This window comes from Thunnus albacares, chromosome 14, assembly GCF_914725855.1.
Source record: "Thunnus albacares chromosome 14, fThuAlb1.1, whole genome shotgun sequence".
Classification (NCBI taxonomy): Eukaryota; Metazoa; Chordata; class Actinopteri; order Scombriformes; family Scombridae; genus Thunnus; species Thunnus albacares.
In genome coordinates, this window is record NC_058119.1 from 29,955,708 (window position 1) to 30,027,796 (window position 72,089).

Below are 72,089 nucleotides of genomic sequence, written 5' to 3' on the forward strand. Positions count from 1 at the left end.
GACAAGAATTAATTATCATCTATTATGCATGCTATTGTTATGCTAATATGTATCAAACCTGCTTTGACCCCTGAAGTGATGAAATGTATGGAAATAACTATGGTGAGCAACCTGCAGTCTGAGGAAGGCCCACAGTTAGACCCATACCAATTTGCATACAGACACCACAGAGGAACTGATGATGTAATCACTAGTATAGTGCACATGGTCACTAAACACCTGGAGAATCCTAGGGCCTATGACAGACTATTGTTTGTTGATTTTAGTTCAGCATGTAACATTTAATAACCCCATATATTACTTAAAGGATATGGATTTCTAGTTGTTTTGGACACTTATATCTCCAAATTGGGGTTTAATGATGATATAAGTAGCCAGAGACCATTTTCAGTGTGTGCTAGAGCCGAATGATTTTAATGTCTACACTTGAAATCTGTGTGGAATAGCTCACCATGGTGTAGAAGAGCAGAGAAGGTCAGATACCATTAAATAGCAGCGCCAAGTGGGAATATTTCAGTAATGAATGAATGGAACATCTCCTCATTTTTGTAGAGATCTTATAGAGTCAGTATGCTTCAACTGAGGTGTTTGTCAGATGGTCAAACAGTATTTGAAACCACTGGGTTGCAACTTTCCAAAATTGGTCATGCCAACTTAATGCTACTGGCCAGTGATGCAGAAGTGAGAAAGTATGTAAAACACCATAAATTCTTTCAAGGAGAGATTGTTTGAAAGTGTGCCCCATTATCCCCAAGATAATCTCAGCTAGCCCCTCCAGGTTTTCACCAAAGGTTGAGTGTGTTTGTTTTGAACAGCTATAAAAACTTTGACACACTGTACAAACTATTGTTTGTTTAAAGCATAGCCCTGATTTCAGTGCATTAATCTCAGATGGTGGTGATGCAAATGAACACTCTTTAAAACACAAAGGTGTTGGGCCTCAGACCATGAGGTCACAGAGAGATTGCCTACATGTAACCTGTGAGGCCTGACCACGAGGTGCTTGTTCCTTTGTTTCACCCGAGACAAAGGAATAGCGCCAAAAGTGCTGCTTAGACAATGGGAGTCCATTGCAAACTCCATTTCCGAGGATGCTTTGCGATTTTCACACCTCAGCAGGGAGCAGTCAACATACAGTCTCATTGGCGGAGACGCTCCTGCACAGCGGAGCGTCCTGATGATGCACACGCCTTTCCCGTGTCACTGAGCTGGGGGTAACTCCTGTTCCTCTGTGAGTCAGCTGACTAAAGGGGGTACCCCACGCACGTGATTTCCCCTCATCGAAGACTCCCCTCGCCGGACGAGACGAGACTTCGCCCGTGTTCACCCGAACACATTCCCAGGTCCGAGAGAGACTGCTTCTGCAACCAGCGTCCTCAAATTCCCTCGAAGGAATTAACGCTTCTTCACCGAGTCGACTCTGCTGTTCTCGCCGCCACGCTGCCGAGAGCCAGCTGCCGTGTTTTTCGCTGACCGTGCGAGAACGGCCACCGTCTGCATCTGAGCCCAGCACAAAGCTGGACATAACGATGGATTACACACACACCCTGCTCGCTTTCTGAAGCGACCAAGTAAGAGGCATAGGTCTGGGCAGAGGCAGTGTTAATTGTGTGTTCTTATCAGCATTAGTTGTTGTTGTTTAGCATTCAGCTCTTAGCTTTTGCTATTGTTTTGTTGTGTTGTTGACGGACCGCCGAGTCCATTTTTCTCTGTTTACTCTTAGGAGTATTTTAAGTTTGCTGCCTGTTTAGTTGTGTTCACCATGCTAGACTGTTTTGTGTTTGTCCCGCTCGGGACTACCGCTGTGTTTGTGCCATCGTGAGTCAGAAAGTAAGTTGCTTTGTCGATTAGAAACCAGACAACGTGCGTTACAGACTGCCGTCCATACGCAAACTGTCTGTGGACAAAGCCGCTTCTCTTCCTCTCACGATCGCTTTCTCTCCTTCTTCCATCTCTTCTGACTAACACATACACGCGCGCACACACACCCATACACGCACCGACATCTTTTGCACATCTGATGGTCAGATAACGTCGGACAAAGTTTCACTTTGTCTTTCCTTATCCACCATCAGACACGTGTGTTTTTCACAGAAGTGGGTGAGTGCGAGATGCCGTCCACCAGACGGCGCCGTCTTGCTTCTGTCTAACCAAAACACCGCCACATTTCTGCCATCCGGTTCTCGCGCGACATGACTTCCTCCCATAGTCACGTCCGCATCGCAGACCGACGACGTCATCACGTCAGGCCCCGTCACCATCTTGTCACACGCACGCTCACACACACACACACACACACACACACAAGCACGCACATGCATTCCCCTGCATGTGTCCAACACTGTACATAGCTGTTGTGTTTGTTTGGTAGGATTAGATTTTAGGATAGTTGTTTATTGAATGAAGCATTTGTTAACTGTTAATTTTGCTAAGTTTAATAAACACTGTTATATCTTTAAAGAGAAGTTCTTTTGTCATTATTATGTGTAATATTGTGAAAAGTGGCTGATTGAAGGAGTCAGAGCTCGAATTCACCCTTCTTTGTTCATCCTTGAATGTTGATATCTCTCAGATATTAACATTCTAGATGAACTCCCATTTATGAGACTACCTTGTTTGGTTATTGGTCCCGGTTTCCGGGTGGTGCCCCGTATTTGTTAATTCATATTAATAATTCTATTAATTGTCATAATTAGTTAATTATCCTTGATAATTGATTATTGCCAATAATCAACTGTGTTCCTCACAGATCCAACAGTTGGTGCCCGAATTATTGATTAAGGTTAACAATATCTTATTTTCATAATTATCTATCCAAATTACACACCGAGTTTCATTTTACTTTGTTTTTATATGACAACATGCCCAAATAACTTCATTTTATGTCAATAATATCCCATCATTGTCTGTGTAGTGTTGTGTACTTGTAGATTTATTACTCTAGTAGCCTATATGAAACACATCAGCAATATCCCAGTCCATCAGTGTTGCATCCATCTGGGATAGTGTGCTATTTATACTACTACAGTTTATGATACGCACTGTTTTTGTTTTGCAGGTGGTTCACAGGGATAGACACTGAGAGGCACCCTGTCCTTTCACTGGAGACGGAGAAAGATGACATCAGTCAACCCTTGTGTGTTCAGTCTCCTAAAGAAACTAATGGGCTTTTGAATGGGACAGCGAACCCTCTCACCCACCCATACAATCAGTCTGTTAGCCGCACTTTACAGTTACTCACTGAGTTAGTCTTGGTTACTCATAGTGACTCAGTCACTTTCTCAGTCAGTCATTCGCTCATTACAAACTTTTATATAAACACACACTTGGACAGTCTGGTTACAACTTGCATTAGTGGGACATTAATTAGGGCTTTTTTAATGGAAAATGCCAATTTTCAGGCACTGATATAAGATGCAGTTATTTGGTTACAATAATGTGGTGAGCATTAGTACATGGCAACGATTACAGATGTACTGTACCAAACCATCAGATTCTTCGGCTACAGACATACACCCACTAAAGCTGTCCCATTGTTCTTTAACCATATCATTTTTCCAGTTCAGTCTTCCCAGCATTTTTTGACATGCGACAGTTAGAGGAGCATGTTGATATATTTTGTCACTTTAAATGACTTTTGAATGTTTAGCTACCTGAATAAACTCCATGCTTTGTTCTATTACTCTCTAATTGTGTACAAATGTTTAGCATCATTCATTTATAATGTTAATAAAGTGAGACGCAGTTTGAGAGAAACACTTTGAAGTTGTATAATTTGTCTTAACATTTGAAGTCACAATTCAAACGGCTGTTTATTCACTGTTGCTGTCTGAGTAATTATGTCAAGTAACAAGGTTTGTGGAAAAAAAAATTTAAACTCACCGTAGTCCTCACTGTTAGCAGTCAGTTAGTTAAACACAGTGGTCTGAACTGACGTTTCTACTGCGCTTATTTTATTGCTCTACTAGTGTCTTTGACAAAGCAAATCCACTCAACAGTGACATGTTCCATCTGTGGTTAAAGCATGTCTCAGGTTAAAAAAAAATGAATATATTCCCGCAGCCACCCATATCAAAATGCCCTTGCCATGGCGACACATCCTTCGCCATGACATACGATGCTGTATTTTAGGAACAATGGATGGGTCTACAGTCACGAAACTTGCCGCACATGTCTGGAGTGACACCAGTTAAAATCCTGGATAGGTGTTTTGCATAGGCGTGGCAACATGGCTCAACAGCGCCCCCTTGAAAAATTCAAAATTGTAGCCCCACCTTCCGGATTAACATAGAAAAATTCAATTCAGGAGGCACATGTTACATGTCAAGACGCACAAAAAAGCCTCTTTTCACATCTTTTTGGCCGTTTCGCATACCTCGTATTTTAACAAACTCCTCCTACAGAATTCATCGAAACGCCTTCGAAATCAGCGTGTGACATCTACGCTAGTGTATGATCAAAAGTTATCAAAAGATTTATCTATCGTTGAAGCGTCTGGGCGTGGCGTTGAGTTTTGATGTTTCGTCATGACAGACGAACAACAGCGACAACAAACAACAACACAGGGGAGCACAGGCTCTCGGGGCACCCGTCGAGGGCCCCGTGCCCCAAATTAAAAACATTGAAGAAATACTTTAAAATTACCTCATTTAATTCTGCAGCTGCTGTGAGGGTCGGAGGCAAAGTTGCCATTGTGTGTACATTGAAAAACATACAGGCAAAAACGTTCTATATCTATATAAAGTAAGCCCCATACATTTATGGGAAAAGCCTGTAAATATATTGGAGAGTTGCTTGTAATTACTGTCACATAATGTTTATATAAAGTAAACCCTATACAAAAATGGGAAAAACCTGTAAATATATTGGATAGTTGATTTTAATTACTGTCAAAAAATGTTTATATAATGTGTACCCCATACATTTATGGGAAAAGCCTGAAAATATATTGGAGAGCTGCTTGTAATTATTGTTAAATAATGTTTATATAAAGTTAACCTCATACATTTATGGGGAAATGTATGTAGATATATTTGACAGTTGCTTTTAAATAAGATCAAATAATGTTTATATAAAGTAAACCCAATACATTTATGGGAAAAGCCTGTAAATATATTGGAATTACTGTCAAATAATGTTTATATCAGGTAATCATTATTAAAATTATGTTTTTGTAAACTATTATCACATGATCTTATTTTTTTGTACAGTATAAAACCAACATTTACCAGGGATCTACTGTAAATAGATTGGATAATCACATGAAATAAAAGCTTAAAGCTCTCAAGATACCGTTAATGGGTGTTAAAGGAGGGTAATTTGAATGTAATTTTACATAATTTTTCTGCGTTTTACATCCAGAAATCTGTACTTTGATGGGGAGTTCTTGTGGATGGATTATATAATCCTATGAATTTACCAAAGATTACTGTATGAAAACAAGAGTCTTCATTTAAATTTGGTCATTTTAAGGTAGTTCTGCAATCTTTTTCATTTTTTGTGCAGATTTATACATTTGTGTAACATTCTAGCAATGTTTTATAATGACATTTTCTTTTTATTTTATAATGGTTGGACTGTAAAAATGTAGAAAATGTCCAAAGTAAATATCCTTATTTTTAAAATAAATCTCTGTAGAATAACTAAAGGTTTTTTACTGTTATTTGACGGTAAGTGTTTGGCAACTTTTGCTTCCAGACTTTTTACCATTTTTACCTTCTTTTTTTTTTTTTTTTTTTTTTTTTTTTTTTACAGTGTAGTAACAATCAAATAATAATCTGTCCTGGCTGATCCCAGTCAAACTAATATTCACAGCATCACATTTAGTAGCAACTCATCATTAAGACCTTTGGGGGACAATGTCTGTAATGTGAAGATCCAAAAAGCTTCACGTCTATTCAGTAACAGGTCATGGTCATCACCTCTAGGTGGCACCTTTACCTTCTCCATACCATAAAATCATGAGGAAGAGATGTCATGCTTTGTATCATTAAAGCGCAAAGCAACAAGATAATCATGCTCATTTCTACGTATCGCACTGTTGTGTTTGTTGATGCGTTGCTTCAGTTTTCTAGTGGTTTTACCTACAGATGATAAAGAACCATAAACTAAAAAACTAAATGTTGCTTTAAAGAGCCACTGGGTTCAACAACCTCAGGGAGTTGGTGTGTGTATGTGTGTGTGTGTGTGCATGGGTGTGCATGGGTGTGCATGACGTCATTGTTGGGGTATCCTGAACAAATGTGAACTACCACCACTGTATCCTTGTACAGATGTTCATATAATGTCCATTCCTGTTAAACTTGAAAGGAAATACATAGGCATTAACTTAATAAAAGATGTAAATAAAAGGGAAACAGGGATTTTTTTCATATTCACTGTCTTTTCATGAATATTGTTTAAGTCATTGGCTTGTGAGAGACCTTTCCATTTTCGGGCAAAACGTATTGTCCAAAGCTGAGCATCAAAAGGGCCAACTTGGTAATATACAACAAAAAACATTATATTAATGTACTATTGGATGATATTTACCCATAATTTTACTCCATGTGGCTCCACCTTGTGGAACAACAGAACAGTTACAATCAGTTTTTGTCACTGACCTGATGGATGACTGGGGCTTCTTCTTTCAATTTAATAACTTAAAAGAAAAATTTGATTTACAATGTTCTTACAGGGAATTCAGCTGAATATACAAAACAATACCACTCCCCCGGTGCAACAGATTCAAAACACTCTCATTAAAATGAACAGATGTCAGTCATACCAGATTTATATATTGGCCAAATGCACATCAGTGATAGGAAGTGTAATTTTTTTTCATGATTATACAAGAGACATAAATATCAGAATAAGTGACAATAATTTGAAATTCACAGATAAATATTCAAAATATATTAAATGGCCAATTTCTTCAAAGGCAAAAGAATTGCAGTACAAATTTATTAATAAATATTATTCAGCAGCAGAAACATTAAGAAGAAGATTTGGATTTGAGGTTGACCCCTGTCTGTCGTGAAGAACCTGAAACTATTGAACATCTCTTCTATTCATGTCCCGTGACATTTTGTCAGAATTTTGACAGAACATGAATAATTAACTACCTATTAAAATGGAAAATGTCACCTCTATTGACGCACACCAAATTCTAATATACAAGGATAACCTCGCCAAAGAAATATCTGATATGGTCAATATAATCATAATTATGGGTAAATATCACATTCATTCATGTAAATGTAAAAATCAGAAACCCTCACTAAGTTGTTTTAGAACTGAATTAAATAATTATTTTTCTTCTCCACTAATATAAGCTGATACACACTAGCCAATACAAAACATTTGTCATCTGGTGTTTTATAACCAAGACGGAATGGTTTTGGTTTTGTACTACTGATTCATTTAATCGGATCTGCCACCAATGGGTCGTCTGTGTGATTTGTCAATAGGGTGATGATTTGAGTTATAATAGTATGTTTGGATATATAGAGAAATCTAGTTTAGGACTGTTATATTGACTGCTAGAAGCCCTGCCCCAGAAGAAGCCCTGCCTTAATTACATTTTTTTCATATTGTACATGTATTAGTTTAATCTTTATTTTTTATTTATCTGTTTTTATTTATTGTCCATAGGCTATAGCCTCGCTGTTTCCGAATCTGTTTCTATTGTTTTGATTAATGCAAAACTAATATTCCTGCTAGAAACTGTAATAAACTGTATTGTTCTAAATAAAGTTAAAAACAAAAAAACTATCAAAAAAAAAACATTGTAGAAGAAGGAATTAAGGGCGTGAACGCTTTTTAAAGTGCGACGATTCGCGAACAAAAAGTTTTATTTTGTAGCTGACATGAAGCTTGATATTCCTCCTGTTCTGTGTTGACCTGTGGACATGGAGAAACTGACGGGGTGTTTTCTGTCGGTGCTGCTGCTGGCGGTGCTGAGCTCTTTAGCAGAAGATGCGTTTTTCAGGGAAGGTGGTGAGCTGCTGTTGAGGCCTTCTTTCTCTGGAGATATCACCAGCATCCTGTGGAAACACAACAACAATCTGGTGGCAGATTGGGTGAAAGGAATAGTTGAACTGCAGTATTACGGTGACTTTAAAAGCCGAACAACCCTGAACTCAACCACTGGAGATTTGGAGATCACAAACATGAGTCGAGCTGACAGCGGGGTGTATTCAGTGGAAATCAACAGCAAGGTTCAGCCTGAGCGCTACACTGCAAAACTGATCAAGGCAGTGCCACAGCCTGCTGTGTTGGTGAGACCGCTGATATGTAGGCTACCGCTGAATCGCAACAATGCACCCTGACCTGTGATGGAAACACAGTGGAGGCTGAACCTGTCATCTACAGCTGGAAGATGGGAGGAGGAGAGTGGATGGTTGGGGAGAAGGACAGGAGCATCACCAACGATGAGACAACACAAAGAGTTAAAACGTTCTCCTGCCTGATGAAGAACCCAATCAGTGAGAAAGAAAGTGACCCCAAACCCAACCCTTTCTTCAAAACAGAGCCTCCCCCGGCAGTCTTCGGATCTGTCCATGTCTAATCAGAAAAGGTGATGATGATGATGATGATGATGATGATGATGCAGCTTGAAATGGATGATCACCTTCATTTCCTGATGAAGATTAAAGCATGTCAGTACTCCAGTCAGGGAGAGGCAATGTGTTGTGTTTAGCAGTTAAACATGAAAACAAGATTTCTCTCTTTTTTATTGCTTTTTAAAACAGTGTTGTATATCTGTATGTATATTTTTTGCTACTTGACACTTCTTCTTCACCACATTTCAGATCAGTTTTCCATATTTCCATCAATATTATTCATTTTTTTCTTTCTTTATTTGTGACACAATTGATCAAAGTGAGCCTGTAAAAGAAAAGTATAAAAGGATCATAGAAATGACTGTTTTCATGATGAATCTAATGGAAATTTTGTTTTGAGTTTGGATGTTTTTTGTTTTTTTTTAAGCATTTATTTTTGTTTTTGATATATTTTATATTTTAACTGTCAGAACAGGCATGGAACCGTATAATATGGAATGAATATTTCTAACATTAATAAAATACTTATTTGCAAAATATTGAATAAAAAGAAAATACTCTGCTTTGAATAATAATTTGTGTATTTTTATGTTTGTTTATTTCAACCATCTATCAGACAGAGTTCAGTCTTCAAACAAACATGAATCTGGATCAGTCTGGATTATCATCATCAACAAGGTTATTCTGTTTTTGGGCATTTTTGCCTTTAATCGATAGCTGATATTGAAGAAACTGACAGGATATTAGACATTAGAAAATGAATCAAATGTTTCTTGTGATGTTTTATATGCCATCATGTTGTCTTGTGTGTACCAATGCCTATACATCCATACAGAAGACACTGTTCACTGTTTTACTTCACTGACTAGTTGAATAATTCAGCTTTAATGCAGGCGCTCTATAAAGCAGACGACTCACATGCCTCACACAAAGAAGACACAGCAGCTAATATAGAAGTCTAGAAAATCTTTAAAAAAATCAAAGTTGATTGATTGGAGAGGTTGTTATGAATTCAGAAATACTCTGTGGTGGTGGAAAGTAACCAAGTGCTTACTGATGTATTGTAGTTAGGCTGCAGCAGTTCTGACAAACTTTTCTTCCACTTCAATGCTACTTTATACTGTATTTATACTTAATTTGTATACTACATAATAGCAAATATACTTAAGTTTGAGTAAACTTTAGTTACGTTGCAGATTATGTTTGTACATTGAAAGCATATATAATGAGCCTCCAAGACATGATTCATAGATTAAACTAACTAACCCCCATCTTATAATCAGTCATCTGTAAAGCACTTTGAATTGCACTAACTTGTATGAAAGGTGCTATACAAATTAAAATTTGATTGATTGACTTTTACTTCAAGTAGATTTTGCTGATAAAACTTCTGTACTTCGACCACTAAAGTTAGCAGTAAAAGCAGTAAAATAGTTTTACAATGTAAACTTATACATACACGTACAACTTATACTTCAGTAAAGATACTGAATACTTCCTCCACTACCAGTCCTGCATTTAACATCCTACTACAGTAAAAGTACATAAGTATTATGAGCTTGATGTAGTTAAAGTATTGCAGTAAAAGTAGTGGTTTGGTCCCTCTGACTGATATATTATTATATATGACATCATTAGATTATTAATAGTGAAGCATCAGTGTTAGAGCAGCATGTTACTGTTGTAGCTGCTGGAGGTGGAGCTAGTTTACACTACTTTATATACAGTTAGCTAGTTTAGTCCAGTGGTTCCCAACCTAGGGGTCGGGCCCCTCCGAAGGGTCAGCAGATAAATCTGAGGGGTGGTGAGATGATTAATGGGAGAGGAAAGAAGAAAAAACAAAGTTCTGATACACAAATCTGTTTTCAGTTTTTGGACTTTTTCTCTAATCTTTGATTTTTGCTGAAATATTGGATCATTTGAACATTTATTGAAATGAAAGCATGTGAGAAGTTTAGAGGGAAAAATCACTATTTGGTGGAGCTGTTAACAACTCATAGACATGTGAAATGTGACCCTGACTACACACTGCTTTTTGTAAGACGTCAAAAGCCAAAAAGGTTGGAAACCACTGGTTTCATCTTTAACAATGTGTTGTATTTTAAAAGCTTGTTATATTATCCATTGTGTCAAATCTTCATCTGAAAAGTAACTAAAGCTGTCAAATAAATGTAGTGGAGTAGAAAGTACAATATTTCCCTCTGAAATGTAGAAAGTAGCATCACATGGAAATACTCAAGTAAAGTACAAATACCTCAAAACTGTAGTGGACAGGTTCACAATTTTTTGTCTTTGTTAAACCAGCAGTCAGGTGACCATATGAGCAGTGAAAGAGGTTTTCCTGTAATCATTCCTCCTGTTCATACTGGATATTAAAAGATCCTTCAAATGTGTTTTCAATGTTAGTGATGGAGGCGCAAAATCCACAGTGTGTCCACACAGTCATTTAAAAGTCTGTGTGAAGCTTCTATTCAGCTTCAGCAGTCTGAGTTAGTCATATCAAGTGGATATCTGACACATTTACAGTCTTTTTAGCATCAAATTCCCTCTTTGTGTTTCCCCGGACAGTGTTTCCCTGTTGAGCTGCAGGTGGAAGTATAGTAACAAAAAGAGGGACTTTGGTACTAAAAGGACTGTAATGTTGAAAGATATCTACTTGATTTGACTCATTTGGACGCTGAAGCTTCATATTAGCTTCAGATAAACTTTTTAATACATTTTTGCACAGAAGCAGGACTGTGGATTTTTCCCCCACCTCCTACATTGTAAGTGCATTATGAAGAGATCTTCTAATGCTCAGTATTTTTTATTTATCACATTTATTTGCAAGGTAGCAAGTACAAGGAACTCAATGTGGGCTACACGTCAACAGAAAAAGCAATAAACAATAACAGTGTAAGAAAGAGAGGGACAGTAATTTACAAAGATTCTGTGTAGTGGGGGGGACTATGTGCTCACATATTGACATGATAAAAGCTATGTGTGTGAAAAAAGCTGAATATAAATAGAGGCATAACTACCAATGTAGATATAGATATAAATTTGAGTGTAAATAAACTATGTGTGTATTAACAGGATATACTATATGTACAGTTACAGTATGAACATGCAAGAAAAACCTGTTTCAGTGTTAATTTGAGCTCCTGATTGTTATTTTAAGACAGACCTGGAAAAACTGTGAACCGTCCTTAAAGGACAGTCCTTTTATAAAATGTCTTTTCCACCGCAGCTTAGTTTTTTTAAGGGTTCAACGAGGTCAGGACTCCCTAAAGCAGTTACACGGCGCGGCCTGCGCGTGTCGCTGTAAACCGTTCATCCAATCAAAACATTTTATTTATTTATTATTATTATTGTTATATTCATTTATTCATTCACTTATCTGTATTTTGTTTCTTTTTATGTTTTCTATTATTTTTTTCTTGTATCTATTGATATTTTTGTTTTGTTTTTTTGTTCTTATTTTTAAGCGAATCAAAACACAGCGAGTTGGGGGGTGACGTCATTGTTGGGGTATTTTCAAGATGGCGCTGGACCGTGGCCGGAGTGCCGCTGCAGCAGCCAGCTAAACATTAACGGATTTAATTAATCTTCTCCCAGGCACGGAGACGTTAACTCTGCAAGACACAGAGGAAAAATATCTTTACTCCAGAAACCAGAAGAGGAAATGTTACATTCGGCGAGTGTCAGGTAACGCTGGAGTGTCCCTGGCTAAAATGGTAGCCCCTTCCTCCGAGAACAACGAGACCTGCTGCGGAGCTCGGCCGACGGAGGAGGTTACGCCCGGGGCCGAGTCTCGTCTGGTGGATTGAGGTGTCATGGAGACGACGGGGGAGAACGGAGGGTCGTTTGCCGTCGACTTAAACGAGAACGAAGAAGAAGAAGGAGGAGGAGGAGGAGGAAGAGGAGCTGGTCACACATCTTACACCGCACTTAAAGACCGCGGCAGAGCGCTGCTGGCCGGTGTCAGCGGGGGTCAGGAGGCGGGGAAGGGTCGTGTTTACGTGAGCGGTAATGTTAACGGGAGGAATGTAAACAGAGACGGCCCGGTACAACAGAGAGAGATCGTGTTGGATCTGGTGTCGGCGGAGAAGTTCCTCCCCGCACGGTTGGCTGACAGCGGCGAGCATCGCGGCCTGAACGGATTCACTGAGGCACTCGGTGAGGAGCAGCCGGGGATGGTCGGCCAGGAGGAGCCGGAGGAGCCGGGGATCGTCGGCCGGGAGGAGCCGGGGATCGTCGTGGATCCGGTTATCAGGGAGAGCGAAGGGGAAACCCCGGGAGAAGAGGCGACGGACGGTGGCGCAGTTACCGGCTGTATCCGTACTTCTCTCCCCGTTGGCCGGCTATCCAGCACGGGAAAACACCAGCAAAACTGCGCTTGCACCGCAGCCGCGGCTCCAGACGTAAACATGCTCAACGGGGGTGTTGACAGGCCGCGGCACGGAGGTCCCGAAGCGGATATCGCTTACTGTAAACAGACTGGGGTGTTTTCTAGCCCCGTGCTGGGCCACAGACTCGGTTTATGCGACGTGGACGGCGAGGAAGTGAAAATAGCCAACGGTGGTTTACACATTGTCAGCACCACCAGAGCAACATGTGACCGGCCTGAGTCGGACTATTCCCCCGAAAACATTCATTTCGACCTGGGGGCAAGGCAAGAAAACTGTAGCGGGAGTTTGGCCTCTCAGTGCCCGTGGCAGGATGCGCCTGCTGCGGCAGAGCTCCCTCACTCCCTCGCCCCCTCCGAGGACTCCCCCACCCCGGGATCAAGTGCCAAACTCCCCTCTCCCTGCCCGTCTCCCTCCTCCAACCTGAGCGGTGACAGCCCGCTCTCTGAGCCCATTACCAGGGATGAGGAGGAGGGTTTCAGTGACCTCAGTTTACCGGTTAGGCCGCACAGTTTGAGGACTACCCCCAACCTCGCCGTGTCCCTCAGCTGTGATGCCACCCCGCTGTCCCCCGACGAGGAGGGGGGATTTTATTTTGGAGACGAGGGGTACGAGGAGGACCTTCGGAGCGTTTTGGACGCGGGTCGCAGGCAGAGCGCCCCGGACAAACTGCCAGACCTGACCGGGCAGACAGACAGCTCGGACTCCAAGCTGATGCCAAAGAGGTTCGGCATCGCAGATTTCTTCACCAGGTAAATTATTTTGGGGTGTTATGAAACGATCTCTCTCTCTCTCTCTCTCTCTCTCTCTCTCTCTCTCTCTCTCTCTCTCTCTCTCTCTCTCTCTCTCTCTGAGACACACAAACACACACATGCAGGAGCAGAACATGTCAATACACAATCAGTGATATGGTGAATATAAAAAAGCCCAAAGCTGTCAGCAAACCAAACAACCACCAACATGAACCCAAACATACTCAACGGACCTGATTTTCTTTGACTGCTCAAATGTATTAAGAATTTACTACATAAAAATATGAGATCCTCATGTCTATATATATATTTTTCCCGGCATTCTCAGTCAGATTGGCCGGCCAAAACATCTACAGTGTGGGATTTATTTGGAAGCTTTCAGTCTGAAAATATAAAACACTTGCACACCACATACTGGAGCTGCAAGTCACAATTATTTCCATCATCATTTAAAATGAAATGACCATCTGACCAGCAGCAAAAATACAAACAGAAATACACAAATGATGAGTTTCATAATGACGGAGACAAACAGGCTAATCTTATATATATACACACCTTTATTTAGAGTTGTAAAGAACACACTGAGGAGGAGTACTCTTTTACAGCAGACAACATTAAAAAAACAAAACATCATGTTTAAGTATTAATCAAAACATCAACATACTATTCAAGAGCAACACTGCTAAGACATAAACAACTGCTATTATCCAATGAGGGTTGAATCGAGAGTTGAATTCTTCTTGGAAAAATGACTTAAAAGTAGAAGAAGTTGTGACCTCATATTCTTGCCTCGCTCTTACTGCCACCAGGCAGCCTCCCTCCTACACCATAAACAAGGATGTAAACTATCATTACTTTGCAGGACAGGTCAATCCCACCGCCGTAAAACTAGCTTGACATCGGACTCTCCATATTAATAAAATGTCTGTTGGACGGGCTTCAGCGGGTCTGAATGTTTGTACCGTTTCCTCGAGCCCAAGCCAGTCCTCTTGTTCTTTGCCCTACAAGTCACCTCGCCTCCAGCTGGTCAACAGAGTCCCGGGATCGGTCGAGTCCTTTTGGCCGCGCATTTCCATCTCCCACCTCAGCTCGTAACCTTCCTCCATCTGCTCCGGAGGTCATTAAATGAACACACCTCTAATGGGAGTGTAGAATCTGGCATCTGTTCGTCGTGCTGCTGTGTTGAAGAGCAGCCGGACAGCGTTTGCAAACGCGACAAATCGATTTCATTTGGAGATATTTGTGGTTGGATGAGAGATGAATTTAATCATGAATTAGTGATGGTCGGGTTAGGAGGTCGTTCGTAAGCCGGGGTTCAGGTTCTTCACATCCACTGTGGCACAAATAGAGCCGCAACTAATTATTCTTTTAATTATTTAAGGCACCCTGTGGAGCGTCTGACCTTTATGAAGCAGTTTTTCTCGAGTACACACATGCCCACGAGTGACACGATACACAGCCCAGCCAGATGTTTCACACTGATCTACAGGTGCCTGTAATGCAACAAGAAATGCAGCATTGTGTAGAGAAATGCAGTGAAGAAGAAGATTGTAAAAAAAAATCAGCTTTCTAGATGTTTTATGAAGAAGGAAATACATTCAACCTGACCTCAAAGGTACACACAGTGAGTTTGGTTAAACATAATTTTTCTGATATATTGCTTTATTTAGTCTACAGAATTATTAAAAATAGTGAAAAATGCCCAATCACAGTTTCCCAGATGTCTTCAAATGTCTTGTTTTGTCCAACCAACAGTCCAGAGTCCAATGATACAGAACAGACACAAGCAGCAAATCCTCAAACTGGAGAAGCCGTCTGAGACCAGATGACGTTTTATATGTTTGCTTGATAAATGACATCGTCTGTTGACTAACTGATGAATAGACAAAGCTTTTAAGCACAAGTATGAATTGAACCTGTGACCTTCTGGTTGATAGATGGTCTGTGTGACTGCAGCACATCCCTGCTTTTCTTGCTAAACTGTGATTACTCAGAGGAGAGAGAGAGAGAGAGAGAGAAGACGGAGAGAGGTTTTGGCTGGTTTGGAAGGAGCGAGTGAGAATTTAAAAAGCACTGGGAATTTCCTGTTCCATTTAAAGGCAGCTGCGTACTGAAAAGAGAGCCTGCCGGACAGAAACACAGTGGCACACGTCGTCGTATGTAATCATGTGAACAATGGCTGTGTGCTGTTTGTTTGTACTTTTACTCTGATGAAAGTTAGAAGAAGTAAACCAGAAATAAATAACAAACAAATATACACTTACTGAGCACTTTATTAGGAACACCTGTGAAATCTGATGCAATCCAACACAACAGCTCTGCCATGAATACGACTTTCACAAAGCTTCTACATTTCCCCCCATCATGTATGTTAATGGAGTGGACAAAATATAAGAACACTTTTCAATATAATGCACTCCAGTAAACATAAAGTAGAATTATCACCTTTCTGACAATGTCAACAAGAGCTGAAAAAAGTAGAATTTATGGCAGAGCTGTTGTGTTGAATGGCATTAGTGTTCCTAATAAAGTGCTCGCTGAGTGTAAATATTTATATACATATACATACACACATGGTTCTTATAAATACTCAACATTACTGCCAATGTTCAACACAGCCTCCCAACCATTATGAGATGGTTTTCATGCCCAGTTACAGTGCAGCTTACATGAGCCTCATATTTTACCTGTAAGACTTGTTGTTCATCACCTGTGATGTTAAAAACATCAGATTTCAGAAATAAAAAGTTTGCACCCTGGTTTTAGCTCATTTATAAAACCCAAGCGCACCACGGAGGGTCTCTCCTGATGGGCTCCCGCTGTCTGCTGAAGAATCCATCACGTTGGACGGTAGAGGAGGTTGTAGTTGTAAATGGACTGTACTTGTGTAGCGCCTTTCTAATCTTCCGACCACTCAAAGCACTTTTACACTACGAATCACATTCACACTCATTCATACGCTGAATGGGTACAGGAGCCATGCAAGGTCCCAACCTGCCCATCAGAGGAAATCTAATCATTCACAGAAATTCACACAGTTTGGAGTTCAGTATGTTGCCCAAGGACACATCGACATGCAGACTGGAGGAGCCAGGAATCGAACCGCCGATCTTCCGATTAGTGCCACAGCCGCCCCGGTAGTTTAGCTAGAAGTAAACTAGAAGTAGTTTAGCCGATTTTGCTAACGGAGCTGCGGGCTGTTGTGCTGTCCTCTATTTCCATCATCCCTCTATGTTTCCATTACAGTTAAGTATTTAAGTTTACAGTCTGTCAGGCTGCGTTACTCTGTGTGTGATGACGTTGCTAAAAAAAAAAAGGCAACGATTCGACTGACAGAATGCACGTAGACCTTCTCGACTGATGCATGGATTCATAAAATGAGATAAACTGAACGTTATGATCTTAATTAAGGAAGGATTTACTGCAGGACTATTTAACTACACCTCATAAACTGGCAAGTGGGTGCATGTTGTCTGACATTTTCCAGCTAGTAAGGTTTCTCCAGACTGTTGAACTAAAATCTAACAATGGAAACAAGTTTTTTATATCCAAAACTGTGAATAATCAGATTACTACATGCACCTGTAGCATTTTGTCACAAACATGTGTCCTTTTGTTGATACAAACCTCCAAACTTTGCTTCCACAACAACACGTCTTCTCCTTCAACAGTGGAGGGACAGAGACGCTGTGTGTTAACTCCATATTTAATATCAGTTTCTGTTATTACAGAGGGATTAAGGAGGACGTTAGCTGACTGAACTGACCGTTTTGACATACATCTGCATCTTTTCATAGCAACACAGAGCTGCAGTCTGGGACCTATAGCTCAGTAACAGCCTGCATGTTAATCGTGCCCCAGTTACGTATACGTGCAGTAAAGTGATACAGCAGGGCTCGGTGAGCATCGACTCAGTGTAGCCTGTTTCCTCGGGGCTTATAGCTCACATTCACCGCTCCCTCTGCTCTTCTTCTTTCTATTTCTGAAGCCGATTCAAACACAGTTTCACCTCTGCACAGCTGCCGTGATGCAGCAGAGATGTTGTGACCGTCTCACTTCCTGAAAAGTTTACATTTTAGAGACGGATCGAGTTTGAGCCACGTTCACAGGTTGTCAGACAAAGATGTTCTGATCAGTTTGACGTCTGAGGTTGGATATAAGGTGTTTTTCACTGTGTCGCTTACGATGCAGCATTGTTTTATATTTCCGTTTCCTCAAATAATAAACTTTCCTAAAACAAATAGTAAGTAAAGAAAGTAAAGAAAGGATTCACAGTCAGTTTAAAATATGAACAAAACAATGACATGTAAGCAGGGCTACAACTAATGACTGTTTTCATTATTGTTGATTACTTTTCTGATGAATTGATTAGTTGTTTGGTCTTTAAAACATCAGAAAATGGTCGATCGCTGTCTCCCAAAGTCCACGATGACGTTGTCAAATGTCTTGTTTTGTCCACAACCCAAAGATATTCAGTTTACTGTCACAGAGGACTAAAGAAACCAGAAAATATTCACATTTAAGAAGCTGGAATCAGAGAATTTGGACATTTTTTCTTCTAAAAAAATGATTCAAAACGATTTATCGATTTATCAAAATAATTGTTCTGTTTATCCGCTAACCGAAAACTCAAAGATATCCAGTTTACCATCATAAACGACACACAAGCATCAAAATCTCACATTTGAAAAAGCAAATGTTTGGTATTTTAAGTTGAACAATGACTGAAACGATTCATTGATCATCACAATCGTTGACTTTCTGTCGACTAATCGCTGCAGCTTTAAGGACATTACTGCACATCATCATAACAACTGAAACTAACTTATTTTAATGCCGCTAGTTCTCCTGCTACTATTTATAAGACCTTCACCTTTCTTATGAGTACATGATTGCAGGGCAGGAATTATACCACGGCCAAACGGCCAGCGCTCTGGATGCCCCGGAGCGTGGCCGTAATGCCCCTTCTAAAATTAACTACCCGCGCTGCCAGTTTGGCTTGCCCTGTGATTGTAACTTTTTTTTTTCATCTGACCTTGTTTTCCACTAGATTTGTGCTCTTGGAGGCCAAAAATACTTCAGACTGCTGTTACAGAGTGTGGTGTCAGGCTTGTGGCTCATAGTGGAGACCAGAAACAAGGTTTATGTGTGGTTGAATGTCTGTGTGGCTCAGACAGACACCAGTAAGCACACGCAGCCTGGTCAGGAGTCGAGCGGGTTGGTTGAGTAGATCAAAGCGGCAGCGGCGACGGCCCGGAGGTCGACAGGTCGGCTGGTCACCGACGGGGGCCGTTGGTTCAAACCTCAGAAGCTGCTTTTACAACCACAGCAGCTTTCATCTCTGCTACATCCAGAAACACAACACAACAGCCTGCAGACAAACAAAATGCATATTTACAAGCTAGTCATAAGCTTCAGGACATGTTGAAAAGTTAACCCTTTGAACCCTGCAGTAGGCTTTCAGGCCCTTTATATACAGGCTTTTAGATCGATTTTAGTTTTGTGCAATTTAAAATAGTTTGCCTTTAAGTCCACAGATTTTCAACACAGGGAAAATATCTAAAACAACATTCTGAGTCTTTATTGTTTTATTATTATTTATTTATTATTATGGTGCAAATAGAAAAAAAGATCATGTCAATGGATTTTGTCATTCTTTGTCCTTTTATTCTGGATAATCTGGTTTGAAGTTTTGGAACTACTGTTCCCATAAGGATTTGGGGGATAAAGGCAGGAAGTAATGTTGCCACGGAGTCCGTGTGAGTTTCTTTCATGGATGTATAATAAGAGCTGGATAGGGCGCCGCCGCTCTGCCTTGCGGCCAATTTTTCCCAGTGGCCACTCGCGGTATTGCAGCGAAAAATCCCCCTGCAGCACCAAAAAGGATTCCCCCCCCATAGACCACCACTGTAAAGGAGACGTCTGTAAACTGTTGACAGGACACCTCGAACTGCAAACAACGTCAATTATGACTCTTTCTATTATGAACTTTTGATTCATGGAGGTTTTATGTTTGTAAAACTTTCCTCGAGCCGAGAAAAGCGATTTAAAAAATCTGTGACGTCATCACAATGTAAAGTCTATGGGCGGGGCCGGCGGGGGAAACGCTACTGCGTACATTCAGTGGGCCGCACAACGCGGAAGCAAACCAGGAAGCTAGAAACTGTTTTTGGCGTATGCGCCAGACGAGCAATTCCCATAGGACTGAATGGGCGCCATTTTTAGTCCGGTATCCATCTCTTATAACACATCCATGGTTTCTTTAGCCGGTATTATGGATGTATTAAGGAGAACTGCTCCTGATTAGTTGTTTGGTCCATATAATGTCAGAAAATGCCTGTTTATAAATTCCCACAGCCCAAGGTGACGACTTCAGATGTCTTGTTTTGTCCGACCAACAGTCCACAACCCAAAAATATTCATATTCTCACATTTGACAAGTTGGAAACAGCAAATTTCGGGCGTTTTTGGTGACAAAAACAATTATTGAATCATTTTTCTGTTGATCGACTAATAGATGAATCGACTAATCGTTGCAGCTCTAATATAATTAGACCTAAAGAACATAAAAAGCCATAATTTGACATAATCTCTTAATAAATTTGAACTAAACTGGACACATTTGTTGTTTGCTGCTGAGTTGGATGATTCCTCAGGTTCTTAATAAACGATTCCAACATAAATAATGTCATGTAGTGTGACTCCTAGTGACTCCAATATCAGAATAAAGATGTAATGAGTTGAACAGCGACGTTACAGGCAGTGAAAAGTGAGTGCAAGTGTCAGAGCTGTAGCACCCTGACAACATTCCTGTGAAAGACGCACCAGGAAGTGAAAGAAGAAACTGGGAAGAGAAAACTATTGAAGAATTCAATGAAATACCAGCGCAGTTCAGAGCCAGAGGGGCATATTTTTTCTGTCATTACAGAAGCAATAAAATCTTGTCTGACCGGCAGGTGCAGGAAAATGTCTGTTTGTTAAATCTCCGCCTGGCTTTTGGTTTGGACGCGGGCCTCAGCAGCTGGCCCGAAAGTGGCTCAGAGGAAATCCAGACAGACGGGGGGAGGAACGCCAGGGAGAAAAACAGCACTGCTGGAAAGCCTCCACGCAAGCTGTTTGGTTCACAGCGAGAGCAGGGCAGAGACGTTCAGCTCCAATCCACACAGAACACAAATAAAACCAGGAATGCTGATTTATTTGAAGTCACCCTTCCACTTTTAAACATGTTCTCCTTCTTGTTCCTGCAGTTTGATGTTCTTCTTCTTCTTCTCTGTGCAGAATGATGTATGTGTTTGTTTTCACGTTCATCTTCTGAAGGAGGAATGACATCACAACTAGTTTGGAGCCAATCGTGGTTCAGTATAATATCTTTAAATATCTTGTTTTGTCTGGAAAAACAATCTAAAACCCAAAGATATTTAACTGTTCTGTTTGATAGACGTCTTAACGATTAATCAATTATCAGAATAGCTCGAATCAGCGTTTATTTTACACAGTTTTTCCATTAGAGCTGCAGCTAACAATTATTTTCCCTATTGATTAATAATAATACATTTTATTTATAGTGTTTTTCAAGGTAGTCAAAGACGTTTTTCATGAGCTAAAAGGATCCTAAAAAGCAACACTCTGCTGATTATTCTCCTGATTCAACATCTGTTTTATAAAATGTCAGAAAGCTTTTTAATAAATGGCCGTTATAGTTTCCTAAAGCCCGAGGTGATGTCATCAAATGTCTTGTTTTGTCCGACCACAAGTCCAAAATCCAAAGTTACTCAAATTACATTGATATAAATTGATCACCAAACCAATAAATGTAGCAATTTTACAAAACAAAACACGCAAAATCTTCCGTACTAGCATTTGGCTGTTGTTGTGTCAGCATTTTGTGACTGTTTCCAGGCTTCAAGGTTCAATTTATTCATCTGTAAAATGGTGGAAAATCCATCCCATCATAATCTTCCTCCATACAATGGATAAATTAGCAACACAATAAACTAAAACAATAGAAGGATTTCTTTAAAACCAGTTCCAGCTTCATCTGCACTGAGATTATTACAGAATGTGCACCAGTATCAGCGGTAATCTGTGGCGTAGTTGGTAGTTGTTCCTAATTCAAATGTTGTTGTTGCTGATCTGGAACAACATTACAGAACAGCAACGTTTTTCACTCAATCAGATTTTTGCCTTCAATACAAATTTGAAACTGTCAGAACTATTACCAGAGATTTATCCACGCAGAAAGCTTCGGTGTGATTTGCTAACGTTTGGAGTCATCAGCTGTGGTGTTTTTGGTTTAGAGCTGCAACTAACGATGTTATACAACTCAAAGATATTCAGTTTACTGTCATAAAGGACTAAAGAAACCTGAAAATGTTTCTTTTTTAAACGCACAATATGTAATTTCAGCCGCTAGGCGTCTCAATCAAAACAATAACAAAAGACGGAGTGTGATGACAGTGTGAAGTAGCAAAGGATCATGGGAGTTGTTGTCTTCGTTGTTAAGTAACCAGCTTCACCGGGATAGGATTACTCCAGTGTTCATCATTCAGGATGTTTTTACAAACAGACCCAGAGATTACAGGTAAAAACACTGGATAAAGCTGTTTCACCTAAAAAAAAAATCAGTGTTTCCCTGACGATGTTCAGCGACCACCGGACGTCCGGTACGGGCTGTTACCCGAGCTGCTGCTAACACTTGTTCGGTTTATTTCTCTGATAACTTAAGATCCAGACGTCCGATGACTAAAATCCTTCTTCCGGCTAAAAGATATAGTTAAAAACCACCTAAATTTATCATGAAAATGTGTCTTAAAACTGAATAAAAGTCCATTTATAACAGTTTGTATGGAACAACCACAACGCCGATGTATTATCTTGTATGTGTGTAAGTTACTCTTTGGTAGACGCCATTGTAGCGGACAAACACAGCGCCGCCGTATGCATCTGGTGCGTGTTTACTCTTTGGTAGAGGAGGTATGACGTCATCGACAGGCGACCAAATGAAACGGTCCGTTACTTTGATTAAATTACAGATTTCTCTGAGTTTGAAAATACACAACTCAACAACATATATAACACAGGTCTAGTTGTTTTTAGACATTTTAATGTGGAATAATTACATATTAGAGCTTTAAGTAGCTGGAATCAGAGACTCAAAACGGTTAACATCCATTAGCTTAAACACAATCAATGGTTGAGAATCAAATTGGCTCCGATCACCTCTCGTTAATTATTTACACACACACACTTCCTGCTCAGTGCACTTTGGGAATTAGGTTAGATCCTATCACATGTACCTCCAACCCCAAACACATACACACACACACACACTCACTTACACGCTCACATCTGTTACATTTCATTTGTTGCTTCTTTCCTGCTCTGTTAAATAAAAACAGCAGTGTGGATGTAATGTGGCTTTAATCTGCAGCTACAGGTTTGCTGTTCAGGTGTCTGGGAGAACAAAGCCGCTTCTGATCTGAGGAACGTTTAGATGTAACCGACACAAAGTGGAACATGGTGTTTTTTTTAATCTTTCTCATGCTGGAGTATAAATAGTGACAACATTACCTGTTGCATCTGACCTACAGACAGCGCTGGCAGCTCTTTTCTTTCTGTCCAACAGGCTGAAACATCTTTTTACTGTATTTAAGCCTGTCAGTTGTTTATAATACCCGCTTTTCTTTCGGAGGGATCAGGGCGTTGTCGAAGCTGCTGCTGTCGGAGGTTCAGAGTTCGATCCTCTGTGATTTCCAAGCTTTTGTTACCCACAATTACACTAAAAAGTCTGACGTCACGTAGAGAATCACTACTGTGAGTTAAAGAGAAACCAAACCAAACGGGCACTAAGTTTTGAATATCACTTCCTCTTTTCTATTTCTGGAGTTTCAGCAGAGCGACAGCAACCAGTGAGAAAGAAGATAAACAAAGTTCTGTTACAGCGTATCGATTTATGGTTTAACAATAAGGAAACTGGCAAATATTCATAGTTGAGAAGTCTGTTTGTCCAAAGATATTCAGTTTACCATCATAGAGGACTAAAGAAAGCAGAATATTCACATTCAAGTAGCTGGAACCAGAGAATTTGGACATTTTTTTCTTCAAAAAATGACTCAAAACGATTAATTTTGTTATAAATGAATCTGCCGATTATTTACTGGATTTAATCAATTAATCTTTTAGTCTATAAAATGTCAGAAAAAATGGAAAATGCCACCAGTTAACTTATTCAAGAGTGTTGATGATAACTTGTTCTTTCAACTGTCCATTGTGAGTGTAGTTAATGCTAACTTGGTGTTTTGAGTTTTACACATTAAACATTTTGCACTTTATGGTTAAAAGGTGCAATTTTGTTGTGAAATATCAAATACAAAACTAAAAACAAAGCCAACTGGTGAAAGGATCTGCATAACAACAAAATAATTCACTAAGATGATTTAATCAGGTACAAATGTGGATGAAAAGGTTCTGGTCAGACACACTCAACGACACACGAACACTTCAGAGAAGGAACCTGATCCTGCAGAGAAAGGAGGAATAATATTTGCTTTTCTATCTTTTCTCAGTGTTTTTTGCGTGTGTGTGTGTGTTTTCTCCACTTCCTTTTTTTTATAATTCATTCAGTTCCTCTCCCTCCTTCCTTCTTTCTCTTCCCTGCAGCTGACCAGCTGCTTTCTTCCACCGAAACGAATGTAAAACTGTTGATCTGGCAGCTTTTTTTTTTTTTTTTTTTCATCTAGCATCACTTCAGAAACTGCTGCGACTGCACGACTGCGTTCTGAATGATGATGAAGATTCATTCACCGTGTTACGTCTTCACTGTTTCTCTCCTCGGTTGTTTGAGGAGTTTAAATGTTTTTTCTGCAGTTTTTGCAAAAATCTCAATATTACTGGCTGGATCGGTTGATAAGAAAATGAATCTGTATTATCTTTTGCTTTTCTGTGTCTCAACATTAGTAAATTGTGTATATTTGAGTTTTGGACTGTTATATGAGTCCAATGGAGTCAATGGAGAAGATAATTGGCAGATAAATAATCATTATTTCTTCGTTGGAAACTGTGTCCTTCATATTTGTTTAGGGTGAAAGTTCATTCTTCTGCCTTTCACCACTGCTCATGGTCTTCCTCAGCAGAGCACAGTTGGCATCACATGACCTAAAGTTGAGTTGACTTGAGGTTAAAAGTAAAGCTTGTCAAGAGACAGAAAATTAATCTGCAACTATTTTGATAATCAAATAATCATTTTAGTCATTTTTAAGCAAAAATGTGCATTTTCAGCTTCTTAAATAAGATGATTTGATGCTTTTCTTCATCATTCATGATATTAAACTGAATATATTGAGGTTTTGGACTGTTGGTTGGGACAAAATAAGACGTCTTAAAACATCACAGGCTCTTAAAAATGGTCATTTTTCACTATTTTCTGACATTTTATTGACCAAACGATTAATCGAGAAAACAATCATCATATTAATTGATATGAAAAGTGCAGCCGTAGTTGGAAGCTCTGCCAAAAGCCAGTGAACGGACCTTAAGTCAAGATTTGTTTTTGGGTTTTTTTTGCGAACATCATATTTGTTGAATTTTAAGCTTCTGTTCTAAAGGTACTAATTGAATTTAGTGTCCATTTTCCTCATAAATACGACCAGATTATACTGTATAATGCTTCTCTAAGTAATTATAGTTCCATATCAGTTCCTTTCTGGTAAAATGAATCAGATTTTAACAGTGATGTAAAAACTCAGTTAAGTTGAACATTTCACTGAAGAACAGAAAGAAGCAAATAATGTTCCAGATGAATGTTCTGCTTAGTAACACACCAGTGGAGAAGTGCAGCCAGGTGATGCAGGACAGATGTCTCAGTCTCAGTCTTTCCTGCAGCATGTGGAAAGTTTTCCCGGATGAAAGTTTTCCGCTGGCCGCTGTTGAAAAGACACGTTTTGGATTTTTTGCTTTTATGTTTCGATTTTGCGGCTTCCTGTGTGGAGACGATTTCCTGCTGCGATCGTATCATCGACACCGGAATTTAATTTGGACAAACACGGACAACGTGCAGCTTCTCAGTGTGGACGGGACACTGCTGCACACGTTTGTGATTTAAAGCTGATCAGACAGGTTTTTACGTTAAACATTATCGATTCATCTTGAGCTGATTCATTAACTGACGATTAATTGATCGTTTCAGCTCTAATGAACATAAAGGTTCAACGTGAGCAGACAAACAGTAATAATAATAATAATAATAACTGTTCTCTCTGTCTCGCTTTCAGGAGCCTGTTTTCTAGGAAATCCAAAGAGCCAAAGGCGCCGTCCCATAATGCAACGGGGTGGCGACTGTTCGGCAAGACAGCAGCCAGAGAGGACGATGCGGCGAAAGACCCCTCCTCATCCTCCTCGTCCACGCAGCAGGTAGGCTCGCATCATCAGTCTCGGATCGACATGAAACTCTCCTGGTTGAGTCATCAGGATAAAAGATGAACAACAAAGGAGAGAAGTCAACTACGACTCCCATGATGCATTTCAACATCCAATCATTCAACAGTTTAATTAGATAAAACTACGGCACCTTGTTTTATTTCCAGTTGCAGCAACAAAGTGTTTCACACACCTCTGATTGGCTTATTAACCGTCGCACCAGCCGCTGAGGCTCATGGGTATTGTAGTATTTAGAGCTGTCAGTCAGCAAAAACATGATTTCTCATAAAAAAAAGAAAGTTGGAGATATTAAAGCTGATGGTGATATTAAAACCTGCAGTATTGTTGTGTTTTCCAGGAGACTTTGAACATAGAGAATATTATTAAAAGACAACTTTGAGATGGAAAATTTTCTGTGTAAAAGGCTGAAAAAGGATCATTATTATTACCAGCTGCAGCTGCTGCAGAATGAAGCGTTTTCTGTCCGTGCAGGGAGGAGTTTCCTTTATTTTCTAATAATGGAAACACATCAGATAAGAATCAGTCAGGTTTCGCAGTAACCAGGTCACTGCAGAGCACATTAAAGTGTTCTCTGGTTGTCTTTGTTAACCTGATTTCTTATGTAACGAGAGCTGCGACGATTAGTCCATGAAGGAAGTAATGCGTTAAAGTAGTGCATTAGTGAAATAATCAGCAACTATTTGTCATTTGTGAGGATTTGCTTTGTGTTCTCGGTCTGATGTGATAGTAAAGTGAATATCTTTGGATTTCAGACTGTTGATCAGACAAAACAGACCAGCTCTCTGGCATTTTATAAACCAAATGTTTAATCAAAAATACTTGTTAGTTGCAGCTTTAATGTGAACACAGTGAATTGAACCGTTTTGAATTCTCTGGATTCAGCTTCTCCAATGTGAGGATGTTCTGCTGTTCTCTCTTTTATGTAACCGTTAATCAAATATCTTTGGGTTTTGGTCTGTTGTTCGGATAAAACAAGATATTTAAAGATATCAGTGTGGATTATGGAAACGTTGCTGGTTAGATGCATCAGTCGAGGAGCTCCTGAGTCGACTCTCTCAACATGACAACATGACAGACTGTAAACTTTTACAGATTCTTGTCTCTAAATGACCTAAAATACAAAACTGTGATGGAAACAGAAGGACAGCACGACGCAGAGCGACTGTCTCCTGCTCAGACGCTCTCAGCTCCAGTGATGAAAGTTAGTTTTGGACGGAGGTCTACAGCACAGAGGAATACCATATATCAGGCTTTGGATGACATGAGATTTGTTGACAATAAGATAAATGTAGAAAATCACGTCCTTTAAAGACCAAAACATCAACCGATTAATTGGAAAAATACTCAGCGATAGTGGAAAATAAACATTAGTTGCAGCTGTAGAATAAATCATATCAAAGTACATGTTGAGTATGTTTGGTATTTATGTTTGTGTAGTTTTTTATAAGCAGTAGAATATGAAGTCCAGATGCTGCATCATGTTTCTGTGAGATCTGTTTGTTTGATTGGTTGATCTGATGATGATGTGTGTTTGACCGGCTGATGCTCCAGAGGCTAATGCTGTTAGCCTGCATCTGTTTACATACAACATGGTGGCTGGAACGAGACTGTAAAATGGATTTACTGTGTGTGTGTGTGTGTGTGTGTGGTCGCTAGGCAACTTCCACACACACTGCCTGCAGCTGAGGACACAGATAATTACCCCTCTTCACTCACTCACACACACACACTCAATCCTCCCCTCTATCCCCCACTTGATGCTGCTTTGAATAACACACACAGCTGTTCCTTTCCTGCCATTTAGAGCAGGTGGTATCTACACACACACACACACACACACACACACACACACACACACACGTTGCAGCAGCAGCTTCCAACTCTGGTTAAATTTAATCAGATGAGTTCTGATTTTCACATCAAACACTGAAAGCTGTCAGGCAGCAGCTGCGTCACACTCAAGAAGTTAATCGTCCCTCAAACCCTGGAAACCTTTACTTCCTGTCAGCATCCTGCTGAAGTTCCCTCGAGCAAGACGTCGGACCCCTGCTCTCTTTTGTACGAGCTGCCGTCGGTGTGACCTCTGAGGACACAGACCGAGAGCTTGACACCGGTAACCGTCTTGACAGCCGGCGGCTCTCTGTGCTCACATGATGGCAGCCGGAGTCAGATGATTCATCAGGAAAGGAGCTGGCCAGATGTGGTTTGGCTGCAGTTGGTTGACACGTCAAACTGTGGAGGAGGAAGAAGAAGAAGGAGGAGGAGGAGGAGGAGGGAGAAAAAGAGGGGGAGGAGCTCAGTTGAACTGTTTCCTCTGAATACAGTCTGTGCCACAATTAGCTCGTCTGCTCGGAGAGACAACCAGGGATTACCGGCAGGATGATCATCCTCATTACTCTGCAGTAATCTGTCATTTCAATCTCCATGATTTGAGGAGAAGAAAACAGTGACTCCTTGGCTAACATCTGCTATCAATCCTGTCCTGTGTGCGATATACAGGCGGTTTCGGGGGATCTGGGACTGACACCTCAGACCCTCTGAAAATCTCAAAATGGAAATATTAAGGTTTCATTTATCCACACAGTAAATCTACACCCTTGAAAAATCTGCCCAAATTGTACAAGTGAGATGTGGTCCAACAGATCCAGGATACTCAAAATGTTTTTTAACCCAACCAGACTCAGACGTGGTGTTTTACTGGGACGTTGAGCTTCCCAGAACCTGAACCCGTGTAGAGCTTCTTCCTTGCTTTTCCACTGTATTTTACAAGCTGTGAAAGTTCAACTGTAAATCATTAAAAAGGCGACAGCGGGAGCGGGCAGCGCTGCTTGTCTCAATATGTGCTCTCCATTGTTGCTCAAGTTTAAAAAGTCCTCACCAGTTTACTCACAGAGGACAAACGGTGTCACTGCCATGTCGTGTCTGTTGTAGTTTAGACGTGACGACACATTTCTGGAAGCTGGAACACATGGAAACATTCATCCATCATCATAAACTCTTTACAGAACGTTTGGAATATTTTTAGTAATATATCAAATTCATGAGGTAAAGATTCAGTGTTTTTTTTTTAAATGCTGCACTGAGCAAACTCTCCTGGTGCAGTTAAGTTGGAAATCACTGGGTCAGTCACATGATTTCATACATATGACTTTCACTTGAGAGTAAAACTGATGACAGAGCAGCAGCAGCAGCAGCAGCAGCAGCAGCGGTTGGATTTTCCAGTTTGAGAGTGAGAGCAGGAACTCTGTCTCCCTCTGCTGGTGACAGTCAGACACTAGATTATAAAAGGCTTGTTGTCCTACTGACCCACAGATGTCCTGCTCCTGTGAATGAACTGTTTATTGTGCAGTCACACACACACACACACACAGACCTCACATATACAAGTATACACTCACACATGGACACAAACATTGATATTCATCAGGCAGCGTATAGAGTCCACAGAAGCAGAGTTCACATCACGTACATGCTGCAGGTCAGAAAGAAACCAAGTACATTTACACAAGTACTTGAGTATTTCCATGTGATGCTACTTTATACTTCCACTCCACTACATTTCAGAGGGAAATATTGTACTTTGGTTGTATGCTTTCATTTCAATAAATGTTCAAATGATCCAATATTTCAGCAAAAATCAAAGATGAGAGAAAAAGTCCAAAAACTGAAAACAGATTTGTGTATCAGAACTTTGTTTTTTCTTCTTTCCTCTCCCATTAATCATCTCACCACCCCTCAGATTTATCTGCTGACCCTTTGGAGGGGCCCGACCCCTAGGTTGGGAACCACTGGACTAAACTAACTAACTGTATATAAAGTAGTGTAAACTAGCTCCACCTCCAGCAGCTACAACAGTAACATGCTGCTCTAACACTGATGCTTCACTATTAATAATCTAATGATGTCATATATAATAATATATCAGTCAGAGGGACCAAACCACTACTTTTACTGCAATACTTTAACTACATCAAGCTCATAATACTTATGTACTTTTACTGCAATACTTTAACTACATCAAGCTCATAATACTTATGTACTTTTACTGCAATACTTTAACTACATCAAGCTCATAATACTTATGTACTTTTACTGCAATACTTTAACTACATCAAGCTCATAATACTTATGTACTTTTACTGCAATACTTTAACTACATCAAGCTCATAATACTTATGTACTTTTACTGCAATACTTTAACTACATCAAGCTCATAATACTTATGTACTTTTACTGCAATACTTTAACTACATCAAGCTCATAATACTTATGTACTTTTACTGCAATACTTTAACTACATCAAGCTCATAATACTTATGTACTTTTACTTTAGTATGGTTTTTCATGCAGGACTTTTACTTGTAATGGTTTTAATTGTATTTGTACATTGCTGTATTAGTACTTGTTCCACCACTGGAGCACACACACACACACACACACACACACAGTCACCAACAGATGGAGATTTATTCAGACTCAGTGATTCTTCTCTCTAAGCTTCGTGAACAATTGCTTTCTTTGTGTGTGTGTGTGTGTGTGTGTGTGTGTGTGTGTGTGTGTGTGTGTGTGTCCCTATTACACAGCTGTTTGCATGTTATGGTTTGATAGAACATCTCTATTGTTTCTATTTATGAACCTGTGTGCAGCCTGACGTCCTGCTGGCAGTTCTTGTGTCTGTAACGTATAATATTTTGTTCACTCCATTAACATACATGAGAGAGGCTCCACTCCAGTGCATCACCACCACCCACTACTGCCACCTCAATAACAAACATAAAGTAGAATTATCACCTTTCTGACATCAACGAGAAATGAAAACAAAAACAACAGTAGAAGTTATGACAGAGCTGTTGTTTTGGATTACATCAGGTGTTCCTAATAAAGTGGCCGACTGTCCTTATTTATCTAAGACAGGGATTCCTGAAGCGTGACTGCTTCTAGGGAGTGTGCAAGATTAAAAATGTAATAATGGTGTAATAATTACACCATTACACCGCCATTATTTCAAGTGAGATTTTTCACAAAATGTTTTGTTTTGTGTTTTTTGAAGGTGTGGGGGTTGGGAACCACTGATCTAAGAATATGCACAGAACATGTTTGAGTGACAGAAGCTTGCGTAACGGGGCAGAACTTCAGCTCTCATTAATAACTAATGTCTGTCTTTGTTTTGTCTCCACAGGAGGAGAACGTGACGGAGGACGGAGGTGTGTCCTCGGGTCCTCAGCGCCCCCTGGCTGCAGGGAGGAGGAAGAACCTGGAGTTTGAGCCTCTTTCCACCACCGCTCTTATTCTGGAGGACCGGCCATCGTGAGTACCAGACGGACAGACGTGTAGAGATAAAATTTGAGCGGAAACTAATGATTATTTTCATTATCGATTAGTCGTTTGGTTTATGCTGCTATGCTGACGACACCCAGCTCTTCCTGTCATTCCCACGGGAAGACCACTCAGTCTCCGCTAGGATCTCTTCATGCCTTCCCGATATATCAGCATGGATGAAACACAGGTTTACCCGTCTGACTGATTCTCTCTGTTTTTCAGGAACCTTCCCGCCAAATCTCTGGAGGAAACTCAGAGACACAAAATGGAGTACGAGGAGATGGTGGCTGGAGCCAAGAGGAGAGGTACACACACACACACACACACACACACACACACACACACACACACACACACACACACACACGCACACACTCTCACACACACACACACACACACTTTCACACACACACACACACACACACACACTTTCACACACACACACACACACACACTTTCACACACACACACACACACACACTACAAATCTGAAGTTGTTATCAGAGCTGCAACGATTCATCGATTAATCGGTTTGAAAAATGGCAAACTACATCTAGAAATGTGAGAAAACGAACAAAACAATTTTTTTAAGTCATATTTGATAGTAAACAAAAACAAGATATTAGTATACATCTCCTTGAGCTGTGGGAAATAACAACATGCATTTTTGTCTATTTTCTTACATTTTATTTAAAAAAAAAAATCAGTAAATTGAGAAAATAATCAGCAGATTAAACAATGATGTTCATTAGTTGCAGCTGTAATTGTAACTGGTATCAAAATGATCTCTTAATCTCACTCACCAAAAAACCAGCAGATGTTTTTTTGGCAAGAATACAGGTGCATTGTTTTGCTTTGATTTGATTGGTTCAGAAAGTCGGGCCCCAAACAGACGCCATTCAAGTAAACAAACCTCAACGTCTGGCTCAACCGGAGCTTTTACTCTCTTACGGATGTCGGTGATAAATCTCAGTCTTCAAGGAGGCAATATAAAGCTCATCAGAGCGTTTCCATGACTACAGAAGTAAACAAACATGGCGTCTATGCACTGCTGTACTTACTGCACAGAAGAAAGAGAGAAAGAAAAAACAGGAAGTGATGATGTGCAACTTTTGAATCACTGACAGAGGAAGGAAGACGGAGGATTCCTGGAGATAAACTTCAGCTGGAGCTTGATGAACCGTTCAGCGTGATTGTTTTGAAGTGAACCCAAATAAAAGGGATTGTCTGTCTCTTGTGGTTTGATGCTGTTGTGATCCACGCTGGAGCTCACGCTTGCACACTCCAGAACGCAACATCGCTTTTGTGTACTTCGATGGAGCATGTTTGGGGCCTCAGTCAACAGGAAAACACCAAACACTAAATGTAAGCAGAACAGTGAAATAATCCTCCTTCTCTCTGTGTCTCTTTGTGTCCGTCAGAGCTGAAAGAAGCCCAGAAGAAGAAGCGTCAGATGAAGGAGCGACACAGACAGGAGGACAGCATCTCCAACGCCATGGTGATCTGGAACACCGAGATCCTGCCGCACTGGGACTCCATGTACGTCTCCACGGCTCTGTGTGTGTGTGTGTGTGTGTGTGTGTGTGTTGGATATACAGTATGTGTGTGAGCTGGTTTAAGCAGCTCATCATATTTATTTATCTTGTTGTGTGTGTGTGTGTGTGTGTGTGTGTGTGTGTGTGTGTGTGTGTGTGTGTAGGAAGGGAACGAGGAGGGTCAGGGAGCTCTGGTGGCAGGGACTTCCTCCCAGTGTCAGAGGAAGAGTGTGGAGCCTCGCCATCGGCAACGAGCTCAACATCACACCAGGTACACACTAATACACACTAACATACACACTAATACACACCAGGTACACACTAACACACACACCAGGTACTCACTAATACACACTAATACACACCAGGTACACACTAATACACACTAACACACACACACCAGGTACTCACTAATACACACTAATACACACTAACACACACACCAGGTACTCACTAATACACACTAATACACACCAGGTACACACTAATACACACTAACACACACACACCAGGTACTCACTAATACACACTAATACACACCAGGTACACACTAATACACACTAACACACACACCAGGTACACACTAATACACACTAACATACACACCAGGTACTCACTAATACGCACTAACACACACACACCAGGTACTCACTAATACACACTAACACACACACCAGGTACTCACTAATACACACTAACACACACACCAGGTACTCACTAATACACACTAACACACACACCAGGTACTCACTAATACACACTAACATACACACCAGGTACTCACTAGTACTCACCAGGAGCTGTTAGACAGCCAGGCAGAAGTATTATTACAGGAACAGTATAATTTCTAAGTTAAAACCTGACTTGTTGTTCAGCAGTGAGAGAGCGAAGCTGAATGACTCACTTTATAATCTTCGTCTTTGTGCAGAGCTGTACGAGATCTTCCTGTCCAGAGCCAAAGAGAAGTGGAGGAGCTACAGTGAAACCAGCTCAGTCAACGACAGCGAGAGCGGTACGACACAGCAAACAAGCTGACACGTTAATGAAAAGTTAAAAACATCTAAACTGAAGTGTTGAAACTTTTGTCTCGTGTGTTTTTGTCAGATGGAGGAGCGTCTCTGGCTGACAGAGAATCCAGTCTGGACCTCATCAAACTGGACATTTCCAGAACCTTCCCCTCTCTGTTCATCTTCCAAAAGGTAAATAAAAAATGTGATGTGATTCACTGAGAGTTTTGAACCTCTGGAGTGAAGAACATCATGTCTGTTCTGCTCAGATGACCCAAAAACCAGACTTGGTTTTAGGCTCATCTTTCCTGACCCACTTCTCTTCTTTTTATCGTTTCCTCTGGTGTTTTCTTTTACCTCCACATCAGATCTATTAATCCTAACTCTCTCTGTCCGTCCTGCAGGGCGGTCCCTACCACGACCTCCTCCACAGTGTACTGGGAGCTTACACCTGTTACAGACCTGACATTGGATATGTAAGTTTGCTTTTTTTTATGGCTTTCTTGTAAAGATGTACAACTACTACTGTGTAGATGCCACAAAGCCAGATAAATGTAGTTATGATATAGTTTCTAAACAAACTAACGAGACCAAACTCTTCATAATGAAGGAACATGTCACCCAGTGCAGCGGTGGAGCTTGTTGACGTGTGTTTAATAGTTTTTGGACAACAACGGAGGAATAAGATTTATCAGAGATTCTGGATGTTTACTTAAAGGAGACAAAGGGTTTTTAAGGAAGTATTTGAACATTTTTGTGGAAAAACCAAAAACATTATTATTTAAACCAGAATATTTTTATGTCTTAAAACATGTCTGGAGGGATCTTTAAGTTTATTAATGACTGGCATTTTCCACCTCATCATATCACCTGGAATTACTAGAAAAACTCGTTACGCCTGGTCTGAAGTCTGTGTGAGGTGTGCACACTTTCTGTTTTTATAAATGATTGATGGGAAATGCATGTTTTTTTGCTTGTGCACATCAGTTGCACATCTGGTCCCATGTGTTCTGTTAAATCTTAAAAAGAAGATTTTATAAAATATAAAAGGAAGAGGAGTTGAACTCTGCAGAAGCAAACAGCCGTTATATGTGAAGATACATTTGGTCTCTAATCAGCTACAGATGTATTATAGTTGTCGTGTTAAAACTTTGATTCAAGCTAAAATGGTGTAACACTTGTGTATATTTATGCAGAGCTGTGTGTCTTCTGTGCTGATCTGGGATCTGTGTTTCAGGTCCAGGGCATGTCCTTCATCGCTGCTGTGCTCATCCTCAACCTGGAGGAGGCCGAAGCCTTCATCACCTTCGCCAACCTGCTCAATAAACCCTGTCAGATGGCGTTCTTCAGAGTGGACCATGAACTGGTACACACACACACACACACACACACACACACACACACACACACACACACACAATACCTCTTATTCATTTTACTCAATTATAAGTTGTTCTGTTAACTCTGGGAAACGATCCCGTCTGATTTCCTCTGTCCTGTGACTTCTTCATCATCTTCTCTTCTTTCTCTCTCTGTCAGATGTTGAAGTATTTTGCAGTCTTTGAGGTCTTCTTCGAGGAGAATCTGCCTCGTCTCTTCAGCCACTTCCAGACCAACAACCTGACCCCTGACCTCTATCTGATCGACTGGTGAGTTGTCAGAGTTTCCCTCAATTTTGCATATATTGAAAAAGAAAATAAGCGTAAGTCTGTGAGAGTTAAAGGATAATTCTGGTTTATTACAACCTGGATCTCATTTTTGTTGGTTTGTCCATCGTTCCTGTCCGTGATAACATCGAACCCACCAAATTACAACATGGTGACTTCGCTAAAATGAATTAAATACTATTATTACACAAAGGGACAAAACACATGTACAGCTTTCTTATGGCTGATTTAAACATCGTATTGCACCAAAGGGTACAGAACCGAATTTGAATTACCTGAAATGATCCTTTATAAATCTGATTCCATGTGATGTGATACAGAATTAAAAATTAATGCAAACAAGGAACTGAAAAGGTATTTAAAAATACAAGTTAAAACTTAGAAGATGGCATGAATGCAAACAAAGTCAAAGGAAAATAATTAATTGGAGGCAAACAAACACAGATTCAGTTTTGGCAGTGCAAATAAGAGATTAATTATCCATTAATTGTGTAGTCTAAGTGTCAGAAAATAGTGGAAATTCACTGCTATAATTTCCCACAAGTCAAGGAAATGTATTCAAATATCTTGTTATGTCCCACCAGCAGTTTAGTGTCAATTATGACAAAGAAAAGCAGCAAATCTCGTAGATTTATCATTAATCAAGTATCACAATGGTTGATTAATTTTCTATCAATCGACGTTTCGTTGTCGCTCTAGTTGAAGATATTTAAATAAACACGAATGAAACAAAGCAAAAACTCACCTTGAATGTAAACCTTTGTCTTTGTTTTTATACGTTTTGCAAAGTAAAGTCTGTTTTTGTCCGTCCTCTTCCAGGATCTTCACGCTCTACAGTAAGTCCCTCCCTCTGGACGTGGCGTGTCGGGTGTGGGACGTCTTCTGTCGGGACGGGGAGGAGAGTTTGTTTCGGACGGGGCTGGGTATCCTGCGTCTGTACGAGGACGTCCTGCTCCAGATGGACTTCATCCACATCGCTCAGTTCCTCACCCGCCTGCCGGAAGACCTGCAGTCACACACACTCTTCAACGCCATGGCCAACACGCACATGGTCAGCAGGAACCGCCGCTGGGCTCAGGTCAGTCTGTTTACATGCAGGCAGATGTTTTAAGTAGAAGATCACAGCTGTGTAGCCTACAGAGGGGCCACAAAGAAAATAAAACTAATTTGTGCTTTCGATTTTATCTGTTTCGCCAACAAACGCTCAGTTAGCACCTGAGAAAAACGGCTTGTAAACTGTGGGTTCACCACAATTACAAATAAACATTTCATTTAGCTGTAGTTGTATCTATTCATGCAAATAGTTTTCAGATATTGAAAACCTGTGCTGCGTCTCAAATTGCATACTTCTGTACTTACACTTAACATTTTGAGTGCATAAGTGCGTTCACACTGAGAAATATGGAAAAATGCACTCAAAACGGTCAAACAGTTGAGTGTGGAACTATGGACGCTTCTCGCCCTCAATGGTCGCCATCTTGGCTACGTAGTGGAAGGGGAGGGACCACTTTTCAAACTAGAAATGGCGGCAGAGTACGTTGTTACTACGGTGAACATCGCCACATTATACAAATGTAAGTTATACATGTGTTTTTTAGCACTAAGCACTACTCTACTGTCGTCGGATATAAGCCATCAGTATGTTTTTTGGGTTAATGTAGCAGTCTGTAATGATTTGGTAGCGCTAACGATAACGTGAATGCTAACGCTAGCTAATGCTAATTTGCGATCGTCATTTCCAGTAAGTGCACAACGGCTGTGTTCGATTTGAGACGACACTACCCTGTAGAAATTCGTGCACTACAGCAGTAAGTACACAGTGTACTAACAGAAGTATGTGATTTGAGACACAGCACTGGACTCCACTTTAAATGTTTCCTGCGTTTTCTTTCAGGTGTTTTCTGCATTGAAGGATGGAAATAAAGAGACGGACAAAAACACCAGCCCAGCTCTGAGAAGCTAACACTAGCTAACCGTCTCTCCTCAAACTAACGTCAGAACACTGGCTGTGACGGTTGACGCTCGTGCAGGCCATGAACTTCAGAGGTAAACGTCGAGCCCGCGCCGTGTCAGCGCTGAAGTCTAGCTGTGTGGAGCTTGAAGCTACATAGCCTCAAGTTAAACTCTCTCTCTTAGAGGTTTGGCTACGAAGCTTGAAGCAAACACAAGCTGATGTCAGAGCAGAGACGTCCGGGCCCCGCGAGAGAGCCGCGAGGAGGAAGCGGCTCCCTGAAAAATCTGCGTCGGGACCAGAATTGGGAAACCAAAGTGGTCGGTTAATTCCAAACTTCAGCAGCCGTTGTCAGTATTTCACCAGGCAGGTTACGTTGTTGTGGAGAGGTGACGTGTTGTTTAAGCAGCAGTGTTTTATTTTATCAGCTTACAAGAGCTGGAGAATTGAAACGGACTGTCAGATAATGATGTGTGTGTGTTAAAACTCACTAAAAACAGCCTGGCTCAGTCCTGGCTCGTGTTTGGTAATTCTGCCTCCATGTTGAGACACAAACTGGTTTTACGATGGTGTTTCCTTTTTATTTTTAAGAGCTCGTGGTCAGTTTCACACCACTAACACCGAGCATTACGCCCTGTGTAATTCTCAAAGACTCTACTTCTAATATTCGGTGCTAATGGTTTTTTCTAAAAGCTTCAAAAATGACCTTTGTGGTTGAATTATTAATGTAGGTCTTTGTGGTTTGGATTTCACAATATTATTCATTTTCTGCATTTTTTTTTTAGCTTGAACTTCTGACCTCTGGGTCTAAAAAACGATTGGGAATCTGCACGAGCATGGCTGATGCTAATATTACCGGCTATAGCTGATGAATTAGATCCCACTTCAACCTCGTAGCTTTTAAAGTAAAAGAGAAAAACATACGCGGGAGTTTGGGTTGAAGTGAATCTTAACAAAACAGAACGCTTGTGAAAATGAGATTTTGTACAATGTCGTATTTCTTATTATTAGCAGGAAGTCAAATAATACACGTCTTCATCAGTGATCAAAACACAAGCAGATTTCGACTAGTTGTGTGATTTTAATGTTTTTACAGGAAAGCGAATATTCCACGCCTCCGTTTGGCTCGACGACGTTTTCTAATGTGTTTATTAATTTAAAATATTATCCTGAATATAACAATTTTAACTGTTTTGAGCAGAAAATTAGTGAATGTGGATGTAAAAACTCACAGCCACCGAGTGTTTTACTGGACTGATTTTTTTTTTTTTGAAGATGAATGTCTGGTGGAATAGATTGAATTGATCCAGTTTGTTACTGGGATTTAGTCTGTATGTTCTGACCCGTTTATCACACGCTGTTGTTATTCATCAACAGTGAAATAGAAACGTTCGTTTGGGTCAAAATTACCCTTAAAAATATTGTGGAACCACTTTGAACCACAGAGAGCCGACAGTAACTGTGTTTGTACTGTAAGTGTAGGAGTGTGGGGCCACCGCAGCTTTCAATCAGTGTTCCTGGGATTCCTCTTAGAGCACTTTATATATGCAGCACTGAAGCTACATTATTGACACTGGCTTTCAGAGGTGCACAATACTCTCATCAGACTACACAGGGCGACTTCAAACTGAATCAACGGGCATTAAGTAAACCTGTGAGCATCGTTTCCTCTGTGAGTGTTTAGAGGGAATCAAACTAGACCGAGTTTTGTTTGTCAAAGCTGATTTAGAAACATGTAGGCAAAAATACCGGAGTAACAATACCGCCTTGGCATTTAGCTTTTACTAGTTTTGCTTGAGAATGAAGCTTTTTAGTGTTTGCAGCGGAACCTTTTTCTTGCTCGTTGCCGAAAATGCGAGTCGAGATTTCAGCAGCAGACCGATCGACTCTAAAAACCACCTGCACATGTCGTAGTTCTTTTCATACTAGGGAGTGAAAAATGTACAATTTTTTTTTTACTTAACTGCCCCGAGAGACTAAAAAAAAAAAAAAGACTCATATACTTGATTTTAACAACACGTACAAGTAGACAAACAGCTGCTATGTGAACATTGTTCACATGTGTACTTGGTTGGTAGATCTTTGAGAAGTTTATTGTTGATTGTGTATGACTTAAACTAAACCAGTCATGGCAACACTGAGGAGGAAGTGTTAATGTTGACGTCTCAGCAGACTAATGCTAACAGTTCTTAGCCATGCTAGCAGCACTGTCACGTTGGTCCAGACTGAAATATCACAACAACTATCACACGGATTACCATGAAATTTACTACAGACATTCATGGTGCCCAGAAGATGAATCCTATTGTACTGAATTTTCCACTAGCACCACCACTAACACACTAAACTCAGATGTGAACATGGTAATGTTCAAGTACAGCATTACAGAACTGCTAGCATGGCCGCCGGTCTCTTACGCTGCGTCTCAAATCCATACTACACACTACTCATCACAGTATACTGCTACTGCAGCTAGTATACAACAAATCAAGCCTACTGCACTTCTCATACAAAATGGAAATGACGAAAAACCTCAAATAATCTGCAACCTCAAACAGCTGGCTAATTTGAGAACTGGAGGGACTGGATTTTTTTCCAGCTGTTTCCTCGTCTATTAGCTGTAGTTTTTCCCTCCTTGCAAAATGCAACATGCAGCGGAAACAGACAGTATTATACTTTTATACAACTGTTTACAATTTTGAGTGAACTTAACGTTCCAGTGTTGAACGCACTACAGACTCAAGACCTGCGTAGAGTTAGTGTGTAGTCTGGACTTTGGGACACGGATTCAGTTTCTTCCAAAGTTTGCACCGTTGTTGTTGTGGTTCGTTTAGAGTCTGCTGCCTCCAACGTTCATGCAGATGTGTAGAGTTAATTCTTGTACAACCAACACTCCAAAGGTACACAGGTAGACGCAGGGTAGACATCATGTGTCGGTACCGAGCAAGTATAAAAGTGCAACAGCGACAACAAAGATCGAGGTCATCTCCCTGTTCTAGAAATCCTGAGTGAAATCTAGAGTTGATCCTTTAGAAACAGGACGTTGCCCTGTCAGGTCTGTTAAAGTGCTTTACTTCACCTCTGTCTCTTTGTACACTTTGTGTTTAACACTCCGTTGATTTGCATACACTATTAATGTAAGCGTCACCTCCATCTCATATCCATACCTCTCAATAATAAGCCACAAACATGCTACACATGCCCACACACACACACACACACACACACACACACACACACACTAATGAAGATCAGCCCACATAGCACAATGAGCAGGCCTTAAACACGTGGACCAAGCTGCCACTCTGTACTCTTCTCACAGTGTGAACAAAACTCACCAGAGACTTGTAGCAACCCTGGAGGAAGAGAGAGGAAGATGAGTTGATAGAGAGAAATTTACATGATTATTTACGTACTTTTCTTTTGATGAAACACAAGTTCTTGTTGCTCTTTCCCCTAACATGAACGTAGCTTCTGTCTGGATGTGAAAGCGCTGTGTGGAGTCGCTTGTTAAACCATCAAAGCCCATGATTTCTGAAGAAATGCATCATTTTCTGTTTTATACAAATCTGGAACATGAAACTGTAAAAGTACAGTTTCAGCCAGAGACCGTAACACCAGCACTAAGCTCTGGAGCATGGTAGCGGCTCACCATTGGTCTGCTGCGGGCAGGTCCGGTTTTAATGGTTCCTGGTCGGGACTTTGTCGGTATGGCGCCCAAAACGTGATGGAAACATGAAGATTTAATGAGGATTCATGTCTCCCTTAAGTTTTGTAGATTATAAACTTTATTTTAATGGCACGTCACGACTGTAAATATGGTTTTCCTTTTAAGGATTTTTTTTTTCTTTTGGCATTTTTGCCCTTATTTGCTAGAGGAAAGTATCACATAGCGACCATGAGGTACAACTAGTAGACTACCGGGGAGTCTGTGATGTATCTCACAGACACATTTCTTGGCAAACATGCTTAAAAAGTGACATTACAGTTACAGGTGTTATATGCAGGTTTAAAAGTGAGGAGCCTCCACAGCTGCTATTGTTCATGATAACTACCCAGTTCTTCTTCATCTGTTTTATTCTAAACAAACCAAAAGGGGAAAATTACCAACTGTGCAGCAGAAAAGAGCAACAAGACAGCGAGCGATGACATCAGCAGTTGAAAAGTTGTTGATTAGTCGGACACAGACAGTGTTGCTGCTGTTAAAACGGGAATTTGTTGATAGGAAATTGTCATGGATCAATAATTAGACAATAAAATCTTATTCTTAGTGACATAATATGATAAAAGTTTGAAGCTGGCCTTCCAGTCTTCCAGGTTGCTTCGTCTCTGGTGAGTTTTGCCAGTTTAACACCAAATGACTCCATTAATAAGGGTTTTTTTTTTTTTTGTACACTAACAAACCAGGAACCATAATGAATGTGGACAAACCAGATAGTATCAGTGTTTTGGGGCAGAAGTCACGATTCATATGAAATTATTTGTTCATATTTATAACGGTGTGTTTAAAAAAAAAAAAAAAAAAAGTTTTGTGTGTTTGAGTTTCGTCTCTTAATTTACACTAAAACATCACTGAGAGAACACACAAACCTTTTTCATCTGTTTAGACAGTTAGAAGATGAAGTGTGTGAAAACTTGACCAAAGTGTTAATTAAGCACTTGACAATTAGAGACGGAGACGACGAGCACTAACGGGTGTAGCTGCAGTTATTGTCTCATTAACTGTAAAATCTCATTTTGAATACTTGAGCTCACGGCTTCTCACAGTATTACTGACTAACGGAAAGTGGACATTATCTCGTTAAACAAACAACACGCTGGTTATGTTCTGTCACTCTTTCTGTTGAATCAGAACATGCAAGATAAAAAAAAAAAAAAAAAATCAGCACTTTGTGAACACTTTACAGTCACACTAATGACACCGAGTACTGTTAATGAAATCACATCCCATTAAAGCTCATTTGCCACTAATGTAATGCCAATCAGCAGTTAACAGTGATTCCATTAGTGAACAGTCATCTCCATTAATCCAATTTCAGTCTTTTATCAGCTTCTGTAACTCCGACACAAACCAGATGAATTGATTAACCTCAGAAAAAGTTTTTTTTAATCTTAATTTTCAACACATCTGTGAGTTTGCGGCAACAAAAATCGACGCATATTTTTCAACTCAGACAGAAACGTGAGGTTTAATAAAGCTTGATCGACTGTTTAGAAATGAGAAAGTTTCATAATCCTGAAAATATCATCAAGCTTTTACAGCTGCAGGTTTCAGTTATAACTTTTCACCAAACAAAATAACATATATTTCCTCCTGAAAGTCATCAGTCTGCATGTCAGAAACATTTTGCATTGTTCTGAATCACCAGAATGATCTTTGGAAGATATTCTTGGATTAATCCTGCAGATGTTTTGTGCCAGTGTTAATATATAAAACACATTATCACACTATGAATGAGAATCTATTTAATGTGGAAGTTGAAAAGTTTCTTACATCATCATCGATGAGAAACAGGAAATGAACACAGATGAAATCAGTTCAGTAACCCGCCTGTTTAATGAAGAACTAATCCAGATTCTTTATGACATTTTCTGACTGTTTCTCTGCATCTGTGGTCAGTAATCATCATCATCATCATCATCATCATCATCATCACCGTCGCTCACATGTTATATATATTTAGTGCTAAAACGTAAAATGATTTGTAATCCCTAAGAAGACGCACAGATGTGTTGAAATCCAAGAGATTGTTGCTCTACAGACGTCTCACTTTGGAAAATAAAAGTGCAATACGCTCTGAGGTTGGAAGCGAAATTACCCAGAATGCTCAGCGGGTTGGTCTAACGTTCCCTCGTCTCTCCTCACTCCAGATTATTAACGACACATTCACACATTCAGAGAGGGAAGATGGATTATTAATGTGATATTTCCCCTCCTCCGTTTGTTCCATGTATTCATTTTTATTTAAGTTTTATCATCGCTCTCTGTCGTTATTTTATACCGTCATGTAAATTCATTTTAGCTCTTTTATGTGTCTTCTGTGTGTTTTTATTGTTTTCCTGTCAAACTTTAATGTACAGTTTTTTTCATAATGCCTTACAGGTGATGTAAATAAACTGTAAAAATGTTCTTTCTTTTCATATAATGGCCACTACTAGTTAAATGTGTAAATAAATATCTCAGCAAACTGACTTCTGTGTGTCCTTTAAATCATTACAAACATGAAAAGAAATTTATATCAAGATGTATCTAATAAGTCACACGTCCCCAAATAAATCATATATCATTTCTTCTGTTGTAAAGAAGAACTCTAATTAAATATACAGTCAATTTAATTACACAATGAAAGCACATATGAATAATTAATATGATAAAACAAAACACAGTGATGCCCACAGGAGGAAACAAAAGGACCTCAATCTGGGAAATTAAAGCCAAGAGTACTCAATGATAAAATACAACATCACATAAAAGCACATCTATAAAAATATGTTTTTATAAGAGATTTAAAAGTGTGTTTTTTAAACCAATGGACGCTTCGGTTTTACTTTATAAGAAATGTTTTTAACATCCTCTCACTGTCCTGGAGGTCAAACAACCTGAGCTGGACAGATGTTCATTAAAAATGCTCAGTAAAATGAGTTTTAGTGTCTGACATTTAGCTACAAATGGAGCCTGTGTCTTACAAATCAATTGGAGCATCTGATTCACAGGAAAACTGAAATGTATGTTGTGTGTATGTTTGATTTGTTTGGGCTGCTCTGTGCTGCTCAGACCAGCAGATGGAGTCTGAAGACAAGATTTAACCTGTCAGCTTTTTTTTTCTTCCAGCTCTATTCATCTCTGCTTCCTCTCAGTTTGTCTCAGACTGACATGATGGGGTTAAACAATCCTCTAAATGTGGTATTTTCATAATTCTATTGTCCATTTAAATTGATTAACTGCTGGACCCTCCACAGTCTGATGAGGCAGACTTTAAAATATGAATATTTAGTGATGCAATTCCACCTAGAAAACACTACAGCGGCTGAAAATCTGCAAAAATAATCACTTTGAGAGAGTTTAGGTAGGCTGTATACATTTTAAAACCAATGATAATGTTTTCTTTTAGATTAATAAACCCCTTTTTACTCATAAAAACATTCAACAAACCTAGTGGTCAGCCAATTACGCAAAGCTTCACTGGACCTGTTGTTGTCCAGTACAGTTGTAGATACAGTTTCATTTTATCAGAAAAGACTCAGTGACAGTGGAGGAAAGTAACTAAGTATATTTATTTAAGTACTGTACTTAAGTACAATTCTGAGGTACTTGTACTTTATTTGAGTATTTCCATGTGATGCTACTTTCTACATTTCAGAGGGAAATATTGTACTTTCTACTCCACTACATTTATTTGACAGCTTTAGTTACTTTTCAGATGAAGATTTGACACAATGGATAATATAACAAGCTTTTAAAATACAACACATTGTTAAAGATGAAACCAGTGGTTTCCAACCTTTTTGTCTTTTGACGTCTTACAAAAAGCAGTGTGTAGTCGGGGTCACATTTCACATGTCTATGAGTTGTTAACAGCTCCACCAAATAGTGATTTTTCCCTCTAAACTTCTCACATGCTTTCATTTCAATAAATGTTCAAATGATCCAATATTTCAGCAAAAATCAAAGATTAGAGAAAAAGTCCAAAAACTGAAAACAGATTTGTGTATCAGAACTTTGTTTTTTCTTCTTTCCTCTCCCATTAATCATCTCACGACCCCTCAGATTTATCTGCTGACCCTTTGGAGGGGCCCGACCCCTAGGTTGGGAACCACTGGACTAAACTAGCTAACTGTATATAAAGTAGTGTAAACTAGCTCCACCTCCAGCTGCTACAACAGTAACATGCTGCTCTAACACTGATGCTTCACTATTAATAATCTAATGATGTCATATATAATAATATATCAGTCAGAGGGACCAAACCACTACTTTTACTGCAATACTTTAACTACATCAAGCTCATAATACTTATGTACTTTTACTGCAATACTTTAACTACATCAAGCTCATAATACTTATGTACTTTTACTGCAGTAAAGGGTCTGAGTACTTCTTCCACCGCTGGTCAGTGGAGACAATATTTTATTTTTTTTATTAATAGTCACACAACAACCCTCCATTTCAGCTGGAAGACCAGTCTGAGTAACAACAAATATGGACTTTTGTTACAGTTACAATCCTTTCATGAGTCTTTTCTACCAGATAAAGTCTTATTTGAGCAGTGATGTAAACCAGAGAGTGAAGATCAGTGAATTTGGTGCAGATTAACGGCGGCCGCACTCAGGGATCTCAGGTATTTCCGAGGCCTGCGGTGGAAGTGAGGCGAAGCCGCGAGGGGCCTCTCGCCGCATCTGAGCGAGGGGAAGAATCTGTGGAGGTATTTGGCGGCAGTCTGGGGGCTTTCCTGTGGAGGTGGGGCTGGAGGGGAAGAAGGAGCCTGGTGCCCCGGGGGCCTCTGGGATACCACAGCAGGAGGCGGGGAGGCCGAGGTCAGGACAAAGGAGGCTGCATGGATGAGTGTTTAAAGAGCAGAAAAAAAACACCAGCAGCAAGAGAATGTAAATCTGTTTAAACTCTGTCCAAAACAGAAAATCCAGAAATTATGATCAATTTATGCAGTGATTGTCTACCTTCACACCTCCGTACACCTGACCCGAGTTTGAACTCTGCTAAACTCTTCTTTCATTCTTAACACGACCACTTCTGTCACTTTTCCTGTTGTAAAATCGAGTGCATCGGCGCTATGAACGCCTTTAAGTGTGTGCTGTTCTCCCTATTTGAACAATTCATTGTGTCTCGCCACTGACTTTTCATCCCACCTTCAAGAGTGGCCATTCAGAGCAGCTATAAACACTTTTGTATTTAGATGTAGTGCAACAACACATATGAACCTGAGAGGGCTACAGCAACATATCTGCTTTGTCCTGTGTTCTCCTTTGAGAAAAAAATCTGAAACCAAAAAGGGAGAAATTTATATTTTAAATTCTTTTATTTCATGATTACACCTCCTTGTTTTACATTATTTCTGTTAAATACCGTAGCTGGAGTCCTTATTTCCATACAGCAAATCAAATCTTTCTTAAAGTGATGACATGTCGTTGTATCATCAGCAAAACAGACAGTCACACTGAGCCTGACAGCATCCTGCTACACAACACAAGACTCTGAACAACAACCCACATTAGCTTTCCTGCTAAAGTCTCCTTCTTATCTAACTTACAAACATGAACACACATCTCATCCCGCAGCTTTGCTTTTTGAATGAGCCACCAAGTGCACCGCTAATGTCAGTTAGTAGCTAGATAGCTGATTAGCTGCTCAGCTGCAGCACATTAAACAGCATGTAAACATACCTGCAAATGTGAACTTCAGATCCGTTAGATGCTGGTTTGGTCTTTGCTCTTCAAAATCTCTGTTAGTGACACACTGTCGGTCCATGACTTATAGCTACAGCAGTTTGTTTACTTTGTCTCCATGCATACAGTGTAACACCGGTAGCCTGCCAGCTCCTGTCAATCAAACACAGACACACCCCCCCAGCTGTTGTCAATCAAACACAGACACCAACACGCCCCTCCCCTCCAGCTGCTGTCAATCAAACACAAACATGCCTTCCAGCTCCTGTCAATCAAACACAGACACGCCCCCCAGCTGCTGTCAATCAAACACAGACACGCCCTCCAGCTGCTGTCAATCAAACAGGGACACACACCCCCAGCTGCTGTCAATCAAACACAGACACGCCCTCCAGCTGCTGTCAATCAAACACAGACACGCCCTCCAGCTGCTGTTTATCAAACACAGACACAGACACGCCCCCCAGTTACTGTCAATCAAACACAGACACGCCCCCAGTTACTGTCAATCAAACACAGACACGCCCCCAGTTACTGTCAATCAAACACAGACACAGACACGCCCCCCAGTTACTGTCAATCAAACACAGACACACCCCCAGCTGCTGTTTATCAAACACAGACGCGCCCTCCAGCTTCTGTCAATCAAACACAGACACGTCCCCCAGTTACTGTCAATCAAACACAGACACAGACACGCCCCCCAGTTACTGTCAATCAAACACAGACACACCCCCAGCTGCTGTTTATCAAACACAGACGCGCCCTCCAGCTGCTTTCAATCAAACACAGACACGCCCTCCAGCTGCTGTCAATCAAACACAGACACGCCCTCCACCTGCTGTCAATCAAACACAGACACGTCCCCCAGTTACTGTCAAACACAGACACACCCCTCAGTTACTGTCAAACACAGACACGCCCCCCAGTTACTGTCAAACACAGACACACCCCTCAGTTACTGTCAAACACAGACACGCCCCCCAGTTACTGTCAAACACAGACACGCCCTCCAACTGCTGTCAATCAAACACAGACACACACCCCCAGCTCCTGTCAATCAAACACAGACACACACCCCCAGCTCCTGTCAATCAAACACAGACACACCCCCCAGCTGTTGTCAATCAAACACAGGCACAGACACACCGCCAAAGTTGTTGTCAATCAAACATAGACACGCCCCTCAGCTGCTGTGACAAAAAGGAGCATTTCTGATATTTCCCCATAGACCCTTTTTCTTCATTTTAATAATAAAAAACTATTAACAATACACTTAATAAACACATTTGTCTTTGATTGCATAATGGGATAATTAAATTTGACAGATGGACTTTAAATAATAAACCATTTAAAATTACTTTTCTCATATTTGCAGATGGGACCTTTTAAAAAGGTTCATTGCAAAATAAGATGAAAACATTTTTGCTCTCAGATGTCTCATCCCAGTTTAACAGCTGAAAGACATCTGGTTTTCCTCAACTGGCAAATTTTTTTTTACAGATAAACTGAAATGATAACACCTGATAAAACACACACTTTGCTGACATACTTTAGTACAACACACTGTGAAATAGCTTGTAACACAACAACACTGGTTAAATATTGTAAGTAGGAAAACATAAAGAGAAGATAATGATTTTAATGTTTGGTGATTAAGTGACTGTCCCTTTAACAATTATCTCCTGATGTTCACTCAACCCAGAGGATACACCTTTTATCTGGACCTTCACGTCATTTGTAAGTAAATAAATAATACTTTAAATAAAGGTTTAAGAGGAGTTTAAAAAGAAGCAGCAGTGTGAGGCGGAGGGGGGACGCAGACTCTCGGTCAACACAGTGTTTCCTGTCCTCTGGGACGTCTGGTAGCTCTGGATGACTGGATCACTCATCTCTCCTCCTGCACTCTTTCATCTCTCCCTCCTCTTCCTCTCATCACTCCGTCATCAAGCTGTTTGGGTTCAGTCTGCTTTAACCTCCGCAGAGGGCTGTCCAGCGATTGCACCACCGTTGTCATGACTACCACACCGTTTGATTGACAGGTGAAAAATGGGGAGTCGTCTGTCATCCAACAATGAAGTGCCTTAAACTCAATTTTATCTGAAGTCCACAGGATTGTTGGCCAATCAACAGTCTAAAGCCAAAAGATGTTCATATGATAAAGAAAAGCAACGAATCATCACATTTGTGCAGCTGAAACCAGAGAATATTTGGCATTTTTGCTTCAAATATGATCTGTATCGATTAATTGATTGTCAAAATAGTTTGGTACAGATTAATTTTCTGCAAAACGACTAATTGAGTAATCAACCAATTGTCGTAGCTCGACATGTCACTACAGTTCCCATCATGCTTTGGGTGATGTAAACAGGACGTGTGATGTTGCCATGGAGTTAGTTGTGGGTGGTTTGTTTAAGTAAATAATATTACAATTATATAAGCTAGAACTGAAACAATTAGTTAATTATTCAATTATTTGATTGACAGAGAAATAATCAACTGTATTGATAATTGATTCATTGTTTCAGTCAGTTTTCAAACAAAAATAGTGAAAAAATAAAACACATTCTCAGGATGACATGATGTGCTGTTTCTCTTTGTCATATTTAACAGTGAACTGAACACAATAAGACATCTGAAGACGTCGCCATGGGCTCTGCAGTTCTTTCACTTTTGTTATTGACATTTTTGAACATTTATTAATTATGAAATTAATCATTACTTGCAGCCCTGATAAACATTACACCATGAAAATCATGCAACATTATCTATTAGCAGCTCCTGTTAGCACTGTATGAAGGCGGACCTCCATATTGGTGCCAGCTGGTTGTCGCAATATTTGTGAAGCAACCGCAAACGTGTCGCTCCATCATCAAAAAAACAAACCACGTGTGGTAGTTACATCCATTGACCACATTTCCAAACAACTAATGATGAATTTCCTGTTTTTTTGTTTCTGATCTATTATTTAATCTACAAACACACAATCTGATAGTCAGCTTCCTGTTCAGGTATTGCACTTAATATCTTTCCATATGACTTCTCGCTCCCATCACAAAACAGAGCACGAACACGTAGCACTTTATCATGAAAAGGAGGGTTTTGCATGAGTGATACACTCTGACCGCCAGCTCATTCATGTGTGTGCCGCCTTCCCTGTTTTCCCAGCGTCATACATGTCGCCGTCCTCCTGTACAAACAAGCAGAGGATTCATTTAAAATCCTGGTGCTTCGTGGATCACATGTATTCACTGAGGGTGACGCACAGCAGCCAGGAAACAATGGAAAGGTTACATTTCATATTTACATTTGAGGTGCTTAAAGCTGATGGTCTTATCATGGAGCTTCTTTGTTTTGTGTGTTGGTCACTTTTTCAATACTTTTGATTTCCCTGCTCTGTCTGTGGCTACTGAAGACATAAATCTTTTTTTAAAAAAAAGCAACAACTTACAAAAATATAGTTTCAATTTAGAAAAGGCTCAACCATTTCCTTAAAACAGCTGGCCACAAAGTTTTGCAAACATTAATCAAACTTGAGGAAATTGTGCATTTGTTTTTTTCTAATTGGTTACCTTCACGGTTCAACACTGAGTACACATGTTAAAACTCTTCACACAGTCGACACAACAGCAACAATTCTGGAGCAAACTGTGACACGTTTGCATTGTTTTTACACCGAAAGCATTCAGTGACTACAGCCTTCATAGTTTACATCCTCACTTCCAAACTCAAACACTAACATGTATTCATACTGAAATACATCTATATTCAACCAAAGAAACAAGACGTGCTGTCAGAAATAAAACCCACTGAAAGCTTCCTGCTGTATTTCTATGAGTCGTTCCTGTAGATACGCTGTAGTACGTTCTATAGAGAGCTACACATCTGACTGTATTTACACTATATACACATTTATACACTATCAACCATTAAAACTACATAAACACAATAAAACAGTGATGTAATAAAAAGATCCTCATGTGCTGCCTGTTGTGTTTTTATCTCAGTGTGTCTGATCGACACATTAGTTGCTGTGTAGCTTTCAAACAATCTTTGACATATTTTATGAAAAGGAAATATAATTCTGCTCACATTTGGTGCTTAGAAATGTAGGATCTTGATTCTTTGATTTATTCTCAGTCGAGTTTTTTTTAATCCTACTCAGTTGTCAGTGAGACATGCAAATGTATTTATTTATTTATCTATTTAACCTTTCTTTATACAGGGCAGGTTGGCTGAGCATACCTGCTCTTAACATCCTGTTTACAGCTGAATGAAATCACAAAGAAAGTAACAAGGATAGACAAACAAATTAATAAAACTAAACAATGAGAGAAGGTTCTTGAAGTTACAGAGAAATAGAAGCGCTTTGATGTTTACGTGACAGTGCAGATTATTCCATGAGATTGCGGCACTAACAGCAAAGTCAGTCTTTCCGGGATCAGTTCTGGTTCAGGGTTCCTCAAATTAATTGGCCACGAATGCTTACAGACGTTAAAAAAAAACAAACAAACAGAAAGGGGTATTAAAGAGTGGTGTTGCTTAAAAATCTTAAAGTCTAAAAGCTACAGGAGTTTATGACCTGAGGTGTCCCACCTATAGAAGGGCTCAGCCCCCCAGCAGTGACAGAAACTCACGTCCGAGCCGGTTTCCCATTAGGTCAGTAGTCGCCCCGAGAGGCCAATTCTCTTTAGCTCCCCTTTCACTCCTCACACACCAAATACCGCCGGGGCGGACTGAGGGAAAGCTGCTAGGCGCCGAGTTGCAATTAGACGCTCCATTATATAAAGGCATATTCAGATAACAGGGGCACCAATGAGGTCAGTACGTGCCTTTTGTTGTGGGATTAATGAGATTTTTAATAAAACAAAAAAATGCCTCCTTCCTTAGTGTAATGACCTAATGAGTGTGCCGGTGGCGCCGGGCCATGTTGGTGGGAAAGTCCCGCGGATGTTCCAGTCTCTTGGTGCCCCCCCTTTGCTTCATCCCTCCATCCCTCTGTCCTTTCCCTGCACCTGCAGCCCCCCAGTGCTGCCCCATGCTTTCCGGACCCCCCCCTCCAGTGTTTGTATTCAAAGCTAGGAACCAAACGAGTGTTTAATTACCATAAAATGCTATCGGCATTTAGCCCTCTGACACAATGAATGGCAACATAGAGCTCATTGAGGTTATCAACAAGGGGACCACTGGTCAATTGGGTCATTGATTTGGATTGTTTGACAGACCCGGAGCCAAGGCCGCAGGAACAAGCAAAGTTCAAAAATCCCCCTCAGTTGAATCGAGAAGTTTGTCACAGAATCTGTTGGAAGGGGCTGTCAGGAGTGATTAGGGGGCATGAAAAGCTCAGCGATCAAACGGGGCCTGTCCCAACGCTGCGCATTTAATTAGAATTTGCATGTCTTTGTTCCTGACCCTTCAGCAGGCATGATCTGATTACAAGGGTGAACAGTTACCACCAGGGGAAAGGGGAACTCGCAGTGTACAACCGCACTTATTTGTCTAACAAAACCAATCGGTTTTTAAAAATGAAAACAAATTCTCAGCATCGCTTCCGTCTCCGCACAAAACATCAACAGAGTCGAAACAAGCCGCTGCTGAAAAGATTTCCTTCTTCGTTTGCTTCGTTTCTCCGTCGTCCCACTGAATTGTGGGAGTTTGGGGAGTGGAGAGGGGGACTGAGGCTCGCTGGCTCATTAATTGGGAGGCACAGCGCCCTTTGACCCCAATGATGCGGGGTGACAGGGCAAACGAGGAGAGGCGATTGGCTAGCAGCTTCAGCGGTTGAACGTGCCACCAGTGGTGTTCCAGAGTGGAAAAGGGCAGCAGGAACAAAACACTGCTGTCTTCTTTTTTTTCTTCTCTTTCTTCTCTCTCGTCTTTGTTCCTCTTCTTTTCTGGTTTATTCATTCTTCTTTTTTTGACGTTTTTCTCTCCTCTTGTTTTCCTCTCTTTTCATCCCATCTTTCATTTCAGATCCAAGTGTTGTAAATGCAGTTATTATGATGTGTACTTTGTTTTAAACTTAAAAATTGTAATTATTATAATATTGCTGCTTCTGTCTTTTCTGTGTGAACGACACCTTTTGCATTTCTGTTCGTCCTGAAAGAGGAATTCATCCTTTGTTTCTGATGGAGATCAGTGATCTAATCATGGAGGACGTCTTCCTGTGCAACAAACCTGTAATTTTTGGCTATATGAATAAAATTGACTTGACTATTGCACATGAGTTTTTAGAATTAAATTGAATGCTTACTATTAAGAAAAGTAATTGTATTTAAAAAAAGAACAAAAACTGCAGGAATCTGACACATGACACCAAACTCTGGCTTCAAACCATACAGGTGTGTTTTAAATTGAAGAAATCTAGAAAAATTATATGTTTTTTATGACAATACTGTATCATTCTGGGAAATATTATTTTAACCAAAACAGAAATATTAATTTTGCTATTGTATTTAAATATATATTAAAATATGAATCATCTGAAATATGTCTTAAAACCTGTTTATCTTGTTCTTGTGTTGTTTGGTGTGTAAATAAATAAATAAATCTTTATTTACTTAATTAAGACTCTCAGTTGTTTTATTCACTTTTATAAAAAGGTGGGTATCAACAAAGTTGTAAATTGTAAAAAAAAATACTGTAAAAAATGTGACTTTCATTTCAATATATTTATCAAACCCACTGACAATGTTGTGTAATAATAATAATAATAATAATAATAATGATAATAATAATAACAATAATAATAATAATAATAATAATAATAATAATAATAATAATAATAATAATAATAATAATAATAATAATGATGATGATAATAATAATAATAATAATAAACATGCTTCACAGATATAAAAACTGAAAATACACAGTGTAATTACAAACATTAGAATTCAATGCAGAAAGAAACAGAAAAAAATAGAAATCTTAAGATAAAATACATAAAAGTAAAAAAAACTAATTAAAGCCAGTTTATAAAAACAATAGTATTGACTTTAAAAGAGGACATGAGGTTTTTCTTGTTTGATTCTGATTATTAAAAAGAGAACCAGCTGTTCACTTTTTTAAGAAAACTTACTGCCATGTCGGCAATTATTAGATTTCACTTTTTCAAGAAATGGTGCACGTTTGCTTTGAAATGTAATTTAGTTGTAAAGTGACCATCCTGTTTAACCCCTTACACACTGTTCATATTCTGACCCTTCATAATCAGTCTCAATACCAAACATATTGACCACCTGACCATCTACCTTTCATTCATAAATACCTCATAATCAGTGATTAATACACAGAGAGAGAGAGTGGATTCTTTACATTTACACTATTTGTTTATGGAGAAAAAACATTCACAATCACACTATATACAGTTACCTGAAACAGGAGAACACAATAATGATGTCGATGAGTCTCTAAAATGTGTACAAAAACAAAAAAATATTTCCATTTTTCTATATTCTGTATATAACTTGAGTCAAATTTCAGGGTAAAAGAACAAAATAAGGCGTTCGTGTTTTTACTGCTCTCAAAACTAAAAACGAACAGTATGTAAAACAAAACAAAACAGTATGTAAGGGTTAAATAAAGGTAAAATAAATAAAATATATTTTTTTACCACTTCTGAACTGTAACTGAAAAATGTATAAGTGAACATTTGGCTGCTGTTTCGTTACGTTAATCAATTTAAAGTATCCATACATAAATGTACAAAAACAGTATAAATTCAATTCAATAAATATAACATGAAGAATGATAAATAATATCCACACACATTTCATTATTTTTACATTTTACATTATTTTTACATTTTAAATTATGATTAAATTAGATTAAAAATCATTTATCATTTTTCTTTTTCATCAACTTCCACTTTTTTTTAATCAACTTTTTATCAAATTTTATTGACTTTATTTTATACTTTGACGTCTCCTTTTTCTGTTTCTGCCTCTGACTTTCACAAGTCCAAAAACTTTTCACACTTTTCACACTGAACATACAGTTACATGTAAAAAATACAGATGCAGGTTTGCTTGTCCAGTTCTGTATGAATGAAATGTGATTTGATGTGATCTGAAGGATTCGTGCGTAATTGTCAGCCATGTTTTTTTGTGTGATGGAGGTCATTAGTGTGTTGTGTTTGCATGTCCTCTCTTCTCTCTGTCTTTGTTGAAGTGTCTCCAGAGTGTCTGGGACGGAGGCACGCACCCCGTCCTGCTCCCACATGTCTCCTCATGTCCCTCCTCCTCATCTACTCCAGCTTTCCACCTTCTGTAACTCCTCTGTCTTTTTATTTATTTATTTATTTATTTATTTAATGTTTATTTGTACATGAACTATAAACATCATTTATAGCCTAAGCTAGTTAGGCAATGCCTGTCTCTAGATGGGCCGTTAAAATACATCAGCAGTGAAATACATATGGAACTGCAATATACATACATATGTATTGTTATTCAGGACGCATGTTGCATGTGGAGCTGTGTGTTTTACAAATTTTTTAAATAAAACTTCTGTTTAACCAGTTTAACCAGTTCCCAGAAAGACAATCTTACTCTACATGACTCATTAGTTGTAGAATTTGCAATTATAACTCAACGATGAGTGAGAACAGCGGAAAAATCTGTGAAGCAACGCTGACAAAAACGCAGAATCAAGAATTAACGTGTTTGGCATGACAGAAATAAAAATAAAAACTACTAGTAAAACTAAACATACATCAAGTCACATACAGCACAAAACACAAAACTTGAGAACACAAACTACTCACAAACAATGATACAAAACAACAAGCAGCAGATCACTCGTGACTACACGATCAATCCCTCTTTAAAAACTGTTTGTTTGAGTTTAAAATGATCCCAGTCAGGATCAATTTTGAGTTTGTTTAAAGAGTTCCACATGTTGAACAGTTCCCAGTAGACGCACCTCGTATTACTGAGCCAGAAACCCAGAGAGGAACAACCAGGTCATTGAGCACCTGAGGAGTTGATTATTTAGACATTAATAGATGAATGTAAGATTAGCAAATTTAACAACTTGATCAAAACTAATTATTAACCAATTCCCCAATTCTTTTCTTTATTTTCCTTCGTTGCCACATTTAGTCTTTTGTCCTCTTGCTCCATGCTGTACTCCTCTTCTTCTTCGTGCTCCACCTTGAAATTATACAAGACTGTCCTCCCAAGACAAACGTGAGCGTCAGTCGTCTCAGCCTGTTCCCCAAAATACACAAATGTTTACATTCAAGTGATGTTTATGCCCTTTAGAAACTGTAGTAATGATGTCTGGAGCAAAGGAGGAATTATTATAGAATGACTAAACATTTACACAAGAGGTTGCCGTTCGTTTCCTGTTTCCAGTCGCGACTACCATCGTCCCCTAACCTTAACCACGTGGTAATTATTGTAACCACGATGACGAAGGTCCTAAAGGAACCACAATGTTTCTCCAACCTTAACAAAGTACTTATTTGAACATAAACCATGATCTTTCCCTAAACCTAACCAGACGTTAAAGGACAGGTTCACAATTTTTCCAGTGTGTCTTAAAACAACAGTCAGTTATCCATATGAACAGTTTTCCTCGCTGTAATCATTCCTCCTGTTCAAAAGGAGGCCAAAATCTGCAGTGTGTCCACACAGTCATTTAGTGCAAATATGCATTTAAAGTTGATGTGAAGCTTCTATTCAGCTTCAGCAGTCTGAGTTAGTCATATCAAGTGGATATCTGACACATTTACAGTCTTTTTTTTAGCATCAAATTCCCTCTTTGTGTTTCCTTGGACAGTGTTTCCCTGTTGAGCTGCAGGTGGAAGTATAGTAACAAAAAGAGGAACTTTGGCACTAAAAAGACTGTAACGTTGAAAGATATCTACTTGATTTGACTCATTTGGACGCTGAAGCTTCATATTAGCTTCAGATAAACTTTGAAATACATTTTTGCACAGAAGGAGGACTGTGGATTTTGTTTTTCATTTTCTATGTGACCCTGTTAGTCCTCTGATTGTACCTCTAAAAGATCTTTGGAATCTAACTTCTCTTCCTCTTCTTGTCCTCGTCCACCAGCTCACACTACTGCTGCTCCTTCATGTGCTTCCCCCTTCTTTTTCTCAACTAACGTCTCCATCTCCTTCACCAATTCTTCTCTTACTTTTCTATTTCCTACTCAACATCCTATTTCTTACTCTCTTTGATGCCACCTCCTCCTCCTCATCACCAACTCTTCCTCTCCATATCCTTCATCAACTACATTAGTTTTGAACTTAGTTGTGATCTAATTTTGGGACCATTTAAAGTATTAACTGCATGGGCTAAGACAGCAATTCTCTCTCCGTCTCTTTATTTTGATGGAAAAAAAAGTTAACGCACACGTTTACATCTTTTTATCGTCACAACCTGCCATCTGTTGGAGCTGGCATGCTGCTGCGGTACGTCTTGTACTACAGATTGTACTACTTTATATTGATAATGAAAACGTACTTTGTGATGATGCACACAGTTCCATCTTTGAAATCGTCCTTACGTCGTCACAACATGCAGGAGCTGGCAGTCCTGGTCCACTGTTCATCTGGTACTTTTGATTACGTTGTTTGTTTTATGAGTGTTTCACAGAGAGAGAAAGCCCTGGGCAGGTCATTTTCCAAATGACAAGGGCTGACGTTGGAATGACGAAAGTTGAAATGATATGATTTCTCTCGCCGAGCCTGGTGCACCGAGGCGGAAAACGGGCTCCTTGTGCTCGGCCGCGGTTTCTGTACTCCCTGAACCCTGAAATAATGACCCTTCCTTGTTCATTAGTGTCTACTCGGTCAATCATAACACATCAGAAATGAGTTTAGCATTCAGGCGCAGGACAATTGACCTTGTGTGTGCCCTTCCTCACCAGCGAGCTGTCACAGGGCTTCATCCAAATTGAGGCAATTAGCTGCGATGTGTCTTGCCCATTAAGCTGAGTGTCTCCACTGTGTCCTAATGACAGCAGCAGGACATGGCCTAATCAGTCCCGGCGTCTCCCCAGAGTTCACATCCACTCCTAGCTGGCACACCCAGGGAGAGCAGAGAGCTGGTGGTACCAGCCAAAAACCATCTGCAACCGGGCAGCACAAGCAAAATGTTCAGCAGCACTGATGATACAAACTCACACAAGTAAGTTTGTTTTGAGTCTAGAATCACAAGAGTGCACACAGAATCACATAAAAAGAGAATAAATAAATTACATAAAACAAAAAACACACAACAACAAATATATTTTTGTTGCTTATTTACACAAAGCTGTAAATAAGGAAAAAAGGTTCAATTACAGGAGAGGGAAAATAAGTCAGTCTCAATTTAAAAATTGTTTGGATGAGATTTAAGTATTCCACAGCAGCTCTGCAACCAATAGATGGATTATTAATCTTTGTAATAATGAGATAATCTTCATCCTGTGATCAGCTTTATTAGCTAAGTATGCAAATATACAAAGAATGCATCTTGGTGTCTGCTCCCACAAAGGCAACATAGAAGAATAAAGAATAAAAATAGAACAAAAGTAAGGTAATAATGAACAATGAAATAAACAAAATATTCAAATTTAAAATCTATTAACAAAATGGAATGATAATAGTTGTGAAACGGGATATAAAACTTGTGTTATGGTAAAGCTTTAGCGGTTTGTTTTAGTGAATGTCTTTTAGAAATAGGTGTGGTTTAGGCAGGCTGATGGAGGCACACTTGGGGAAGGTGACTCTGACTCATTCTGACAGAGTTGCACCTGTGTCGAGATCTATTTGGGTTTGAGTTGGCACAACACGAGGAAGACGCCAAAGGCAAGACATTCTGGAGACAAAAAACAGAGTTTGTCTCACACACCACCACAAACTGTAAACACCTTTTAAACTGAACGTCCACATTGAACAGTGGGCTGGCTGACAAGACCGACGCAAGAGCTCCTGAGACATGTCCAAACAATTCGCCTGGTCTGAGTGAGCTGGTTGCGGGAAGCAGAAACGGTGGCCTGTGAGTAAACCACACACACACACACACACACACACCCCAGATAGGAAAGGTTACATTCATCCAGGGAAGTCTAGGTCACATTTTTCACGTCTAATGCAACTCGCAGGAAGAGGTACTAGGTTACCAGCTTGGTAGCCTAAGATATTTGTAATTTTTACGAGCCTGGGTTAGCATAGCAGCGTAATAATTGTGGTGCTCGTTGTAGTTTTAGTTTTTGTGTCGCATGGTGTATATGTGCTCTGGTTCTAATCGCATGTAGTGAGTTTTGTTGGTTGTTAGCTCAGCTACACTAAGCTATGCTAAGCTTGCAGGAGACTGTTACGGTAGCTAGCAGTAAGTAAGCTAACATTATGCTTGTGTGTGATTCGCTCAGGCAGTGCATAGTTGTACTAAGGTTTTGGTTTTGTGCCGGAGTTTTGACGTAGTGCGGTGTCCTTTAATGGCTTGTGTTTTGGCCATGACACTTTATTGGGTCAAGCGCAACCTACTCTATGCTTGGGTTATTGTGCGCCTGGCTGGTTATATTATCGTATTTGGCTTTGTGTGATTGGGTTTTGATAATTAGCTTGCAGGTGCTAACGTATGGTGGTTGGAATGTTGTGGAACATCGTGGTTCAGATGAGAATCAGTTTGTGTTTTGTGTATTCCAGTTAATCTGCATTGTTGTTTCTATATGATAACTTTGTTCACCTCGAGCCTGTTTGTACCTTGTATTATCCCCTTTTTGTGTTCCAAGCACTGGTAGAATTGGAAATGGCACAGTTTGAGCCAGAGGAGTTTTTTTTAAACCGATGCTACGCTTAGCTAAACTGAATAAATCTGAACTATGGATACTGATGGAGTATTTGGAGTTAGGTGCCCCTGAGGATGCTAAGAAGCCAGAACTCATGCAGAGTATATTGGTTAGCTGTAACCCTGAAGAGAAAGAGAGGGAGTGTGAGAAAATGAAACTTGATTTTGAGAAAGCTAAGCTCGCTTTAGATTGCAGATGTCAGGAACAGTGAGAAACCTTTGATGTAAATAAATGTTTTTCTTTGGTGCCATGGTTTGATCCTGAGAAGGTTGAGTTATTCTTTGGGATGTTTGAGAAGATTGCTGTGCAGTGAGACTGGCCTAAAGAGGAGTGGGTGACCCTCATACAGGGTTCTCTAACAGGGAAGGCCCAGGAAGTCATATAGACAGCGGTTCAGGACAGAGAGAGAACAACTGGGACAGACTTATTTGAACTTTGCACAACAACAAGAAGCAGCTTTTGATAAGTGGCTAAGACCTAGTGAGGTGTATGATTTTAAGGAGCTGTGTGAGTTGATCGTGTTGGAGCAGTTCAAGCAGAGCCTGCCAAAGGTCATGCAGACATACTTTAAGGCTGCTGAGGCAGCTGATAACTATGTCCTCATTCATAAAGATTCATGGCGTGACAAATCCACTGATCAGGTTAAAAGGACTTAAGGGATTTTGAGAAACGCCACAGTGATAAGAATAGTGGTAGTTGGCGTCCACCTGAGAACTCCCAGAATGGTGGGTGACAACACAAGCCTTCTCCTTTCCCAGGAGGCATCATCTGTCACTATCATTGTAGACCTGGTAACATTAAACCTCGTTGTCCAGCTCTACAGAAAAAGAGAGACCTCAAGAGCAGAAGCTGGTCGTTCTGTTGCTTGTAATCTCATTGGTTTGAATCCAGTCTAAGAACATGTGGAAACTGTTGGTAAAGCAGACCTGGAAATGTTTGATGGTTTCCTGTCTGATGGGATGGTTGCAGTTGAGGAAGGGGTAGCTGAGCTTCTCGTTACAGTTCTCAGAGACACAACATCAGGTCAATCTGTTATGGTAGCTGGTACTATCGATCTGCACACAATGGCTACCTTGGGGACATCTGTGTCTATTGAAGGTTTTGCTTACAGTGCTGTTCCCTTGTACAAGGTGTTTCTAAGAACAAATATTTTTGTTGGATGTGCTCAGGTGGGAGTCAAGTCAAGATCCATAGAAACCTACAAGATGAGTAAGCACAAAAACTCCAAGGAAGAAGTTAGTAACATGCATGAATGGCCCTGTTTACACCTGGTATTAACATGCGTCTCCACATGCGTCCTGAGTGACCACTTGTGATAGGATCTCACTTCCCTGCTCTATATGCAAATAAACACGGACACCATTTCCATTCGCAAAGACCAAATTTGTTCGTTATTAACCGGTAGGAGGACTGGGTGTCCGCTCCGTCCAAAACCATGTTCAACTTGTTTTATAACAGAATAAAGAAATATACAATGCAGCGTACCCCCTCACAAAAATCAAATGCCCATCCTATTGATTTTCTCTAGTGCCACATCGGAATATATATGTCATGTGGGAGTAGCAGAAATGGACTCAAATGCAAAGACCGACACGCAGAGATCGCAGGGTTGACAAAAATCTTCTTTAATGTTGAAATGGTCAAGGACGGAACAGGGCAAAACAGAACACACCGAACAGAACAAAACAAATGATCCAACAAAGACTGAACAGAAAACCAGGATTTATAAAGTGACTGAACCAACGAGGAGATGAGGTGCAGGTGGGGAGATGGGTGGAGAGCTCAGGAGAAGGGGGGGTCAACAGACAGCTACATGCATTTGTGTGAACCACAAGTGCTGAGAAGCAAATGCAGGATGCAACTCTGAAGTAGCCCCAGTTTGTGACTCATACATTCGGGTCACAGAGGTAACCATCGGTTTCTCTACAAGGTAATTAACCATCAATGTTTGAAAAACCCAGAAGGTCATTAGAAACACTTACTGCTGTTCTGACAGTATTTCCAGCATCCCCAAAGTCTCTTATAACCATCTGGATGAAAAAATTTGTTTGGTGCACGATAAAAAAAGATTTTACATCATTTCCCAAATCTGTTTCCTATCCAGGTAGCTGACAGGCTGCCATCATGTTTTGATACAGAAAGAGAGAGGAAACAGATTAAAAAACTTTCTTATGATTCAGCAGGTGAAATGTTTTTGTCATCCACATGGCTAGGGTTAGGGTTAGGGTTCTTGGGGGAAATATCTTCAAAACAGCAGTAAGTGTTTTTAAACGACCGTCTGGGTTTTTCAAACATCACAGATTAGTTTTCTTTTAGAGAAACCAATGGTGACCTCAGTGACCCGATTGTACATGAAGGGGCACAAACTGGGGGTAACTCTGGAGCAGATTCACCATCATGGAAAACAAACAAACAAAAATGGAACTTTTCTTTCTTTTTTCCATAAAAACACTCATAGAGCATATATACAACGTACACACAACATGTAATTTCTGAATAGTCTAACCTGTCCTGAAAATAACAGCACATGGTTCTACAAATAGTGTCTGTGCCATAAGCCTATAAATGAAGGAAATTAATAACAAGAAAAAACATCCCAGGATTCAAAGAGTTTAGGGTGAGAACAACAATAAAACATCAGTAAACTGGACCAGAATGCTGGATTTGCCCTTTGAGCATTTTTGCTGGAGGGCATCTTACAGATCAGCAGAAATGCATTCTTCTGTCCAACGGGGGGATTTGTACTAGCAACACTCCCTCTCCTGTAACCTCCAGGCCACCGCCTGAGCGCCCTGAATGGGATCTGCACTGATGAGATTCCTGTCCAGTTGACCTCCCCTTGTCCTCGTTCAGTTGAAACATCCCATAATACACCTCATTTTGTCCTGACCTCACGTGGTCCGAGGTTGTTGGGTTATGTAAGCTCTCTGGACTGAATTTATACGCACAGATTCTTCACAGAGGATATAACAGGACTGATTTCAGTTTAGACATATTACAACACAGACATCATGAACACTGACTCATCTGTTTGTCATTGTGTGTAGTCAGATTAACGTGTTGTGAGATCAATCATATTGTTCATTTATTGTGCATTTAAAATAATGTTTCACCACGTTAAAAGAATCGGCAACATTTACATTAACTATGTTTTATGTTATGTGTTCAAACATATCAAAACATCATCTCATATTGTGTCTAACTTTAGTGGATCATAACATATCAGGTATGGAATTCATCTGCAGATGCTCCGGTTCAAGATGAGACCAAACTTTTCTATGGATGTCAGTTCCTGAGCCATGACTAAGGCCAAAAATGGTGAATCACCGCAACCACAAGGTCCTTGAGCAAACAGTCGTAAATGTGCACAAAAGATATTAGGCTGATGGATTTAGTAGTATTCTAGATTAGCAGCAGACAGATACACACACACGACCAAACACATGATCTCCTTCCAGGCTTACACCTGGCGGAGATAATAAATCAAAATCAACATATTTAAAACTCGGTTTCCAGCTCAGGAGTTTTGCAGGAGCTCAACAGTCCAAAAAAACATCTCAACAGCTCAAAGAAACGTCTCAGCTCTCAACACAGAGACAACTGTATCTGAGCCGAATGACAAAGCTACGACTCGGCTTAACAGGCAGGTTTTAGCTGCTTGTGTGGGACGGATATCAGTTACTGTCTGTGCAAATTCACTATGGAATTACACGTTTCCAGCAACCTCTCATCACTGGTAAACATGGAAACAAGACAAGAGACGTCCTGTCAGAGGAGTCGGACCTGCAGGTTGTTCTCTCTCCACATCAACAGCAGCTCACATGTCCCATTAAAATACCTGCAGCCTGTTTGTTTGTTTGTCTTTAATATAAGCTCATTTTAACTGAAGAAAATGAAAGAATTTTAATTGTTTTCACTGTTTAATTTAAGTAAAATGATCTGTAAAGCAGCGCAGCACCTGTTGCAGGTCATGCAGGTTGTTTTGGGGTTTAGGGGGCTCGTGGTCTACTGAAGTTTGGGAACCACTGTTTTAAATCCATTAGGCTACTTTCCTCCAGCAAATCATATATTGTTAGGAAGTAAGGATGGAAGAGAAGAAGGGAGGAAGCAAACAAAGCTGAGAGAAGATAAAAATGAATGAAAAAAGACGAATGAAAACAGAACAAAGTGAGCTACAGAGCTTGTTTTTGTACAAGCGTTCGTGCCTGCCCGGTTTGTGTGTCTGTGTGTGTGTGTGTCTTTCTGCGGGTGAAATAAAAGCTTGTCTTGTTTGGCAGGCCACTAACGGTGAAAAGGCTAATAGGGCTGACCTGCCGCTCACCCCGAGGCAGCAGAAACAGAATGAGAAAGAAAAACAGAGAGAAGAGGAGCCGGTATTCTTCTTGTGCACGAAACGAGAAGGGTGAACGGGGGGACGAACCAGCGCCAGGTGGCAGATTAGTGCACGTTGTGCCCCTCCGAAGAATGGAGGGAGAGAGACGGAGGAGGGAGGAGAGATGAGGCTCCTGTTAACAGAGCTGCTGATGAGAACAGAGGGCAACAGAGGGGAGAGAGGAGATGGAGGCAGAGGAAACGTCTGCACGTGTTACTGTAAGATGAGGAGATTTTATTCCTCAGTTTATTTACATTTTAAACATATATCAACATAAATAAATATAAGAACACAATACAGTTTTAGAAAAAAGACAAAAAAAGACAAAATACTCATGAAAAAGAAAAAAAAATCACTATTATAATTAAGAACCTATAAGAAAAACAAGGACATTTTCTATCTGTCATGTTTCTAATCTTCTGATCATTTCATACATTGATTTAGTTAACAAATTCATCCATACAATGAAAGTTTAATTAATTGCTTTAAATTCTGTTTCATCATTTAGGAGACAGACTTTGGGTCCTAGGAACAGAAAAGCTTTAAGATTTCTTCCCACAGTGGAGAAACAACAGTACAGTTCTTTATTTTCATTACATTTCCAACATATATCATTTTCTGAAAGATCCTTTTTAATTTACAAGGGGTGAAACAGAATCTGTGCACAACCATATACAGAATATTTAGCTTTAGCTTCTCTGATTTTCTTTCCAATATCTGATATAATATTTGACCAGGAGACTAGAAGATAGACGAGTCGCATCAAACTGCATCATTTACAAAACAATAGAAACACAAACTGTCAAACATATTACAGTGGTATTTTCTGCTTTTGTGAAATCATTACCCAAAATTGAGTGATTTTTTTGGCCACTTGGGGGCAGCAGAAACAAGTCGTGAGGAAAACCATAAAGTCAACTTGTTGGCAAACAGTCGTTTGTTTACACAACTGGCAGTTAAATAATCATTCTGTTGATTTTCTATATGTTTGAAGACAGAAATAAGACAGTTTAAAGAAAATAAAAGCTTTCAGATGAAAGTAAGTAAGTAAGTGACTGGTATGGTGCTAAGCTGTCAGAAATATAGCAAAGAGACGCCATGACTCAATATTTTTTATACTAACAATGTCTGATCTGTCAGTGTGTAACGTGTTGGTCGTGACTCGTAGTGATGAACCTACAGAGACTCTGCAGCTCCTCTCGGCTTTACGGAGCTTTATAGTGAGTTTCAGCTCATTGTTTATCTGTCCGGCTGCAACTTTACTGTTCTGGTTCACTCTCAGCGTCTCATAGCGTCGTTCTCAGAGAAAAAGCTGTAAAAAGTCACTGTACACTACCTGCTCAGCACCAAACAGACACAGTTAGCTGTAGACTAGCTGGTGAACATAGTGGAGCATTTAGCAGCTAAAGAGCCAGATATTTCCTCTCAGGAGTTGGTGGAGAACAAAAACAGAGCTAAAAGAGAGTGAATATTGGACTCACATTCACCAGGTGGACAGAAACACGACTCCACATGAATGATAATGTTGCTCCGTAACTGCTGGATGTGGAAACAAGCTTTGCTAACAAGTTCAACATATCTTAAAGCTGGCTACTTATCTCTGTTGAAAACTAGTATACGAAACATCAGTTAATGCAGGTTTAAAAGTAATCAAAACATACTGTCAGCCGGCTCTTAGTCCTGTAGAGTCTGGAGTCAATCAATAGATTTCAGTTAAGGCAAGTAAAAAAGTAAAAGTAGATGAGGATGAGGAGGGGTGATGGACTGTGTAACAGCAGGTTTAACTCTAAGCAACAGATGAGGTCGACACGACTTCCTGCAGCCATATTTGTTGTTGTTAACTTGTCGTCTCAACACACCTCCGAGTTGATTGGCACCCGACCGGCTTCTCCTACTTAATAGCTTGAGTTGTCGGTCGCCATGGGGACGGTCGCCAAACCAGGAAGTGATACCTTATAATAATCACTGATATGTTGTTGTTGTGGAAACAAGCTGCAGCACTTAATGACGGCTTCTTGTCTCGCTGTCACTGCTGCAGTCACGCCAAGAGCCTCGCTGCTTTCATCAGCTCAGTCAGAAAGAGAGAGGGGCTGCCAGCTACTGACAGAGCAGGGACAGCCGGGAGAGTGTGTGTATGTGTGTGTGTGTGTGTGTGGTTAGGCATGTGGTCAGGTTAGTTAGGTTTATGTGTGTGTGTGGTCAGTAGACAAACCAGATCACAGAGCTGCTGCCTCCTGTCTCAGGGATGGACTCACTGATCCCAAACACACACACACACACACAGACACACACACACACACACACACACACACAGACACACACACACACACACACACACACACACACACACACACACACAGACAGCCCAGAAACAGCCAGCACTTTTTTAAGTGTTGATGTTTTAACAAGACAAACACTGATCAACGTCTCTGCTGTCAGACTTTCGTCAAAACAACGAAACGGACAGAATGAATCACTTTATTGAAGCAAGTTGATCGAAACTGACAACTTTTCAAAACTACTAAATACTGAATGTGTGAATTAATTATTGGAAAATGTTAATGAAATGATTCACAAGGCTTTTAAAAATGTTAAAAATGGATTTAGCTCCCCTGTTAATATTTATTAAAGTGTGAGAGTGATGAAGAATATAAACAGTGACGATGTTACATAATGTGGATTAAAGTGGATCCTTCCTAACAGCAATAACTGTCTGACATTATTATAATAATTATTGTTATTAGTATTATTATAAGCAGTGATTTTTGTATTATCATTATTTATTTAGTTTTTGTTTGTTTGTTTGCTTGTTGTCGTCATGTTTTGAACCAGGACCTTCAATATTTGGATGACGTCGCTCTTGGAAATTAGGTTTGTCAAATTTAATATTCTTCAGTTGTTATTTCAAATGTATCAGATACATATTTAGTCAACTTTTTTTTTTTTTTGCTGTTCTCATGCGACAAAAACATCCAACAGATATGTTCAGATATGTCGTGGGTCTGAATCTAAGGACCAGAACTTCCAGAACCGTCCCTGAACAAACACCAGCGACACAAACTTCCACTGATGGAAGATCCCAACGAAAAGAGGAAGTAAAGTTCACAGAAGTGCATTATGTAAATAAACAATCACTAAACAATATTTCCATTTATAGAAAGATGTTTGATCTTAACATGAAACCTACCTGTACACTGTTCTTACTACATACTGCTGTGAAACTTGCTGACAGTATCAATACCACCAACCGTTTCCATCACTGTCATAACCATGATTATCATTGTGAGCACAGAGCAGCTCTCCTGTTTGATTTTATTTAGGACGAAGCTTCTGCAGGTCTCACAGAGGCAAGTTCCTGTCTGTCCAGCTCTGACTATTCTGGACAAGACTTTATATTAATATTAACCATCAACCTGCTGTAGTGTGGCTGACTTACAGGTGTTTAGTTGTAATGTAAACTCCCTGCGTCAACATCGCACAGATCATGTTCTTCCTCACAGGTCTTCAGGTCTGCTGGTGTTTGTTAGTAGCGATGAAGAGAAGGAAGGCCTGTAAGAGCCTGAATGTTATTATGTTTTATGTGCATTTAAAACTTATCTGCTGCCCAACACCCAGCAAACACAAGGTAGAGCAGGTCGCCCACTAATCGGAAGATTGGCGGTTCGATTCCCGACTCCTCCAGTCTGCATGTCGAAGTATCCTTGGGCAAGATACTGAACCCCAAAGTGCTCCTGATGGCTGCCATCAGTGTGTGAATGGTTAGTTCTCTCTGATGGACAGGTTGGGACCATGCATGGTAGCCCCTGTATCAGCGTATGACTGCGTGTGTGAACGGGTGAATGTAGCTCGCAGTGTAAAAGCGTTTTGAGTGGTCAGAAGATTAGAAAGGTGCTACACAAGCCCATTTACCATTATCCAGATAACACTAACTACAAAGTTCTTACACTCAGAAATAAACTGATCATTTCATCAGGAAAACATCATGAATTTATAGTATGAATGTTTGTGTAGAATCTGAGCTGCAGTTAAAGTCATTTCGTGTCTTAAACTTTGAACAACCAACAGTTTAAACGGTTTTTTATATTATTTCTTATGTAAAGTCCAACAAAGCTGCAACATACAGACCACTGCTCAGTGAATTAAATCCCAGGTGATCATGGTGTGAAGTCATTTAACTATATTTTAACACTGATAGCAGGATTTAAAGAAACGCTGATGATTATGGTGATGATACCGTTACCTACGATAATCATGGCAGGAAAATTTGATGCTGGCTCATCTCTGATTTACTCCCATAAAAATTGTCACCATAGTAAAACACTTTAGGAATGTGGAGAACACACACACACACACACACACACACACACACACACACACACACACACAGCACCCAGTGGTTAGTGGTTACCAGGCAGGCTTACTGGTGCGGAACAGAGGACCAGTAAGGAGGTCTGAGATGCTAACTGACAGGCCCAGTGTCTGACGGGGGCGGAGGGGCCTGAAGGGGGCCGTGATGGTGGTGGAGGTGGTGTTCTTATTAGGCAGCGCTGCGTGGGCTTTGACCTCTCACACACTTCATGAGTTCACTTAATGAAGCCGCGAGCCGCAGCGCCTCTCCGCTCCCTCCACACTCATCTCTGTAGTATGGCCGCAAGAATCAACAGGTTGTGGTGTTTATAATATATAAATCTGCTCAGAGCCATAGAGTTGGAACACATGAGAGTTGTAGTTTTAATGCCACAGTTGTCTTGTGTTTAAACATGGTTTAAGGTCAAAATCAACACTTGATTTTTGACCAATTTCTGTGATTCATTTTGTTGGATGAAAGACACACAAGAGATGCTTCTTAAAAGTATAACTGCATCCTTAACTCCTCCTGTATGACCAACATTTCAACTGAAACTAATATGTTTTAATGCCTTTTTTAAAACTGGATTTTGTACTTCAGCTCCATAAAAATATGCAAATGCTCTGTAGAGACAGAATGAAGGATGTAATTTAGTACCTTTTATTCAAGCATTGTACTTAAGTTCTATTTTTATAAATATTTCCATTCTGATAGAGGTACTACTTTCCCTCCATTGCAGCAGTGGTGGAGGAAGTATTCAGATACTTTACTGCAGTAAAAGTACCAAAACAGCAATGTAAAAATACTCCATTACAAGTAAAAGTCTTGCAGGAAAAATCCTCCTACAGTAAAAGTACATAAGTATTATGAGCTTGATGTAGTTAAAGTATTGCAGTAAAAGTATATAAGTATTATGAGCTTGATGTAGTTAAAGTATTGCAGTAAAAGTATATAAGTATTATGAGCTTGATGTAGTTAAAGTATTGCAGTAAAAGTATATAAGTATTATGAGCTTGATGTAGTTAAAGTATTGCAGTAAAAGTACATAAGTATTATGAGCTTGATGTAGTTAAAGTATTGCAGTAAAAGTAGTGGTTTGGTCCCTCTGACTGATATATTATTATATATGACATCATTAGATTATTAATAGTAAAGCATCAGTGTTAGAGCAGCATGTTACTGTTGTAGCTGCTGGAGGTGGAGCTAGTTTACACTACTTTATATACAGTTAGCTAGTTTAGTCCAGTGGTTCCTAACCTAGGGGTCGGGGCCCCTCCAAAGGGTCAGCAGATAAATCTGAGGGGTGGTGAGATGATTAATGGGAGAGGAAAGAAGGAAAAACAAAGTTCTGATACACAAATCTGTTTTCAGTTTTTGGACTTTTTCTCTAATCTTTGATTTTTGCTGAAATATTGGATCATTTGAACATTTATTGAAATGAAAGCATGTGAGAAGTTTAGAGGGAAAAATCACTATTTGGTGGAGCTGTTAACAACTCATAGACATGTGAAATGTGACCCCGACTACACACTGCTTTTTGTAAGACGTCAAAAGCCAAAAAGGTTGGAAACCACTGGTTTCATCTTTAACAATGTGTTGTATTTTGAAAGCTTGTTATATTATCCATTGTGTCAAATCTTCATCTGAAAAGTAAATAAAGCTGTCAAATAAATGTAGTGGAGTAGAAAGTACAATATTTCCCTCTGAAATGTAGAAAGTAGCATCACATGGAAATACTCAAGTAAAGTACAAATACCTCAAAACTGTACTTAAATACAGTAGTTAAATAAATATACTTCTTAGTTACTTTCTGTCACTGCATTTCAGAAGGAAATATAGTACTTATTTACTCAACTTAACTATTTTCCTGATGGCTGCGGTTACTTTGATGATGGATTTTTAAAACATGGGATAAGTTCATACAATTTCATTAATTACAAGACTGTAAATTAATTGACAATATAAAGGTTGAGTGTCTTCACTTCACAGTTTTTACAGATCCAGCAACTTCTGGACCAACTTACAGGTTAATGCATCAACAGTCTTACCCTCTAAATGCTGCCCTGTTTCCCAAAGTTTACTTTTGATACATGAAACATTTAAATTGAGACTGTAATTGTGTTTCCTCTGTGATCAGACAGTCATGAAACTCAACATACAGCTGTGGTTCCAGGTCAGCAGAGCAGCTTTTCTCCCTCCTCTGAATCTCTCGGCCCCCTCTCTGTGTCGGCCAGGTTATGTCAGCTTAGCATTAAGTGAGCTATGTCGTGTATTAAAAAGGACTTAGCGGCATGCCAGGTCCTTCAGTCTACAGCCATGGACACCAAAACCCCCGATCGCCCTGCAGCTGCTTTTGTAACATAAAGACAGAAACATAAAGTGGTGGAAAATATTCAAATGTTTGCAGGTGACACTTAAAGTAAAATATTTTAGTGTGTTTCTACAATAAGAATACTTGTCTATGCTGCTTTTTGGTGACCACTTGATTAGTGACAGATTATAACTAGGGGTGTGCCCGAATACAAATACATTGTTCGGCATTTGTTTTCAAGAAGAAAAATAAACCATGTCAAATACCAGAGTGCAGGTCGGTTACATCACTATCTCAGTGTCTCTCCTCTGCTCCGCTGTGACGTCTATCAGCAGGTCTCAGTGAGGGGAGTCACATCCACCTGCTACATGACGCACATTTCCTAATTTGGACATCACTCCCAGAGTCGGGAGTGTTCCCCAGAGATAAAGCTGAACTACTGACACACGCTTCATGAACAAGCTTCATGAGCACTTATTGTAACACTTTAATTTTCTAAAATTAAAAGTGTAATAAAAACAAAAAAAAGGATTTTTAAGCCTCTGTCCACTTTTATTCAAATACAAATACAAATACAAATAATTTTGCTGCCTCAACAAATACAGATACAAATACAAATACTGGGCTCTCTGCACATCCCTAATCATAACCAATATGACACTTCTCACTATTACTCTGCTGACACACTCGTGCAATGCAGAGCTGCTTCAGCTCATTCTCCTCCTCCCATTGTGATGATGTACCCACACAGGTGATTTCACTTATTTTAGATAATTAGAGGAGTGTGTGGGAGTGTGCAGACTGTGTTTGATTGACATCTTCCTCATCCTGCTGTTAGCTTTGTTGCACCTGTCACATTGGGACAAATGACACTTTTATCAATCCCTGCAACAGATGGTCTCTGATCTCAACATCATGGAGTCAGTCTGGGATTAACATGAAGACACAGAAGCAGCTGAAGAAGAACTGCAACGTCTCAAAGATGCAGGAACAACCGACCTGCCAAGTACCTGAAACACTGTGTGCAGGTGAACTGAGGAGAACTGCTGCTGTTTTAAAGGCAAAGCTGCTCACAGCTAATATTGATTGATGTTCTTCTGGTTCCTGCTGTTGTTTTAGTGCCTGCAACTTTTGCACAGTAGTCAACTGTAAATAAAACCTATTTTGTAGGAAGCAAAAAAAGGAGTTTATCACCTGAGATGCAGCAATTTGAGGAGATAAACATTCACAAATGAGGAGCAAATAACATCAATACTTAAGTGCTGAA

At 39.9% G+C, this 72,089-nt stretch overlaps 1 protein-coding gene, 1 long non-coding RNA gene and 1 pseudogene across 3 annotated transcripts; all 3 read left to right on the plus strand.

Moving 5' to 3' along the window:
• The first annotated feature begins 7,743 nt into the window (after positions 1–7,743).
• On the plus strand, positions 7,744–9,100 carry LOC122996655 (annotated as a pseudogene).
• Positions 9,101–12,037: 2,937 nt separating this feature from the next.
• LOC122996601 (TBC1 domain family member 12-like) lies at positions 12,038–43,792 on the plus strand. 2 transcript variants are annotated; one of them, XR_006407039.1, is made up of 14 exons: positions 12,038–13,683; positions 25,956–26,094; positions 31,301–31,428; positions 31,663–31,745; positions 32,862–32,979; positions 33,140–33,246; positions 33,904–33,987; positions 34,080–34,174; positions 34,387–34,458; positions 35,220–35,348; positions 35,522–35,631; positions 36,469–36,727; positions 37,544–37,695; positions 37,786–43,792. XR_006407039.1 is itself a non-coding variant. In XM_044372157.1 (13 exons), the coding sequence occupies exons 1-13, from the start codon at positions 12,359–12,361 to the stop codon at positions 37,610–37,612; spliced, it is 2,718 nt and encodes a 905-aa protein (XP_044228092.1). In that variant the 5' UTR covers positions 12,038–12,358; the 3' UTR covers positions 37,613–43,792. The 2 variants fall into 2 exon arrangements, 1 of the variants encoding a protein (XP_044228092.1); XM_044372157.1 differs by having other exon boundaries at positions 37,544–43,792.
• Positions 43,793–58,721: 14,929 nt separating this feature from the next.
• On the plus strand, positions 58,722–67,307 carry LOC122996691. The gene is made up of 3 exons (XR_006407063.1): positions 58,722–58,998; positions 66,996–67,034; positions 67,143–67,307. It is a non-coding gene; the product is annotated as an uncharacterized LOC122996691 (long non-coding RNA).
• The last annotated feature ends 4,782 nt before the right edge of the window (positions 67,308–72,089 follow it).

Excerpts from the sequence above, each read along its gene's own strand:
- LOC122996601 (XM_044372157.1), top strand. The coding sequence starts at position 12,359 with ATGGAGACGACGGGGGAGAACGGAGGGTCGTTTGCCGTCGACTTAAAC. Across the intron at positions 33,988-34,079 it reads AGTCAACGACAGCGAGAGCG|ATGGAGGAGCGTCTCTGGCT; the intron begins GTACGACACAGC and ends TGTTTTTGTCAG. Across the intron at positions 35,349-35,521 it reads TCAGAGTGGACCATGAACTG|ATGTTGAAGTATTTTGCAGT; the intron begins GTACACACACAC and ends TCTCTCTGTCAG.